Source organism: Callorhinus ursinus, unplaced genomic scaffold (genome assembly GCF_003265705.2).
Source record: "Callorhinus ursinus isolate GAN/ISIS: 27379988/994484 unplaced genomic scaffold, GSC_fseal_2.0 scaffold2, whole genome shotgun sequence".
NCBI classification, from domain to species: domain Eukaryota; kingdom Metazoa; phylum Chordata; class Mammalia; order Carnivora; family Otariidae; genus Callorhinus; species Callorhinus ursinus.
The window spans coordinates 24,655,169-24,727,257 of NW_027397064.1; the positions used below are offsets into that span (position 1 = coordinate 24,655,169).

The window sequence follows — 72,089 nt, forward strand, 5'->3', positions numbered from 1 at the left end:
ACGCGGAGCAACACAGAGAGATTTAAATCACAAGTGGTTGAGTATTTGTAGCACTATTCCACTTATTAAAAGTATATACCTACAAAACCCATGATACATTTTCCCAAAAGATATACAAACTAAACATATTGTGGTGATTGCCTTCTGGAGGAGAAGAACGGGTGGGAACTGGGAATTAAGAGAAAAATTAAAATAGAATAGGGTCTTGCATGCACTGATAATGTTATACGAAAAACCAAGGAGTATAATTAGCTCATTTCTGCACCTGAGATTCAAACACAGACACACATTCAACAAAACTTCCCTCCCCAAGTTCCTCCTGAATTTCTTTCAGTGCATTATTCTAGCAAGGCAAATCTTCAATGAGGACACTGGAATTAATTACACAGTTGCTTAATCTTATTAAACATTTTTGGTTACACTATCTCAGTGTTCACCAGCCACAGGCAATTTGTTGTCCCACCCCTCACAGGGATATCTGGTATTTGGCAATGTCTGCAAACATTTTCGGTTGTCACCACTTGGGGAGTGGGTGCTACTTGCTCCTGGGTGTGCAGGGGCCAGGGATACTGCTAAACATACTGCAATGAACGGGACAGGGTCCCACAACAAAGAAGCATCCTTTTCCAAATATCAACAGGGCCGAGACTGAGAACCCCTACACTATCTCACTACATTTTCCATTTACTTCTTTGGTTTTGGGGAGGCTGCCCGTCAAGCCGACCAAGATGCTCCTTTCCTCCTTCGCATCTTACTCGTCCATTACTCTCCTTCCATCTTCCCCTTCCCACTCTTCTTCTATTTCTGCTCAAGCACAATCTACTGTCTTAGGTTGCCGCCCCCCCTCTAGTAATCATTAATCTACTTAAATACCACACTGATTTTAATTGCTTATAAAACCCGTGAATGAGAAACTGATAGTAAGCCATTAATAATTAAAGACAATTAATTGATAAAATGCCCCTCGCCCCTTTTCCTCTTCTTTCTTATGAGTTGCTCTCCCACACACCCATCTATTAAAATAGGAAAGGTACCAATTTGAGAGTCACTGAGGGCCTCTACTAAATCTTCATGAATTGGGTGAAGGAGCTGACTAATATCCTAGAAGACAACAGTTAAAACAACAAACTGGGCAGGAGGGGGTCAGAAGTAGACTTTGAGATGGCAGCCACAAAGGGACAATTTTGGGCCAAGGTGGGGGTGAAGTAGGGATTGAGCTTCACCAGCTGGATGTTTGATGCTCAAGTCCTTCACTGAAACAAGAGGAAGGGAAAGAGCAGAGAGAGTGACTATGACTTTTTAACTGAATTCCGGAATCCTCTGAGCAACAGAATGGGACGAATGTGTCCCGAGTGAGATTTAAGTGTAAATGAAAGGACTGATTTTCAGATAATGGAGACTATTAAACATTGAATTTCAATGTTGTGGATATCCTGTTCTGTTGGACTTATTTTTTTTAAGGACTTAAGTATATTGTATTACAGTCCCATTTAGACTAATGAGCAAATCAAAATTCTTAAGAGCCGTGATTTGTGATTTTGTGCATTTTCCCTGAAGTTTCAATTGCCATTTGATAGTTTATCCCTTGGGCATTCACATCTCTTCTTTAGTGCCTTGGAGGTTCAATTATCATAAATTATCTCCAAAGGACCCATTATCCATTTCTTCAATATACCCTGTTTTTTGTTCTTGATGCTGCTAATGGTGGCAGTGGTGTTTTATTTTCTTTCTTTTCTGAAACAAAAGAAAAAGTCTGGAAGGCCTCTGTAGAGACATTATCCTCCCCATTTTATTCAGTCTGAGCAGTAGAAATATGAATACGTTCAGGCCTCAAAGCAGTCTTTTTTCTTCTCCAGATAAATTCCTAATTCTTATGACTCAACTGGACCTGAATTAATTTTTTTAAATAAAAAAGTTAAAAGAGAAGAAAGGCAGGAAATATCGGGCACATTTGCACGTTACTCTAAGCTCCGTCCCCACGCCATCTACCCAGAAATAAACCACCGGGCGTGATACTTTAGAAATCACCCTCCTGTCTCTTTAACAAACTCTAAATGACAAGAGGGCGGGCCTCCAGAGTGTCGAAGGTTCTGATTGGTCCGGCTGACAGGAAGTGGGCAGTGAAAGCATCGCATCCCTTGGTGTCCGAGGCTGCAGGGTGAGAGGCCGAGGCCTGGCCGGGCTTCAGGACACTGAACCCGCCGCAGCTTCAAATCGTGGGAGTGGGGACGAAGGGTGCAAAACGGGGTCCCTTCATCGCGGTTGGAGCTGGGCCCTGGCAGCCTTTTCGCGGAGGTGCAGCGCCCTAGCAGCCGTGCCGCCGTGGGCCTTGGGTCCGCTTAGACCACCTAGACTGCGCAGTGGCCCAGGAGCTGGAGGGAAGGTGTTGCGCGGGCTCTGGCCGCTGCCTTCGCAACACGGCCGAGGCCCCTGTCTCAACCTAGTTTCTTTTTTTCCCCTCTTCTGCAGGCTCGCTTCCGGCGTCATGGCTCAAAGGGCCTTCCCGAATCCTTATGCCGATTTTAACAAATCCCTGGCCGAAGGCTACTTTGATTCTGCCGGGAGGGTGAGTTTGGGATACATCTGCCTGCATCCCTACCTCCAGCCCCTAGTGTTGAGAAAGGAGCTCAGTTTTTGCCTGAAGGAAAGGGATGAGCATCCCCCTTTAAAAATATACGTAATTTCAAGATAAATATATAAAATACATGTCAAAATAGGTAATTTGAGTTCTACTTCTGTAAGAAGTCATTGTTATTAATATTCATAATTGAAGTAGCCTCAGTCATTAGTAATTTATAAAAATTGGCGAATATGTCGTTTTTCTGTGATTTGGCATTTTTGATCAATTTTGGTTTGCTTTTTAAAGAGAGGGGAGGAGGGGCGTCTGGGTGGCTCAGTCGTTAAGCGTCTGCCTTCTGCTCAGGTCATGATCCCAGGGTCCTGGGATGGAGCCCCACATCGGGCTCCCTGCTCCGCGGGAGGCCTGCTTCTCCCTCTCCCACTCCCCCTGCTTGTGTTCCTGCTCTGGCCGTCTCTCTGTCAAATAAATAAAATAAAATCTTAAAAAAAAAAAATTAAAGAGAGGGGAGGAGTCCTGGTGGTATGTCACATATGCCATGTTATTGCTTTATATTTGTATGCAAACATGGGCGGGGTCAATGCTGAGAGTAAACGGGGATGTGTGGTAAAGACATCTTTAAACAAAGTGCTGAGAAAAATTAGGGACATAGGCCTGAAATTCTTCCTACTTCTGCCACTCTTTGCAGGACATCCCCACAGCTTGGGGGGTGGAGAGCAGGGTGATAGTAACTTAATGTTACTTATAAGCCACAGAGCAAAAGAGAAGCTGGATGTAAGGTACCCCACAGGCCTGTTTGAGTGAACATAATTCTCTCATGCCTCTTTGAGTGAACGTAATTAAGAGGGAATACAATTCTTTTTAAGAATGCCTAGCTGAGAAATTATAAGAGTGTGTTAGGTTGGAAGAGTGATCTCTTTAAAGTACACACATTTTTTTTTTAATTCTACCAGTTTATTTCTTCTAAACTCACCATACGAAAAGCGCTTCACATGAGATATAATCTCTATAATTAGAGATTTCGTATCTGCCAAGTTAACTTTATGTGGCTCTTTCAGTTCTTCCCTGGAAACATTTGTCATAATGGATTAATTTAACATCAGTAATACAAGTAGGAGGAATGAAAGAGCTGGAGAAGAGTTGTAGGATAGAAGAGTACCAAAATACATAGGAATCGAGTCAATCTGATTTTTTTTTTAAGATTTTATTTATTTATTTATTTGAGAGAGAGTGAGCTAGAGAGGGAGAGAGAATCTGAAGCAGACTCCACACTGAGCGCAGAGCCCGACTTGGGGCTCAATCCACAACCAGGAGATCATGACTAGAGCTGAAACCAAGAGTCAGATGCTTAACCGACTGAGCCACCCAGGCACCCCTGATTTTTTTTTTTTAAGACCAAAATTGAACTACACAAGCAAAGCTTCTTTTAATGATCTGACGTCAGATGACTTCCTTTTAGCTATTTGGACCTGTGTTCTGTCTACCTCTGCAGATCCTGATTTTTTGTCCTGTCTTGTTGGAGGAAGACCTGCTGTTTCATGCAGACTTGGCAAAGAGAACGCTTGAGGGTTTATCCTAATGACAGAAGCCTTCAATAAAATAGAGCTCACTATTCAGGCTTTTTATAAATTAAATCCTTTTACAAATTTAACCATTTTAAGAGAGAAAAAAAGATATTCACACATTTAAACTCTGACCCAAAAATAATAAAGTAATTTATCACCTAACACATGGTTTTGGACAAATTCCAGAAAGAAACTAGCATACCAGTTCTAAAATTGTTTAATGTTAAACATCAAGATTCAGACCCTGGAGATCTGTCCTCCTTAATTTGTTAACACATTTCAATAAGAAATTGGTCTGTTTTCTGGCATCCATCAGAAAAAAAGGGCTTTTGGAGACTACAAATTATTGCTAGAGTTTAATTTTGTGGTCTGCCAAAGCAATCAATATTCTCTGGCAGGTCACCTTTATTAAATGCAGTTATGTGACAAATAGAAAGTAACTTCCTTTCCTGAGACTGAGGTGTTCTCATTCTTGGTCTCAAAGTAAGGCCAGGCAAGATGATAAATTATCCATGATCTATGAACAGAAGATGACATGTTCTCATATAGATGTACTCCTCTGTCTAGTTGAGATTTATAGACCTTTTATATTAATATTGAAGTGTATTTTATTATTAAATGTATTTTCAAGACTTGTTGAAATCTTAACCTCTTGGCAGAAATTGTTAAATAATGGGAGCGTGTCAGTCAAACGATGTGGTTTCTTCTTCAGAGTGTGAAATAAGGGATCATGGTACTTAAGAAAAATTATCCAGATGTGGTTGATAGTCTGATTTGCCTTATCAGAGATGCTCTTCAGAAGTAAAATTTAATATATTTTATAATAATTCTGATACTGCCTTCTTTCTTGTTCCAGTGTTAATATGCCCTCTTTAAAAAATGAGATGATGATGTTAACAGGTAGTAGTTAGGTTTGTTTTTATAATCCTTACATGGTGAAGTGAAATGTTTGTGCCCATGTAATATTGCCCAACATTGTTTTGAAATTTTACTGCTCTGTAAATACAGGGAATCACAGCAGGTTTCTAAAATTGTGGAGAGATACAGTAAAGTGACCTTTTAAGACACTTCATGATTCAGTGTATACAGAACTTGCAAAATATTTTTCAGTTGCCTTTAGGATGAATAAGAGTGCTTTTGTGGACCTCACAGTTTGCCCAGCATCTGTGGGCCTTCGTATGGCCTTCAGTACCCCACAGCCCCAGCTTTCGTGTGCTTTTTAAATCCATACCCAAATTATTACTTGTTATAGACCCTTGGACTGCTTAAAATTATAAAAATATCAACAGTTACATCCCTGAATGTGAGAGACCTTAGGCACACGATCTCACTTGATCCTCAAAGTACCTTTTGAAATTGGTGGGGCAGGTACTACTATCCTGACTTTATAAAGGTAATTGAAGCATAAAGAACTTATGAGTAGAGCGCGATCACTCAGCTAATGGTGGATAAAGATGTAGCCAGCCTCATTCATTGGGCAGTATTTATGAAGCCCCTCCTCTGCTAGGCACTGTGCTAGGCATGGGTTTTGTGCTGCTAGGTCTGATGTTCTTGCCACTCTGCCTGAGCCTCCTGATGTCCGTGAATTTATTTTGACTTTCTTATGCTACTTCTACAGTTTTTAAAAATTGTTTATCCATTTTTTATAAATGGATTTTTATAAATGTTTATCCTTATTTTTTAAATAACAAAAGCAACGAGAGTGTTTCCTTAGGGAATTAACATTGCTGCTGCTTGAATAGCTGGAAAATAGCAAACATCTTCTGACTTGTGCTTAATTTATTAAGATGACTTTTATTATAATAAAAAATATCGGCTTAAATAACAGATGCTCCCTATTAACTGGAAATTACTGCATGCCAGTTTTTCATCAGCAGTCTACTTTAGTATTTAATTATAAATTTGATGTAAGACATTTAGTTACAAAATATTTCCTGCCTTGAGTAGGAAAATGTCATAGCATTTTAAAGTTTTATATAAATTTGTGGTTATTAAGAATAAAATAATTTTCCAGTTCTCCCAGGCGGTAGAAGTGGCCTAAGTGGAAATGAAGTACCCTCCTGTGTTGATAGCCTGTAGTCCAGGAAGTTGAGCGGTCCATATTTTTTGATACTTGTTTTCCCTTTAATATCTACAGCTGACTCCTGAGTTCTCACAACGCTTGAACAATAAGATTCGAGAGCTGCTTCAGCAAATGGAGAGGGGCTTGAAGTCGGCAGACCCCCGGGATAGCACTGTTTATACTGGCTGGGCAGGTAGGAAGTGCTGACTGTGAGCTGGCATAAGCAACGTAGAGGAGAGCCAAAGCATCACCTTGGGAGAATGTCTGACTGACTGGGACACCCTCACATGCTTCCTGTGTCTGTGAATGAGTAATTGCTTCCAGGAGAATGTGGTGCTCTCAGCCTCGCCTTGGGATTTGGGTCTCTAACAGTGCTCTGAATCTAGGGCAAGGGAAGCATATTCATGGAATTCATACCTGCCACAAATTTGGATGGCTGCTTGTGGAAAGAAAAATTGATGTTTAGCATTACTTAGTTAATTTGGAGATGGAATGTCAGTGGGAAGAGTTGGGAAGAGTCCCAGAATACAGTGTGTGAAAGAGAAGTAAGGAGAATTAATCCACAGAAAATAAAACATGCCCAGATGTGTCATTTTTTTAAAAAAAGTTACCACATAACAGGGATCCATACGTGAACATAGAGTAAACCAGAGATTCCATGAACTAATCATCTTAATAGTCACTGCTGGTTGGTTTGCATTCACTGTTTTGCTAGTCATTGAGAGGTTGGAGAAAGTTTGGGAAGAAATAGTACATAGATGTCAAAGAAGTGAGACAGACAGATGAAAGAAGGAACGTTGAAGAACTTCAGTTAGTTTACTAATGAAGAGAGACAGAAAGATAGCTTTATAATCTCAAAGAAGCACAGTTTAGAGACTCAGTGTTTTCCAGTTACTCTGAAAAGGAGATAAGGTGGAACAACCTTTCAGCTCGAGGAATTTAAATTTCATTTTAAGGCAATGGTGCTTGTCATGAGCATGCAGGTTCCTGAGCCTCACAGTGGAGATAATCAGTGTCATAGATCTTGAGCAAGGCCCAGGAATATGCATTTTGCAAGCCTCAGTGGTCCTGATGTAGATAGTCTTCTATGGACTGCACTTTGAGAGCTTTTCTCTGGCAGGAATTTACTAAAAGCAAACCTTTTGGTAATGGCAAGTGATTCTGTCCTTGTGAAGACAGGAAGGCAGATAAAAATCAGAATAAAATTAAACTCTCAGGGATGTTTAAAGTCAGTATTTTATAAAGTAAGAGGAATGGACTAGTTAATGTTGGGCCCTCCCTCTTAGCTTAGTTTTATGATTTGGGGTGATTTTAGAAACTTAACACATGATGTGTTAAAGATGAGAATAAATGTGAAAGTATTTTGCTTCAAGAAGGAAGTTATAACAACAGTTAACATTTAAGTGAACATTACTATTCTCTATTTAAAATTATGAGAATTTGAACAAAATAGGACAGGTACAATGCGTGGTTATTTTTAGCTTTCCTCTTGATTTCCACATTGTTTAAAGCCCAGACTTGTAGATCTTTTCCTAATAGGAGTTTTTATTATTTTGTTATTCCTGGCAAAAAAAAAAAGATACTGAGACAGATGGCTAGATTTAATTCCCTGTCTATAAAAAGAATGAATTAAACCTCTATCCTATTTACTCATTCAGGTGAGCTTATATTATTACATATTATAAGGTACCTTGCTTTAGGGGGAAAAGAAGTAGAGATTGACTTCAGTTTTGAATTAATAGTTTGACAATGTTAGGGAAAACCATCAATCGGGCCCTCTACTGCCAGGGCTATTTGAGAAGCTAAAGGTTAAATAGAAATGGAAATGGAAAAGAAATTTGACTCCAAAGCAAAATGCAAGTGTATTTATAAATTTTTTGGCAATATGAGTTAACAGTGTCATCTCCTTTGAATGCCAGTATCCTTCGATTTTTTATCTTTAAGTATTTATGAAACTTACTGCTGGCTCCTGAAAGCAGTTTATATGGCAAGTGTCTTAGGCAAATTGGCATACTAAGCAGTTTAGATTGTTTTATGATATAGCATAAAATCTGCCAGATAGATTTGCTAATGGCTTTTGAGGCAGGGGTCCTGATGTCTCTTAATTGAGCTCTGTTAAAAAACCATTATTCCCACATAAAATGGACTGTCTCCTCCAATGTTTTCATAAGTAAAATGCTTTTCTTCCCCTGCCAGTGTGTAGACAGTCTAAATAGCATGAAACTAAAGTTTCATAAGAAACTAAGCTAATTTGACACATAAAATCATGTCAATATCTTTTCTTCCCATTATTGTATCTTACCAAGTATGGTGTCTTTATTATTGCAATTTTATTGCCAGAAAATGCATTCATAAACACTTTAACACAATAAAAATACTTGCTGTTGTGTGTCAAAGCGGTGTTTACATAATTATGTGTAGATTTGTATGTTACTGTGTGTTCCCCATATTATCTTCCAAAGAGTGATACCTTTTAGAAAATAAGGATTCCATTTCTTTTTTTTTTTTAAAGATTTTATTTATTTATTTGAGAGAGAGAGAATGAGAGATAGAGAGCACAAGAGGGAAGAGGGTCAGAGGGAGAAGCAGACTCCCCGCTGAGCAGGGAGCCTGATGCGGGACTCGATCCCAGGACTCCAGGATCATAACCTGAGCCGAAGGCAGCTGCTTAACCAACTGAGCCACCCAGGCGCCCAAGGATTCCATTTCTTTAACTTTGTTCACCAAATTTAGTGTCATATTTTTATAAATATCTTGTTGCTAGCTTGTCCAAAATTATATTATTTTGGGAAACACTAATTTATTGTAGAAAACCTTTAAAACTTGATCACCTTCTTCAGCATGGGTATTTATTGAGCATTTGTTGTCAGTCTACAATGAAAGCTTTTGCAAGTTATCATTACGTAGTTTGTATGAGAAAACTTCATGATTATTACTAATTAGAACTTTAAATTAACATCCTATTTTGTTAAGTTTCATTCCCCAATAGAAGTATGATCTGATAGTTAATGCTCCTTCAGATAGAATTAGGATTTAGAATAGGGTTAGGTTCTGCTGCATATACCCAAAAGAATCAAAATTGTGGTGACTTAAATAAAATTATTTTTCTCTTATGTAAAAGAAGGCCAGTGTAGTCCAGGGTTGATACAGTGGCCTCAGGATGTCAATAGGAGCCCAGGTCCTTTCTTTCTGTTCCATCATCCCTTAGCCACTGGCTTCTACCCCTTGGCCAGATAGCTGCTGAAGATTCATGCATTTCATCAGCTTTTCAGGCTGCAGAAAGGAAAAAGAGGCAAAAAATGCATTCCTTCCCCCTGGAAGCCCCACTCCACAATTCAATTCTACTTACGTCTCATTGGCTGGAACATAGTTACATGGTCACACCTGTTAGCAAGGAAGGATAGTAAATGTAGTCTATTAGCTGGTTATGTGAACTTGGGGATAAGACCTAGAAATCTCTGCTATTAAGTCCTATATAACAAGAAAAGTTATCCTTTTTTTTTATTCCTATATTTGCACAAGGCATTTGGACAATGAGCCTTATTTTTTCCATCTGCAAAAAGATTTCTAACGTCTGTCCATTTGGGGGGACTTTTTGTCTATACAAAAAGTATTTTGCCTGTTTTGTGTTTCTAGGGAGACTCATATTTGGAATTTGTTTCAAAATACATATTTTTCAAAATTTATTCATTTTAATTTTGTTTTCATTTTAATAAGTAAGAGTCTTTTCATAAAGCCACCATAGAAAGTATTGTAGGAGTGCCAAATCATAAATAATTTTTCTAGAGCTAAGTGTAACTTACTTCAAGAAAGGGAGTGCAACTGGTTCTAAACTTAATACTGTGAAATGTTAGCATTTTCTCAGCTTGACTGCACACTTCTCTGCCTCCCTTCCACTTCCCCTCAGACTCTTGTTTGCTTGTCACAGGATTATGAAGTTCTTAATTTGTTTGTACCATGCATTAATACATAGTAAACCCCATAGTCATATGATTGTGTTTCTGCTTCATGACTATAAAAAAATACAGAGGTAGGCTGCCCAGTTTCATAAATACCTCATCCATGTTATGACTAGATTAGCCTCAGTTGCTCACTTGATTTTGGAAATGAAAGGAGTTTTAGTAAAGAGATGAAGTACCCATGTGTTTTTAATATTACATACGTACTTAAAACTGAAAAATTGGACTCCCATCATTTTTCCCATTTTCTGGTCTTTTTAGGAAAAATTGAAACTAATAGTGACAAGAGATGTACTAGAATTTCTTTTACCTGCTATATATACCTTAGAAAGCACTGTGTGCATGATGCTTTATTGGTAAGGGGGGTGTGTACAGGTTTAAATAAAAATTTAGAAGAAGCAAATCACTGCTTTAGAAAATACAGTCACTTTACAAATTGTTTTACACCTGAAATCATCTTGGTTTTTATGGTAAAATGGAAGCAGAGGATATAACACAGTGATGAGAACAGTTAACATAGGCATTTAATCGGATTCAGACATCATTTTCACTAAAGCCTACATAGTCACTCCTGTGGGTTGTCAGTGCAGTTTTACAATCAGTATTCCCGACTTTTAAATATTTTTATTCACAAGAGAGAGGTAAAATGCCTTGACCCTAGGAAAGAAAGGAGGAGAGAATTTTTCAAACCTCGTACCTGTCTCGTATTGGCCAATGAGGCAGTTATGGTAATAAATCGCTCTGGGGTCTCATGCTTATCCAGGAATGAAGTATTGTGAATAATCAATTTTGTAGACAGTAATTGAGAATTAACAAATTACTACTGATGATCAGAAACAAGAATTCAGTAACTTAATAATAAAATATATTGAGTACATTTTGGTTCCCAAGGGAATGAGGATCATCAATATGTAGTTTCATGATCATTTTACTGTTAAAGGACAGGCGTAAAGATTAAAAGTGATTGCCATTAATAAAATGTTGGTAGTATCGACATTTGAATGACAGAAGCCAGAGTGTGTGTGCACGTTATCTCAGTGACTAATGTTATATGCCAGACACCATTCTAAGTGCTTTGCATTAATTAACCTAAATCTCAGAACCACCCTATGGCATGGATACTATTTGCATCCCCGTTTCACAGATGAGAAAACTGAGGCAAAACAAGGCTGAGTACCTATCGAAGGTTACAGAGCCAGTAGTGAGAAAGTTAGGATTCAGCACCTCAAGTCTAGCCTAGTCTTTCCCCCGTGAGAGTGTTTGTCCTCATCTGTGTGTATTTACTGTCCACTTCTACATCTGGGTTTACTCCATACATTTGGTAACTGAAGGTCTACTCATAACCGTAAGATGGAGTGATTTGAGCAGTGATAACGTGATGATACTCATGCTATACATTTTAGAAGTGGCTAATGACTAGTCAGTTTTAAGTGTTTGAGAAAAAAATTAAAATAGATGAAACATGAAAGGAATTTGGAAAGAAAGAGGGAAACACGAGTTAGACAGGCAAGAGTAATTACTATTTAAAAGCCTATAGGAAGAAGTTATTTGGGATTGGACGTAAAGTAAACCCTGGAAAGATTTATGGGCATTTGCAGCCAGAAAAATGAAATCTCCAGCATTTTGCTACAGAATTTGCTTCCATGCTTCCTAATCCTGAAATAATATATTCAGCGTGGTTTCAGGATAGAAAATTAACTGGGCCAAAACAGAAGCTTTTTCTCATAATCGCTTGTATTTGAAAAGGCTTGTTGATCTTCGTGTATGAAGTATCACCCATAGTCTGAAAACAGTCAGTAGCTCTTACGGCTGTTAATAAGTGATATTTGACATGAATAGGCCCAGTTGTTTTCACTGACAACCTCTTTTATAAAATTTAGTACATTGAAGTGTAATGCATCATGATATTGATGTATCACATATGCCAGCAATAAGCACTGAATTGTTCCTTCTCAGCCATAATCCTTGCCTGGTAGATCTACCAAGAGTTCTTTATAGAATGCGCTCCCAGCTTGGGAAGCAAGGCAAACATTTGGTTCTTTAGATGTTCCATCAAGATCTGGTCTTTATACCTGTGCACATAGCAGCAGACAGTGCAGAAAAAGAACAGGCATGGAAGCCCTTTAAGATCAAACACGATGGCCAGTTACGGAGTGGTCCTAAGTGGTGTTCGGGAATCTGTTGGGACTCACAGCCCCTGCGTTTGGGCTGCTCTGGGTTTTGTTTCAGGTAGCTATAGGTTCCAGGAAGGAGGAGATTTTAAAGTGCCTTATAAAATAGAAATTACAAAACATTGGTGAGGAATTGTTATTATAAAGAATTAAATGAGCAGATGAAGTATTCTCATGTGAGAAATAAGCGTTTAGGAGAAAAGATTGCTTCCCTTGCTGATAACATAGTAGAAAAGGTAAGTAAACACAAGCGATAGCAGATCTCACTAGTGTCTTTAAGAGAGAATGAGGGAAAGTGCCATCCTCATTTAATTTCATTTTTTCCCACTCTTAACTATGATGATTCCTAAGGGAAATGATGATCAGCTCACACTCAAGGAAAAAAAAAAAATACAGGACTCTAGGGGCTTTAGTTCTAAAAGACATAACCCAATCTTCTATAACCAACTCACAAAGTTAATGAGGCTAAGATCAGCATATATTTCCTCTCTTCAAGTATTAGATAACATTTTAAATAAGAGGATATGCAGCATAATCCCTGGAGTAATATTAACTTGCGCTCTAAATGCAAGTCATTAAAGTGTTTCAAGATGCTGTTCCTCTGATCTGTCAAATGTATAGCCTTTGAGCTACAGCCTTAGCATGTGGGGCTTAGTTTCTGCTGATACCAGACTTAGTTGAAAGGAATCACTCTGGCCAGGTATCTTTTCTTTGCAATTGGTCTTTTTATTACATAGCTCTTCAATCAGAGCCAGCATTTCATTGTCTAATTTGAGCCCCAGCCAAGTGTCCTTCACCTTCATGAGAAGCACCTATGCCTCCCAGCCAGAGCTGTCAGGGCAAGCAGAAGGAATAAAGGGCATGGATCTCCACTGGGTTAATTAGAGCCCCTCACAGTGACCACTAGGTAGAGACCTGCCCCAGAATGCTGTCTTTCAGACTGCACTTTCTCTGAAGTTGATGTCATTGTACTGTAGGTTATCTCACGTGGCTTAGCTATAGGCTTGAAACAGCTGTAGGGTTTAAATGCTACCAGTGTGCTTGGGTGAAACACTGAGAGCAGGAAGAAAATGTTGATAGATCAGAAGAAATGGCAGGAGGGAAAGAAAGAAGACAATATCTAAGCAATTTGCCTTTTACAGACGACACCAAGGAGGCTGGGGCTGTGTTTTGTCATTTTTATTCCAGTAACTTGAGCATTTAACACAGTGCCAGGTCCATAGTTGGTGCTTAATAAATATTTATTGAATGAATGAGTGAATGAACTGTCTGCCATTACTATTCTATAGTATACCACCTACACAAATTAAAAACAATAAAGCAAACTAGGTGGAATGAGGAAAGAGTGGAATTCAACTCATTTCATATGTCTTAGGATGTAGAAGAGTCAGTCACATCTCCTTCCCTTGCTTCTGGTCCAACTGAGAAATGAACTCAGAAATTAGAGAGGGCTTATAATATCTGCTTTATACTTGATAAAGCTGGATAGAGAGCCTGTTGTTTAGACCTGGATGTAAAATGGGTTTCTTCTTTTTTGCTGCCTGACTTGAACTTACCTCCTTAGACTCAAACAGCATCTGGATAGTACAAATATGAATTACTACATGAGAAAAAGGAGAAAAAAGAGGGAACACCTAAAGACAGAAGACTCCCAGAAAGCTCAAGAGGAGGGCCAGATGGCACATGTATAGAGAACATTTTTTTAGTAAGAGGAGCCAGCAAGGGTGGAGAGAGGCAGGAAGATGGGAAGACTGTGCTTCCCTCTGTAGTCTTTTTCAATCGGGCATCAGAGATGAGGCAAAATGACTGATGCAGCACTGGAAATTCACAGTCTAATGGGGTTGGGTATTTATTGAGTAGTTATTATGTGCTAGAACTTGCAATAATCAGCATGATTCACAGTAACTATGGAGTAGCTACTGTTATTTCCATTTTATAGATAAACATGCTTAGGCACAGAGCGGCTTAGTAAATGAGGTAAAAATCACACAGTGAGTTACTGGTGGTTTCAACCCCAGACATTGATTCCTGAGCCTGAGCCCTTCATGACTACTCTATTGAAAGATTTATCACCTATCAAGGGCAGTCTAAATAAAAGACTAGGAGCACTTCCTATTTTGACAGTTGTGAGGCAGGGCACTGAGGGAAGGAGGAGGAAAGTATGAGGTCTCCTTTTTTTTAAGTCTATTTTCCTATTGGACAGTCAGCTCTGGAAATACATAGAAGAGAAAGGAAGACACATCTTCTGAGTGCTTGTTTGCCCTATTTTCTACTTCTTCGTTTGAGAGAACACTATTTAATAAATGGTGCGAAGTCACAACTGGTTTTCTCCCCATGTCACCTGTATTCAAGTACTTGGAGAGCAGCAGCTGTTGATGCTTGTGATGCTTGACTTTAAGCCGACAGCTGAGCAGATAATGCTGGTCCAGTGTTTAGGTACAGGCTTTGTGGAGAGCACTATGCACAGTAACGACAGTGACTGGGAATGGGAATCCTGCCCTAAAGAAAACGGTTTTTTTTTTTTTTTTTTTTTTTGAGACGGAGGGAGGAAAAGAGATGGGGCAGGGCAGAGGGAGAAGGAGAGAGAATCCCAAGCAGACTCCCTGCTGAGCGCAGAGCCTGATGCAGGGCTTGATCTCATGACCCTGAGATCATGACTTGAGCCGAAATCAAGAGTCAGATGCTTAGCCAGCTGAGCCACCCAGGGACCTCTAGACAACTGTAATTTTATTGAAAAAATAAAAATGCACTTAGTCAGACATCCTCACAAAATTGAGAAACCATTACAAAATCGTGTATCAGAAAGTACCAACGTGATATAGAAAAACAGGTGATCATACTATATGGGGTTAACTAGAGAAAATGGTCACTTATATTTTCATAAATCTGAAAGGGAAAAAAAACATGGTAATTGATAAACTTTCAAAGTGTTCTTTTACTAGGGAACAGTTTATTTGAAACTACCCATCATCCTTTTAGGGAGTTCCTATTTCCATATCACTCAAAACTATTGAGACCCGTTCTTGGGTATTAGCTGGTACCTCTCGTGACTCCAGCAGTATTTCAATCTGAGCATGACTTTTCCCGCCAGAGTACACGAGGAGAATCTTTAAAAGACCTTGACCTTCAAGGAAATACCTTGTAGAGAGGAGGTACCATGGCAAAGGTTCTTACATCAGTGCAGACTGGTTGTAAAATAAATGAACACTGTTAAGGAATAATCTCTAAAGTGCAGAATTACAGACAAGTGTTTTTGAGAGTTCATACATCTGTGGAGATTTTTATCATGTCCACATACATTTGAGATGCACGAAGGTCTTGATTGGTCAAGATGAATAGGACTAATGATCCCTCAGAAATTCAGAGGCTTAGTATTAATTACTTCTCAACAGCTGGCTATATTTCTAGCACTACTGGGGATAAGTAGCTGAGTAAGGAAATTGCAGATTTAGAAGTGTCCCTAAGCAGTTTACCCTCCCTTCCCAGAGTAATAGCTGTAGAAGGAGACAGTAGAAAAATCTAGTTCAGAGCTTCCATGCTAAAAACCAGGACAGATTCCTATTACCGCAAAGTTTTCTTCGGTCCTTATGGTATCGTTTTTTTTCTTTGAAGTAAATTAGTTGTCAGCATTTCAAAAACATTTCTAGGATGAACTGTTGGGGCAGTGCGAGACTTCCTGAACTTCTTACGCACAATGACATCGATCTCTGGTGTTCAGAGCAGACGGAATTTTTAATTTTGTTTACTTTTAATTAACTCAAAGTTTTCTAGACACTTATGGTTAGAAGCTGTCATACTGGACACCACAGTTGGAAGCAACCAAACAAGCTCTGGGAGTTGGTAAGATCAAAGTAATATATGTCTGGATTTCTTCTGGCCTCTTGGACCAAAAAGGAGGGATTTTTTGTTTTTGTTTTTATTAAAAGCATCCCCTACCTACATTGTATTAGTGAGTCTTCTAGTCCACTTGCTCTTAAAGTGCATCAGAGAATCACTGACTACTCCAGGAGTCACATCATTCCCCACACCTTTGGAGGACATTTGTCCAGCCTCTCTTCCCTAAACTCCAGATGCATCCAGCTGCCTATTTAAGCTCTCCACTTGGATGTCTGATGAACATCTCAAACCTTCTCTCTGCCTCTTCCCCACTGCCGGGCCCTGTGTTAGACATGTCTAGTGCTCACCCATATCTGGTGTCCCTCTTTCTGAACTCCTAGGAGGGTTAAATCTCTCAACTTCAGTGTCATTAGGTAAGGCGACCTCTTCTAGTCCAGGGGCTGCAGGGGGAAGCAGCATGTGTCGCTTCCAAGCCAAAGCCTATAATTGCTGGTGTGAGGCCCTGCAGCAACTCTTCATGTGGTACCTATCTGGATCCAGTTCCCTAATAAAGTCCTGCATGTTCAGTTCCTTCTTGGAGGACCTGGACTAACACATAGGGTTATCTTTGAAAAATGCTTTTTGGGGTGCCTGGGTGGCTCCATTGGTTAAGCATCCGACTTTTGATTTCAGTTCAGGTCTTGATCTCAGGGTCGTGAGTTCAAGTCTCACACTGGGCTCCATGCTGGGCATGGAGCCTACTTAAAAAAAAAAAAAATGCTTTTGGGGGGAATACTACTCCTTTACATAAACCAACCATAGATTAGTATCAAGCCTAAATTTCTGTGTCTGGTTTTTAATAATTTGAACCCCTAAGGAGTCTGTCCTTACTAACCATGTCATCCCCTAGCCTTCCTATCCACATGGTCTTGCTCAGGTGATTCCACTTGCTGGGAGTACTATGCACAGGCTCTATTTCAGCCTTCCCCTTTTGGTCCACACCCCATCCATACCTTCTTCTCCTTGATGGTATATTTTTCCCCCTGCAATAGAGGGAATACTCTCTCCACCTCTGTCCATTCTTTCTCCATTAAGCCAGTCTCCAAAGTTATGAATAACTAAAGAATGAACATGGCATTTCTAAAACATTTACTGACTTCACCTGCTTGATTCTAAGAGGCACTTGATTGATTTTTTACTGATGTGAAATTTATCTGGATTTGCATGGAAAATAGAGGTAGTGTCCCTATTACAACTTTCCTGTACCCTTTAGGAAATGAAGTACAACCAACCAGAATAGGAATAGTCTCTTATTCCTGAAGGAGAGTACTCATTACTTAACAGAATTAGTTATCCCAAATGCTTTATTGGTCATCTTTAATGAGTTTGGGATTAATGGGCAGATAATGGATTAGATTTTGCTTTACTCATTTCTCAGTGTATTTCTCTTCATATGGATTATTTTTCCATTTAGAATATGCCAATAAGTTTAAGTCATATATATGAGCAAATCTAACAAGACAGTAAAATTCAGACCAAAAAAGCATTTGTTTTCGTAGCTTAATCACAGTAGTTATCATAGAGTGAACCATCTAAGAAATAGAATATTTAACATCAATTTTATGTCAATGAAAATGTCAAAATCCCTCCAGATTTAAAGGGGGGTGAGGAGCGGGGTTTTTTTTTTTTTTCTTTTAATAATCCTAAAACGAGTTGGAGCATAGTTTTACAATTAAATGCAATCAAAACTTAAATCTCACTTCAGTCTTCTCTGTTCTGGAAGAAAAGGTGAAAGGGTAGAAGAAGGAAGCAAATCTCCTTTATCCTACCTTTTGCTTAGAAAAATAATATAGAAGGAAATTTTATCCACTACTCAAATTTAAGCCCAGAATACTCTGGGTAAGTAGCATATCCTGTGATAAAAAAAGGAAACATTAAAAAGATTAAACTCTATACATCATCCTGTGTTGAGTCTCATGACCAGTTTTGATGGTTATCCTAGAAGCTAGTACAGTGTTCTCTCTCATTATGTTAAATGTCCTTTAGAGACTGGAATCCTACTTGCTAATGAGATTATGAATAGTTAGAACTATAACCCTTCCCTCCCAAACTTGACCCTTCCCTAGAGGCATATTAATATCTTTTTGGATGAGAAGTATATTAAGCCTTGCAGTACTATTTGACTCTTTCCATGAAGAACAAATTTATTTTGGTAAGAATTACATTTGAAAAGTTTATTAAATCATTTTTTTAAGATTTTGTTTATTTATTTGAGAGAGAGAGAGCACAAACAGGGGGAACAGGAGAGGGAGAAGCAGGCTCCCTGCTGAGCAGGGAGCCCAATGTGGAGGTTGATGCCAGGACCCTGGGATCATGACCTGGGCCGAAGGCAGATGCTTAGCTGACTGAGCCACCCAGGCACCTCTGAAAAGAGTTTTTAAAAGCATAGACAGAGGTCAGGGCTGCGAGTATATGTAAGGGGACTGGGTGAGTTTTCCCTGCCGAGCCCTTGAGGTTGTATCTTTTTTTTCTATTTAATTTTATTTTATTATGTTATGTTAGTCACCATACATTACATCACCAGTTTTCAATGCACTGATCCACGATTCATTGTTTTCGTACAACACCCAGTGCTCCATGCAATACGTGCCCTCCTTGATACCCTTCACCAGGCTAACCCATCCTCCCACCCCCCTCCCCTCTAAAACCCTCAGTTTTGTTTCTCAGAGTCCATAGTTTCTCTTCGTTCATCTCTCCTTCTGATCCCCCCCCCCGCTTCATGTTTCCCTTCCTTCTCCTAATGTCCTCCACACTATTCCTTATGTTCCACAAATAAGTGAAACCATATGATAATTGACTTTCTCTGCTTGACTTATTTCACTTAGCATAATCTCCTCCAGTCCCATTCCTGTTGATGTAAAAGTTGGGTATTCATCCTTTCTGATGGCTGAGTAATACTCCATTGTATATATGGACCACATCTTTTTTAATCATTCATCTGTTGAAGGGCATCTTGGCTCTTTCCACAGTTTGGCTATTGCGGACATTGCTGCTATGAACATTGGGGTGCATATGGCCCTTCTTTTCACTACATCTGTTTCTTTGGGGTAAATACCCAGTAGTGCAATTGCTGGGTCATAGGGTAGCTCTGTTTTTAATTTTTTGAGGCACCGCCACACTGTTTTCCAAAGTGGCTGTACCAACTTGCATTCCCACCAACAGTATAAGAGGGTTCCCCTTTCTCCACAACCTCTCCAACATTTGCTGTTTCTGGCCTTGTCAATTTTTGCTATTCTAACTGGTGGAAGGTTGTATCTCAATGTGGTTTTGATTTGAATTTCCCTGATGGCTAATGATGATGAACATTTTTTCATGTGTCTGTTAGCCATTTGTATGTCTTTGGAGAAGTGTCTGTTCATGTCCTCTGCCCATTTTTTGACTAGATTATTTGTTTTTTGGGTGTTGAGTTTGAGTTCTTTATAGATCTTGGATACCAGCCCTTTATCTGTACTGTCATTTGCAAATATATTCTCCCTTTCTGTGGATTGCCTCTTTGTTTTGTTGACTGTTTCCTTTGCTGTGCAGAAGCTTTTTATCTTGATGAAGTCCAAATAGTTCATTTTTGCTTTTTGTTTCACTAGCCTTTGGAGATGTATCTTGAAAGAAATTGCTGTGGCCAGTGTCAAAGAGGTTATTGCCTATGTTCTTCTCTAGGATTTTGGTGGATTCCTGTCTCACATTGAGGTCTTTTATCCATTTTGAGTTTATCTTTGTGTATGGTGTTAGCGAATGGTCGAGTTTCATTCTTCTGCATGTGGCTGTCCAATTTTCCCAGCACCATTTATTGAAGAGACTGTCTTTTTTCCATTGCGTATTTTTTCCTGCTTTGTTGAAGATTATTTGACCATAGAGTTGAGGGTCCATATCTGGGCTCTCTATTCTGTTCCATTGGTCTATATGTCTGTTTTTGTGCCAGTACCATGCTGTCTTGGTGATCACGGCTTTGTAATATAGCTTGAAATGAGGCAACGTGATGCCCCCAGCTTTGTTTTTCTTTTTCAACATTTCCTTGGTGATTCAGGGTCTTTTCTGATTCCATACAAATTTTAGGATTGTTTGTTCCAGCACTTTGAAAAATGTCACTGGACTTTTGATCGGGATGGCGTTGAAGGTATAGATTGCTCTGGTAACATAGACATTTTAACAATGTTTATTCTTCCGATCCATGAGCATGGAATGTTTTTCCATCTTTTTGCGTCTTCAATTTCTTTTATGAGTGTTCTGTAGTTCCTAGAGTATAGATCCTTTACTTCTTTGGTTAGGTTTATTCCGAGGTATCTTATGGTTTTTGGTGCTATTGTAAATGGAATCGTTTCTCTAATTTCTCTTTCTACAGTTGCATTGTTAGTGTATAAGAAAGCAGCTGATTTCTGTGCATTGATTTTGTATCCTGCCACATTATTGAATTGCTGTATGAGTTCTAGTAATTTGGGGGTGGAGTCTTTTGGGTTTTCCACATAAAGTACCATGTCATGTGAAAAGAGAGAGTTTGACTTCTTTGCCAATTTGAATACCTTTTATTTCTTTTTGTGGTCTGATTGCTGTTGCTAGGACTTATAGTACTATGTTGAACAATAGTGGCGAGAGTGGGCATCCTTGACATGTTCCTGATCTTAAGGGAAAGGCTCTCAGCTTTTCCCCATTGAGGATAATATTCACTGTGGGTTTTTCACGGATGGATTTTATGAACCTGAGGAATGTTCCCTCTATCCTTATACTCTGAAGAGTTTTAATCAGGAAAGGATGCTGTAGGTTGTATCTTTATTTCCCACCTTGCCAGTTACCTCTCAGCATTCAGTATTACATGCAAAGGTGATGTTTTGTGCATAAATATTGCTAAAGTTTGGAAGACCATAAAGATTGGGTTCAAGGCTTCTAGCCACACACAGTTCCCCATTTTTCTATTAAATTAGGGCATGTGGGACATACAGTATTGAGGAGGCATTAAATGTCTTTGACTTCCATATTTGTCTTATACCCTGGACCTAGACTGATTTCTAGAAGGCTTGTCCAGGAAACTTTTTCGAATTGGCAGCAGCACTCCTCACTTGAAACCCTTTTCATCATGGGTGTTTTGTGACAGGAAGTAGACACCGTAAACTGCAAGGTGCAGCAGATTGCTTAATCAAAATATATGGACACTGAGGCCCAGAATGAGACAAAGGAGAGAACCAGAACCTGAGGTTGTAGAATCCCAGAAGCTGGAGAGAGAATTCTCTGCTGATCAAAAAGAAAAAAAGTTTTTCATCTAAATGAAATATTGTGCACTGGAAAAATGACTACCTGTTTGTCGTGAGAAATGCATCCAGCCTTACAATTGCAAACTTTAATGGAGTTTGTTTGTTAAAGATTTAGGCCAAGAGGAATTGATAATGAGAGAGAGACAAAGGTCTAAAAAGGGAAACAATCATTGGGCTTGTATTTAATCACTTCGTATTTTCTCAGACCTCAGTCATGTCATTATCTGGCTGTGGTGCTTACAGAACTTAATTAGGGGAGTTCAGGCAGCAATGGGAATAGGAGGCCAAAATGAAAGGGTAACAATTTAAACGGATCACCAGCAGGTGCCTGGTGTGGATGGAGATGAAGCCATTTAAGAACCTAATTGTAGAGGAAGCTCTTGACATTGATCATTTGTGAAAAGGAGATTTTTCTTTTCTTATATATGTGGTTTTGTACACTTATGTCTACAAACCTTCAGCACTGGTACGTCTGATCATCAGCTTGTGGAATTACTAACACCAATCCACTTTGAAAGAGCATGCAAGGTTATTAACTTTGGCAGGAAATGAAAATTTGGCCTTAATATACATGTGAAATTGAATTGTCTGTAGCACAAAGCTTTGGAGATTACCCATGCAAAATGAGAAAACTATCTAAATTTAAAATTGTCCTCAGTACAGTGAAAAGTAATTTTGCAGACTGCGTTTTTACTGCACTGAAATCCATGAAGAGATGGGCTCTATTAATTTAGATTTAAACAGAGACTCTGTATCTTCTAAAAATGGTAAATGAGATGGAAAATGTACTTTAAGGGGAGAAATGAGTTTCTGGAAATGCTGCAGGCAAGCAGGTTCTCTACTCCACATCTCTGAGTCTGCCCTGAGACCAGTCGGCTTCAGAGGGAAGGCTCTATCTACTGTGACAGGCATTTGGAATAAGGACATTCAGACAACACCTCAATTATATATATAGCAGGCTTCAAGAACAGGATAAAGAAGCAAGTCAAGTACGGCCCAAAGCAAGAGTTATTGGCAGTTTTTACACCATAATTCCTAAAGTGGCCGGGTCCTTGGCAGAGGAAAAAAAAAAATTAAGGAGGGATTGAATTTATTTTCTCAGATCTCACTACCTCACAGTAATTTTCTTCTAATCTCTGCCTGGAAAGATACCGGAGTAGGGAATTTGGTTACTCGACCTACCTTCTCACTCAAAAACTTAACTTCTTTATAAGGAGAAATTGAGTTTTTCACTCCCTAGTCTTTACATTTTTTTTTAGCTCACAAGAACAAATATTACTTGTTTATTGATTAAAGTAAATGATTATTTGTTAAATAAACAGGTGACTGTTTAGAACCATGGTTTTGATAACCTGTCATGTAACCATCAAGAATAATACATGAACACACAAGAGCCAGAGGGACAAGGATTCATAATAAACTTAGGTTAGAGTTCTCCGAGGGTCTCGGAGTGTCTATTCTTTACGGTTGCAGTGATGAAGAAACAGAGTGAATGCCTCTGTCTGGTTCTTAGAGCTGCTCAGTAGTAAAGCTGTGTCTAGAACTAAGGTCATCTGAACTTAGGCATAGTTTACATATGTGTTAGGGTTTATCAACAATCAACACTGCGGAGTTGGCAACAAACCGAAGTAATGCAGTCAGCAGCCCATTCCTCATCTTCATGTGATTTTCTTTCTGCTTCTCAGGTATCGCTCTGCTTTACTTACATCTCTATGATGTGTTCGGGGACCCCGCTTACCTCCAGATGGCACACGGCTACGTAAAGCGAAGTCTGAACAGTCTGACCAAGCGCTCCATCACCTTCCTGTGCGGGGACGCAGGCCCCCTGGCGGTGGGCGCCGTGGTGTACCACAGGATGAACAGTGAGAAGCAGGCGGAAGACTGCATCACCCGGTAATCACGTTTCTTTTCGAGGATTATTATCAAGACGTCATTACATATTCATTCTGTATGTGTGTTAGCAAAAGAACATTTTAGTGAAGTTACTTTTCCCTCAGCAGTAAATCTCACTACTGTCATTTGATCACGTCACACCTCATTCCGATGTAGTTAAGGAACAACCAGTAAAATTCCCTATTTTATTGTAAGATGTCATGACACTGAGGGGCGCCTGGGTGGCTCAGTTGGTTAAGCGACTGCCTTCGGCTCGGGTCATGATCCTGGAGTCCCGGGATCAAGTCCCGCATCGGGCTCCCTGCTGGGTGGGGAGTCTGCTTCTCCCTCTGACCCTCGTCCCTCTTGTGCTCTCTGTTTCTCATTCTCCGTCTCTCAAATAAATAAATGAAATCTTAAAAAAAAAAAGATGTCATGACACTGACCCACACCAGATCAAACATCAGTTTTATAACAAAAATGAGATCAGAAGCCTAATCCTGGGATTACTAATCCAAGGTGCTATCCAAGATGCTATCCAAGATCAATAATTTGAAAAATGTGGTTCATTTCCTGTGATGGGCTGGGAAAGGCCTCCTCATGGACTACAGACTGACTCAAAATTGCTTTTCTTAGGAGCCAATAACATGCAAATCCAGATTTTTATCTTTAATAGAGATCGGGGAAGCCCACTAGAAGCTTGTGAATTATGAAGAATTACTAAACTTGTGTACTAATAAACTACAATTATTGTTTTACTAGAGTTTATTGAGCACAAAGAATTCTGTTCAGAATTCTGGCAGCCACGCAACTCTGCATGCAGTGCTGTTAGGCTCCCACTGAGTGTGTCCACATGCAGAGAGTTGCAATTCCAGCAAAGGCTTTTGGTTGTGTTTCGTTATTTAATAGCCTTTACTTTATAGAGCAATTTTCAGTTCACAGAAAAATTGAGAGGAGGGTACAGAGATTTCCCATATACATGCATAGCCTCCCCCATTATCAACATTCCCCACTGGAGTGATACACTTGTTACAATGGACAGGCACATATCACCCGAAGTCCATGGTTTATATTAGTTACATTAGTTGCATCTTGGTGTTGTGCACTCTGTGGGTTTGGACAAATGTATAGTGACATGTGTCCATCATTATATTGTCATACAGAGTAGTTTCCCTGCCCCAAAAATCCACTGTGCTCTGCCTGTTAATCCCTCTTCCCTGCTCCCTGACCCCTGGCTACTGTTGATCATTTTACAGTCTCCGTAGTTTTGCCTTTTCCAGAATGTCATAGTTGGAAATATTACAATATGTAGTCTTTTCAGATTGGCTTCTTTCACTGAGCGATACGTATTTAAGGCTCCTCTGTCTTTTCATGGTATGTTAGCTCATTTCTTTTTAGCACTGAGTAAAATTCCGCTGTCTGGATGTACCATAGTTTATCCATTCACCTACTGAAGGACATCTTGGCTGCTTTCAAGTTTTGGCAGTTATGAATAAAGCTAATGTAAACATCCAGTTCTGCAGGATTTCGTGCAGATGTAAGCGTACAGCTCCTTTGAGTAAATATCAAGGAGTACAATTGCTGGATCGTATTGTAAGGGTATGTTTAGTTTTGTAAGAATTTCCAAACTATCTTCCAGAGTGGCTGTACCATTTTGTATTCCCACAAGCAATGAATGAAAGTTCCTCGTGCTCGTGCTCCACATCCTTGCCAGGGTTCTAGATTTTGGCCATTCTAGTAGATGTGTAGTGGTATCTCGTTTTAATTTGCATTTCCCTGATGATGTATGATGTGGAGCATCTTTTTATATACTCCCTTGCCATTAGTATTGCTTCTTTGGTGAAGTGTCTGTTAAGGTCTTTCACCCATTTTTTAATTGGGTCCAGCAACATTTTAATCAGTGATTATCTCCAGTTTGACCATGGTTTTTGATTCCCACTACTTTTTCTTATAAATTTCTATTAGAATGGCATTTTCATCACTGATTTTGTTTGTGGAGGCCCTTTGGTGAATTTTACACTGTGCAGTGGTGTGTATTTCATTAACAGGCTTTTGGCCTAAAATTCTAGTAACTAGAGTTTTTTCTACCCCTCAAAATTTTATTATGAAAAATTTCAAACATACAGAAATGTTGAAACAGTAGTGAATACCTATATATCTACCCACATAGATTCTACCATTAACATTTTCCTATACTTGCTTTATCACATATCTAATCCATCTATCCATTTCAGAATGAATTACAGACATCAGTACCCTTCCTTCTAAATATTAAAGCATATATATTGTTTACTAGAGTTCAATATCTGTTTAGTTTTCTTCTTTTCATGTAAAGTTTATACACAATGTGCTGCCCAAGTTTTATGTATATTTGTTGAGTTTTGACAAATGCATTGCAACACAGAAACTACCTTTCTATTTCTTTGTAGCCAGTTTAAAGCCATTAGCCACACATTTGCTTTAGAGGCTCGGACGGAAGTCTCATTCAGTGAGTCACTCTTAAGTATCGCAAAAATAAGCCATAGTGGTCCCAATGTTTTACATGTAATGCCAGCCTTTCTCAGTGTATGTGCAGCCAGATAGTAATAGTTTGCTGTGTGAAAAATAAAAACAAGATTTAGGTATTCAGACAGGGGACTACGTATTTAAGGCTCCTCCATGTCTTTTCATGGTATGTTAGCTCATTTCTTTTTAGCACTGAGTAAAATTCCACTGTCTGGATGTACCATAGTTTATCCATTCACCTACTGAAGGACATCTTGGTTACTTTCAAGTTTTGGCAGTTATGAATAAAGCTAATGTAAACATCCAGTTCTGCAGGGTTACTCAAAGGAGCTGTGCGCTTACATCTGCACATCCACCTTTACTGGCTGCTCAGAGTCGTCAGGAGCTTTTGACACATGGGTGAAACTCTGGCGACTCTAGGGAGTAGAATTTGCCAAACTTGCCAAGTAGGTAACCCTTTTCCTCATGACATTTTAGAGCCTACTGTTGTAAGAAACCATCTTTGGGGCACAGTACCATATATTAATATTGGTTTATTTATAAAACACTCTTAAAAGTAAACTAAAATTTTTTGATACCTTGATAATAAAGATGTTTTTGTTATTTATAGCTTTTTGAAAACTTTTACAATGTTTCAACAGTATTTTATTTATAGCCAGTAGATTTGTTAAGATTAAATATATAGAATGCCGATAGTGAAAATAGGCCATTTATGGCCACAGTTTTGATTTTTCAGATTTCTAGAGTTCATGGCAGAACAGGAAGAAAAAAGGAATTATGTGTAAATTGCTTTCACATCTCCTCCCTTTTAAGGGAAAAATCTGTAAGTTTTTGCAACTCAATTGAAATGATTTGATGTCATCAGATATTTAATAAACCTACTTGGTTGTTTTATTTTTTACTGAACCTTCTTTCTCATATCACATAGGCCTTTGGAGCTATCAGAGACCCACAAGTTCTCTACATGGCCTCTGTGTTGTGCTCATTTTTCAGCTTACCTTTCCTATGGTTTCTTAATATAATAGTCTTTCAGGGGCACCTGGGTGGCTCAGTCATTAAGCGTCTGCCTTTGGCTCAGGTCATGGTCCCAGGGTCCTGGGATCGAGCCCCGCATCGGGCTCCCTGCTCTTTGGAGAGTCTGCTTCTTGCTCTTCCTCTGCCTCTGCCCCTCTCCCCCTGCTTGTGTTCTCTCTCTCTCTGTCTCAAATAAATAAATAAAATCTTAAAAAATATATGTATATATAAAATAGTCTTTCAGAATCATAATTCTGAGTTTTAGAGATCAAAGAAGTCAGTGTTTCCCTAAGGTAGGGATTCTTAAATTTGGGGCCCTGAGAATCTTAGGGCTTCCAAAGGTATAAAATCCCCAAATTGTATTCAGCATGGAGAGAACATTTACACTTTTTTGGAGGAGTCTGCGACTCCCCAAAAAGGAGTGTGTGTGCATGTGCCCGTGTGTCTACTCATGATCAGAATGTCCTGCAGTTGGCTGGGGCAGGTGGCAAGGAAGAGAATCAGTAGCACCAATTTTTCCTACTGTTTGACTTGTACCGGGTTCATTTTCACCATCCTGCCACACAGAGAATTGGTGCCACTACTCAGAGAGAGCGTTGCCTATTTACAATACCCCACTAAGTCACTAACTGCCCAGATACAGTGCTGTGGGGCCACTCTTCAGAACGACCAAGAGTTTTGGCTTTCTGATCAGGAAGTGTAGACTCTCTTTTGTAGTGTGATGAGTAAGAAAAGTACTTCTTTTTAAAAAGTTACAGGGGCCCCTGGGTGGCTCAGTTGGTTAAGCCGACTGCCTTTGGCTCAGATCATGATCCCAGGGTCCTGGGATCGAGCCCTGCATCGGGCTCCCTGCTCTGCAGGAAGCCTGGTTCTCCCTTACCTACTCCCCCTGCTTGTGTTCCTTCTCTCGCTGTCTCTCTCTCTCTGTCAAATAAATAAATAAAATCTTTTTATAAATAAATAAATAAATAAATAAATAAATAAATAAATAAAAAGTTACAAACCTTTAGATGATACAAGGTAAAAACTCTCCCCAGTCAAACCCTGGGGACTTATTGCCAGGAGTGAAACAGAACTTTGCTGGTTTTCTAAGTCTCCATTCTTCCTTCAGTGACATTCCAGTGACCTGTCTCTTCTGAAGATTGGTTGCTATTAATATCAACGTAGCAAAACAAATGGGGCTGCAGTGATGTGCTTCTGGGTTTGAGAGTTTTTGAAAACACATAAAATAACCTTTATGATTTACAAATGCTATCATTTCTTCACTTTATCTTGAGACTATGGCATGTAAAACCTGCATTTAGAAGGCCTACCTTTAATAATCATCAGACCCAGCTCAGGGGTTTTAATGACTTGAATTCAAATCCAGAAAAAAAAAGGAATACTTCCTTTTTTACCCTAAACTGTAAAGTATTACTTTAACAAGATGCTCTAAGCAATACTTCATTTTCAAGTATTTGAAAGGTATTTGCTATCTACTTTAAACTTCCCAAATGCAAATGAGTTTGGCTGCAAAATAATTGGAATGCTAATTATATATCGCCACCTAGGGATAATACAATCCATAAGGTTGGCAAATAAAGGAAATGTGGTTCAAACACATTTGGGTGAGAACATCTTTGGAGCTCATGCGATAATTGTTCCAAGTAACTTCCATAGAGCCATTTGTTTAAAAACTTCACAGGAATTTTTTTTGAATAATTCAATTCCCTTTACAAAAGTAAAGCAAAGTGCTTTTTTATATGTAAATTCTATGCAATTTGATATTAAATTAATAATAATCATTAAAACTTGATAATAAATTCTTAAATCAAAACTCTGAGATATTCCTTCTGTTTCCTACAACAGTTGAGTTTGTATCTAGTAAAAAGATTTTATTTTTATTTTCTTAAAATCTCAACATTACTGAGCTGCCAGTTGTGGCATGAGAAAAAAATAGAATTTTTCTTAATAAATGTTTTTTAAGTTCTTTAAAAATATTCGGGTGTGTGTGTGTGTGTGTGTGTGTGTGTGTGTGTGTGTGTATTATGATTTTGAAGTAGCAAAATGGCCCATAATTCTGCCATCCAGACAGCCCTGTTGACATTGGGGAAAAATTCAAAGTATACAAGAAAATGAAAAGTAACCTTTGGCCACCATGTCCCTGTTCCTAAGATAACCACTATTCCACTGTGAGTTTAATCCTTATATTTATAGAAGCAAAACCATGCATGTTTAACCAATTTAATGAGATGCCTCCATTTGTTGAGGTATAATATAACTGTCAGTAACTGCAATCCGCCGTGCTTTTTCACACCCCTCTTTTCCTGATGGGGAGAGAATTGCCTTAAGGATACTTTTATAACTTTTTCTCAGTCTGTTTCAGAACTGTTAGCCCCTCTCAGTCACTAAAAGCATCTCATTCTGTTATTAAAACCTGGTGTTTTCCTCCCCTCAGCGCAGGCTTATGGAAGTGGAGGCGAGGTTGGGAGAGGGGAATTGTCTGCTCTTTCCCAAGTACCCTCTCTTAGGAGCCAGGACACTCTTTGCTACACCTGTTGGTTATAGCTTGGTGGCAGCACTGGTTAGGTTTTTGTTTGCCTGTTTGTTTTTGGGTCTTTGTAGCTATTAGTGGCCTCCAGAGATTAGCAGTAGGAGCTATATACCCCATCAGCTCTAACCTTACCACTAAGTATGTTAAAATGAAAGCACAAGCAGTGGACCAAATTCTGCCAGATAAACCAAGTGTACAAACATTGATCAGGAAGAACATATACACACATACACACAAGTAGTTTCCTGTCCTGTTCTTGTGGCTCAGAGAAAACCACACTGTCCCCAGACAACCTTCCTAGGTCTTATCCATCAAACAGTAGTAGAGCCTGTACCCTCCCCCACACCTTCCACTTATCTTCGTCACTCGTTCCGCCAACAAAAAGCCACCTGCTAACATTTTTTTACTATATTTACCAGCAAATCCTCTGGTGTAGATTTTGATAAAGTTATTTGAAGGGCCAGATGCCTCTGAATGGTGATTCCTGATAAGAACACCTCAAATATAACCAGTCACCTCAGGGGTGTGATTGTGGATACTTCACATGCTTATCATAGGACTTATATTATATAGTGTTCATATGCTTATAATTCCTAATGCATAGACTAAACTTAGATGAGATACATGCACGGGCACTGGTTATACTTAACTACTTTGAAAGTAAATTACCACATAGATGACAAGAGAGTTTTACAACCAAATAATGGCTTTGTCATCAGGTAGTATGTTTAGTGTCCTAAGCTAGCTGATGACAAAACCATTATTTGGTAGGGCTGATGTCCTCTCATTACTGCTCTTTTCCTGAAATTCCCTGGCTCTTCCCTCATACTTTTCCAGCATGCTAAAGTCATTTTGTCAAGTCTCACCAAAAATTATATTGCTTTAAAACGTAACTTAAGTGGTGTCACATTGGTGTCACATTATATCCTATATATATAGGATAATTTAGAGATAATTGAGATGTGCTTTCAAAATTTCATGTAAAAAAATCCAAATGACAAAGACATTTTCCCTGTATATCATATTTGCTTTCCTACACGCTCCCCACCCCTCCCCCACAAGCACCCTCAAAAAGAAGAAAGTTTCATTCTCTGAGTTTATGGTTGTTTTCCTGAGCTCATTTTCCAGTGAACCTCACCTGCTTTCTGCTTTCCTGGGGCTTCCCATGTTGGTTCTCTGGAAAGAAATCTGGGGCTTTGGTTACCCTACTCTGCCAAGTATTCCCACCACTGTGCCTGTATCTGGGGCCCAGTGATGGGGAGGCGAGAAAGAAGTGAAGCAGTGGGTTCACCCCACCCTCCTGGGGCCACCACCTCTCTAGTCTGTGAGGAAGGGTCCCTCCCTCAGAGACTTGGCTTCTGTGAGCTCCTCTTGCCTTCATTTCTGCTGCCACCGTGAGATTGCTTGTGGCCTGGAGTGTGAGAAAACAGAAGACAAGGAAACATGAAGAAAACTGAGGGGCTGTACCCACTCTCTCTGATATTAGGAGTTCCCTTTCTCATTCTTTCTTGAAACAGAACTAAAGGGCTTCTTCCAGGACTCTCTCTTTCAGCCTTTGGTGCCCACTTCCAGGTTTGGGGCTGTTCTGAATTCAAGCCAGGGGAACACCATTGGTGAAAATATGGTAAACTCACCACTGGTTTGGTGGTGCTTCCAATCCTGGTCTTCCCCACTCTGCCTGCTACTGTTTACTGTTTAGAGTCCTCACATAGCTGCTTTGTGCATTCTCTCCAGGTCCTGGAGCTGCATTTACCAGGAGAGGCAGGGTGGAGCGTGCCTATACCACCTTCCCTGGAGCCAAAACCAAAACAACTTTTTCTGAAAAGCTGAACTGAGTCTAATGATAGAGAGTTAATAAATTATCATATAGCCATTTGATGGAGTACTACGCAGCCATGAGAAGGAATGAGACTACTCTGATACAGAGTGTTTGTCAGGATGTATTGTCAAACAGCAAGCCACAGAACATTTGGGGAGGTATATTTACAGATATGCATATTGATGCTCACATGTGCATAAAGAAATTCTAGGAATATCCAAGAATCTGGTACCCATGGTTGTTTCTGAAAAGGAGGGCTGGAAGGGGGAGACTGGGAAGACAGGGAGGCTGGCTGATAGCTCCGTGCCGTTTGCATTATGGTCGATTGTGGTAGGTCAGGCTGCCGTACAGACACCTCAGGCAGGCCTGAGCACATGTTAAGAAGAAAACCCAAAGAAGGAGGTATCTGGGGTGCAGCAGGCTTTTCATTTTATGGAAATAGATGACCCTTTGAGTTGACTGCATCCTTTCTGCAGACTAAATGCTGTACTGGGCAGCAGTTCTTAGCTTCTCTGACCCCAGCAGCTAGTCTTAGGGCATAGCTCCCGGAGGAACTAGGGAGGCTCCAGGTAGCCTCAACCACACATGCCTTTTCTTTTATTCTTTGAATTTGTCAGTTCCACTGTGAACTGAAGAAAAATGTAGTTGAGGGTTAATTTACCCTTTGTAGTCTGGCTCAGCCCACTTAATGTATAATAATATAATTTATAATAAAAATATATGAAAATATTTACCTTTTATATATAAATTAATTTTAATATATTTAAAATGTTTAACTATAATAGTGGGGCACCTGGGTGGCTCAGTCGGTTGGGCATCTGCCTTCGGCTCAGGTCATGATCTCAGGGTCCTGGGATCGAGTCCTGCATCGGTCTCCCTACACAGTGGGGAGTCTGCTTCTCCCTCTCCCTCTACTGCTCCCCCCATTCCTGCTCTCTCTCACTATCACCCTCTCTCTCTCTCTCCCTCTCTCTCTCTCTCCAAAAAATCTTCAAAAAAATAAAATAACTATAATAGTAATTTAATGTATAATCCCTAAATATATATTTGTGTGTGTGTGTGTGTGTGTGTGTTTTAAGTGTACCATTTTTAAGTATCTACCACTACCCGATCCCTTCCAAGTTATCTTAGGCATGTATTTTTATTGCCAGGCTAATTCACCTAAACAAGATTGACCTCCATGCTCCAAATGAAATGCTCTATGGACGAATGGGCTACATCTATGCTCTTCTCTTTGTGAATAAGAACTTCGGAGTGGAAAAGATTGCTCAAAACCATATTCAGCAGGTACCACATTTCTGTGCTTTTTGGAGTCCTGTTAGGATCCCAGTTGTTAACTGCCTGAACTCTTGGTTTTGTTTCTCCAATTAGCATACCCTGGGTAGAAGGAAGGTGTGTGTTGGCCTCTAAAGGTCAGGTGGGGTCAGAGAGCTGACAGCGTCACGCTGAGTGCATTGGAAACACTTAGAGAGCAACTGGGAGCTAGACGTCCAGCCTGCTCCGTTTGAGAGTGTCACGGCCTTTCGGAAGATGAGGGCCAGATTTCACCTCCCGGGTGCAGATGTCTCCTTTCGTGCCTGAAGAACTCATGCTTTCCTCTGTCACGTGAATTCGCATAAGCTCTAGTGAAGAGTTTAGAATTTCCGTATCTCCCTCTTTTAGGCAGAATACAGTCACCCCTGCTTCCTGAGCGCGGAATTAAACTGTGCCCGTCCGTGGCCAGAAGACCCTGTCTGACTCACCGTGTTCTCCATACCTCTTAGCAAAAAGTTCCTTATGGGAAGATTCTTATTTTGATTCTCTCATTATTTTGATCGGTTTTCTCCCTGTAGATTTGTGAAACAGTCTTAACCTCTGGAGAGACCCTCGCCAGAAAGAGAAACTTCACAGCAAAGACTCCACTGATGTATGAATGGTACCAAGAATATTATGTGGGGGCTGCCCATGGCCTGGCAGGAATTTATTACTACCTGATGCAGGTAAGAGGTGAAGGTGGTGGAACCGAGAAATGCGCTTGCTGACTGCCCGGGCCAGGGCAAGAAGACCGAGGCTCCCCCTCTGGCTTTTCATTCTGTCGACCAACTGCCTCACTCTCCTTGCCATTTCCTGGCCTCGACAAACAAGGACAATGTTTGCCAGCGTGCATTTTACAGTGTATAAACATAGAAGGCGCTGTGCCGTGGGATGCTGTCTGATTTGTAGGTGACCCGTACTTGCCTGCTTCGTGCCGCTTTGCAGACTGAAGTGTTTTGACCTATACTTCTATATGAAGTGCTTTCTGCTCTGCTCTGCTCTTTCAGCAAATGCCTTGAATTAATATTTTTGCATAGTATTAGACACCACTCACTGAAACAAATTCCAGAAGTAAGAACAAAATCAATAGAAAACAAATGAGCATATGTTGCCTACGGCTCACTTGGAGAGCAAAGCCACAGAGCCTTTTCAATGGATTTTGTGTAACTTACCTGAAAAAATAGCTGAATGCGCTATGCCCAGCCGTTCTTTGGATCTAATACTATTGGGAGACATCAGCCAAAGTCAAATAGACTAAGGAGAAGTAGGATTTACTGCAGCAAGCATAACCTGGAAGGGGAGGTCAGAAGAGGACTTCTCATGAGAGCGTCATTTCTGGGGGCTTATTTAGCTCTCTTTAAAGAGAAATTGGCACTTGTGAATAAGAATTCATAGCAAAAGAAAATTGATTTTTAATGACAGCAGAGGTGCCCCCCTCACCTTCCCAAAGTACAACGCAGCATAAAGAAAAGTGTTTCATTAATATGTTCAACATGAGTGCTCAGATATACATACATTAGCTGGTTGAGTAGCTGGCTGCAATAATGCAAAATCAATGTCAGACCTTCCGTCTCCCTATAACTAAACAATGACAACGAAGCTGAAAAACTCAAGGTTATTATTGCTTGTGAATGCAAAGTCACACTTTGAGTGTTATAGTGGCAGTAAGAGACCAACTTTTGTATTTGTTCTGCCCTTCTCAATTAGGAGTTTTATAATGAGGGATTTTGACGGTTCAGACTTAGACTCCTTTATTTTTCTGGCATCAACCTCCATGGCTCTGTATTTCCAGAAGTAAATATATATCCTTAAGTTTTCAGGAAGGAGAATTCATGTATTGCACAGTTTTGGGGTGAGTTAGAGTCATCTTACTTCCAGCTGCCTCCTTTTGGTGGCAGTGAGAAATCTGGAAACCTACGTTCGGAGTTTTCCATTGGCAGATTATTGTCTATTTGAAACGATTTAACTTTTATTTATTTACTTAAGATTTTATTTATTTATTTGACAGAGAGAGACACAGCGAGAGAGGGAACACAAGCAGGGGGAGTAGGAGAGGGAGAAGCAGGCTTCCTGTGGAGCAGGGAGCCTGATATGGGGCTCGATCCCAGGACCCTGGGATCATGACCTGAGCTGAAGGCAGACACTTAACGATTGAGCCACCCAGGTGCCCCGAAATGATTTAACTTTTAATACTGAAAGTCCATTCCAGTAGGTACTTATGTATCATAAACGTAAAAAGAAATATTAAACATAAAACATAATATTATGTTTTATCATAATATCATAAACATAAAACAAAATATTATTTGTAGCCCATTTTGATAATTCCTGCAAATTTGAGGAAAATTCACTCCTTCTACTCTAGCATTTTAAACTGAGCTGGAACAATATTCTCCGGGTAGAGTGAAATCTATATATGCCCTCAAGAACTTAGTGCACATTCAGTACCTGTGCATCACAACACGGGCTATCTCCTTACCCACATGCCCAGCCTCCACCTGACAACGACAACACTTTGAATTTGTTATTTGAAGAAGTTGGTAGTGCATTGAATTAAGAACAGGACCAAAAGAAACTAAACCATTATATCAAAAATGGAGGCTCAGGGTGCCTGGGTGGCTCAGTTGGTTGAGTGTCCAGACTCTTGCTTTCGACTCAGATCATGATCTCATGTTGGGCTCTGTGCTCAGCGGGGAGACTGCTTGAGATTCTCTCTCCCTCTCCCTCTACCCCTCCCGCCGTACTTGCTCTCGTTATCTCTCTCTCTCTAAAATAAATAAATAAATCTTTAAAAAAAGAAAGCCAAATTCTTTAAAAAAAAAAAAAGTTTCTCAAATGCCCTATGTTAGTGCATCCTATAAATCTGTACATCATTGTATCAAAATAATACTGCATAAATGTCAGTCCCAAATCCTCTGCAGAAGGCTTAATCTAGAGTCACACAGCAGTTTGGGATCTAGATTCCAGGTCTCCTGACTTGTTAGCTTCCTCTTTTTTTGGAAACATCTACCACTTCTCTAAATGTAAAAATGAAAGTTGCACTTACATTGTCTAATGCATCTCTTTGTGGCCTTTAAAGTATGAATAAGGTATTGGGCCATCTGGGTGGCTCAGTTGGTTAAGCGTCCAACTCTTGAGCTTAGCTCCGTTCTTGATCGTGAGGTCAAGTCCTGCATTGGGCTCCATGCTGGGTGTGGAGCCTCCTGACAATAAAAATTAAATAAAGTATGCCTAAGGTATTAAAACCTTAAGAAACATCTCTTGTGTTCATGCATTGACTTAGGAAAATTATTTATACGTATGTATACAATGATAAATATTGAAAAAAAGTATGTACATAAAGTCCCAAGAGTTAAGAGATAGCCTGATTTTAGTATGTTCCAGTAGGTTAAAAAAAATTGGGATGGAATCCAAACCGCCAGCAACTTCTAGTTCCTTTTGGTCATGTTTCATTTCTGGCTTAAAACTAATCCCCGGGGCACCTGGGTGGCTTAGTTGGTTAAGCATCTGATTCTTGATTTTAGCTCAGGTCATGATCTCAGGGTCATGTCATGAATCAAGCCCTGCGTCAGGCTCCACGCTGGGTTGGAGTCTGCTTAGGATTAATTCTCTCCCTCCGTCTCTCCCACCCTCTCTATCTCTGTCTCCTTCCCTTTAAAACACACACAAAACTTATCCCCAAGGCTTAGGAAGATCTGTTTGCTTTAGCAGAACTAATAATTCCCTTTCTCATTTTTAGCCCAGCCTTCAAGTGAACCATGTGAAGTTACAAAGTTTGGTCAAGCCCAGTGTAGATTATGTCTGCCAGCTGAAATTTCCTTCTGGCAATTATCCTCCATGTGTGGATGATAATCGAGATCTTCTAGTCCATTGGTGTCACGGTGCACCTGGAGTGATCTACATGCTCATCCAGGCCTATAAGGTACTGTGAATTTTCTCATTTTCAAAATAATTTGGAAAATGTAACCTAAAACTCCATAACTTACAATTGTTTTTATGCATAATCTTTGAAGAAGCAGTAGAGAAATTACTATTGGATGTACAATCACTTTGCTACATGGATTATAATTCATTCTCACAGTATCCATCTATATCAGAGCAGAGACTATTTCATCAGTCAGGAGACTGTTTCACTGACAGGTAGAATAGCCAAGATTGTAGCCTCAGTGGCAGAGCCAAGAGAAGTATCCCAGAAATTCAGTTAAAAATAGAATCTTTCTTGGACACGTGGGTGTTAAGTTGGTTAAGGGTCTGACTTGATTTCGGCTCAGGTCATGATCTCACGGTTGTGAGATGGAGCCTGCTTAAGATTCTATACCCCCCCCCCAAAAAAAAGGAAAAAGAAAAAAAAAAAAAACACTATATAGGGGCACCTGGGTGGTACAGTTGGTTACGTGTCCAGCTCTTGGTTTCAGCTCAGGTCATGATCTCAGATGATTTAAGAGCCCCGCACCGGACTCCACACTCGGTGCAGAGTCTGCTTAAGTTTCTCTCTTCCTCTCCTTCTACTCCTCCCCGCCACACTTCCTCTCTTACTCTTTTTCTCTCTCTCAAATAAATAAATACATCTTAAAAAAAAAAAATAGAATCTTTCTTGTGCATTGCTGGTAGGATTGTAAAATGGTGTGGCTGCCATAGAAGAGAGTTTGGTAGTTCCTGAAAAAATTAAACATAGAATTAATATATCACTCAGTAATTCAACTCCTAGGTATATACACCCAAAAGATTAAACACAAGGATTCATATAGATTCTTGTACACAAATGTTCCACAACAGCATTATTCACAATAGCCAAGAGGTGGAAACAGTTCAAGTGTCCGTCCTCAGATGAATGGATGGATAGACATACACACAAAATGCTGTGTGTATGTATACATATGTACAATGGAATATTATTGAGCCATATGAAAGAATGAACTTCTGATCCATACTGCAACATGCATGAACCTTGGAAATATTATGCTAAGTGAAATAAGCCAGATGCTAAAGGACAAATCACATATGATTCCATTTGTATGGTGTGATGGTTAGTATGAGGTATGTAGAGTAGGCAAATTCATACAGAAAGAAAGTAGAATAGAAGTACCAGGGAGTAGTGCTGGGGTGGGAGTGCATCATCACTTAATGGGTACAGACCTTGTTTGGGGTGATGAAAATGATTTGGAAAGAGTGGTAATGATTATACAACTTTGTGAAGGTAATGAATGCCACTGAATTATACACTTCAAATGATTAAAATTGTAATTTTTATATTTTCTTTATTTTACTGTAGTAAAAGAAATGCGGATACCATTTCTAAAAAGCATGCTATGGCAGAGCCATAGAGAAGAAAGGGGTTTTATTTGAAAGAGAAAAAAAATACAAGTAAACCAAGATATCTGTGTCCATTGGTGCCAAATCTACAAATTACAAGTCTATGGACTATATGTAAATAAGCATTGGCATCTCATATTCTAAATAAGCTTCTAGTATGTCAAATTTTACTTGCAGAAAGTTGGATATAATGGAAAAACTTTTAAACTGCCTTATACTACTTTTAAGAACACTTAGTTTGCAGTGAAATATTAGAAATGTCTACTCAGAATATTTCTTGAGTCTTTGATCAATATATAGAAGATTTTAGGGGTGTATCTCTATTTTTCTGACAAAGTATAGTGTTCTATAATCAAATCCATTTTTGTAATCAATTTTCTAAACAGTTTCTTCTCCAGTATGTGAAGAAATGTCCTAATAGTGAAGGGCATTATTGTTAACCAAAGAAGATAGCGTGTGGTCCTTGGGAAAGTGACTACTGCCAACAGCAAGTCACAAGTAAAATAATGCTGCTTCTCCAGTAACACCTGCGTCCGTAAGCAGAGTGCACATAAAATGTAGATGGCACACAGGCAAGGTCGTGGGCAGTTATTTAAAAGCAAAAAAAGCAAAGCTAATAAACTTCTGTAATTCGTCCCCATCGCCACGACCCTTCTCCCTGGCTCTAAATCCCTGACCCTTTCTTGCCAAGCCACCTCCATCTCACCTCCCTTCTGCCCTCTCCCCTCCTTTCCCATCAGGAAGGAATGTCAGTAGAAGTTTCTTTGACATCTCTTGTAATAAGACTTGCCCTTGGCTCTGCAGGTGTTCCGAGAGGAACAGTACCTCAGCGACGCCTACCAGTGTGCCGATGTGATCTGGCAGTACGGATTGCTGAGGAAGGGGTACGGGTTGTGCCACGGCACCGCGGGGAATGCCTATGCCTTCCTCACGCTCTATAACCTCACGCAGGACAAGAAGTACCTGTACAGGGCCTGTAAGGTAGGCATCACAGCTGTCGGAAAGAAAACACCTTCCCCCTGGGAGACTGGAGAAAGGGCTCTAGTTCAATCTGAGTTGATTCATTTATCTTTTGAACCATGAGTGTGTGGAACAAATCCAGTTACGTAAGAAAAGCCTTCAAAAACCATTCAGTTAAATTTACCTTCTTGGATAAGGACATAGTTCTACTCAACAGCATTTATGGGCGGGACAAAAGAAAGAAATTCTGCTTTGATAACTGGGGAGACAGTGGCTCAGACAGCTCATAAACTTCCTCCCTCCCGTGCTTCATCCTCTCTTTCAGACCATCTGTTTCTCTGCATCAACCCCTTTTTTCTGCCTTGAAGATAGTTTTTGACTTTTCAGAGTAATTCTTAGGGATAATTTCTATCCACTTTGGAGGGTCTCTGGAAGAAGTCGCTACAGTAACTTACCTTGGTCTCACTTTCAGTTTGCTGAGTGGTGCTTAGATTACGGAGAACACGGTTGCAGAACGCCGGACACCCCCTTCTCCCTCTTCGAAGGTATTTTCCACATGTTTACTATTTACTCCACATGTTGCCTTGTAACGTCAGCATCTACTTCTCTGCTTGGTAATCAGTGTATTTGAATTTGAGCTTTATCAAGAAATTAATTTTATAGTCATTTCTTGAACTACTTCTCCTTACTTCCTACTATGAAAACTCAGTATTAAAAATCAGGTAGTACATGGACCCTCTCAGACCTAATCGTAGGAGTCCTACTGGTGACCACTACCTATGGAGCCAAGCACACACTTGGCATTTTGCAGATGCCATCATAAATCGTCTCAGCGAAAACATACACGCGTCATGATCCCCATCTCACAAATGAGGACCTCAGGTAAGTGGCCCATGGTGCCATGTGAAGGAGCTGACATGTGATAAATGGCAGGGCTGTGCCTTGAACTTCTCAGGTTCAACCCTCCTTCCTGTCTTCCGCCCAGATGAAGAGACTGAGCACCTCACTAGTGATCTCCTCTAGTGTGGACCGGCAACATGGATAAATACGGGCAGACTCCCCTTGCATGGAAGCCCTTGCCATTTGTATCATGATGTTGTTGATGCTACAGAACGAAGCCACTGTATAAAACGGAGTCATTTGGCGTAATAACTTCTGCCTCTTTTTCTTCCTTCAGGAATGGCTGGCACAATCTATTTCCTGGCTGACCTCCTAGTGCCCACAAAAGCCAAGTTCCCTGCATTTGAACTATAAAAGGAAAGCCTACCCCCTGCAATGTGCTGCATGACCCTTTCTGTATAGCAGACCTGGACTAAGTGCTTTCATTGCTTTTCAAGGAAACGTAGAGTCAAACTGTGTACTCCATTGAGTTGAGTTGTTGTTGTTTTTCAGAACTTGTCTTTGGTTCCTTTTGTTTATCATTTACTTTTACTTAAAAGTATCCAATCTTTTAACTTTAACCTCAATTTCTTCCTAAAGGTAGGATGAGTGATATGTACAGTGTTTTGAGGGCATAGGTATATATATTTTTCAGAACTTGGAGGAAATCTCTTACTTAAGCTTATGAATATATAACTATCTGTTGCTGTTCTAAAAATGTTGAAAGGAAACTAAATGTAGATAAATACATGGTTATTGGTGGATATTGCCCTCCACCTTTATAGTATTTTTCCTCCAATAGGGCAGACAGTTTTATGACTGTTTTTCTTTAGGTGGTTGAGCTTTGCGCAGTGGCAGTATCGTAGCCAATGAGGTTTATCCGAGGCGCGATTATTGCTAATTGAAAATCTTTAGGTGGTTGATTGTGAAGGGGGACAAAAATATTAACCATATGCTTCTGAGACAAAAGTTGCACAAGCTGCAGCCTTGGTTTAAGGACCGAAATACCGCTTTTCAAATTCACAGTGCTGGTTTAACTAGAGATAAAGATACTTTCAGATTTGCTTCCTCTTAGTAGTAAAGCATCCGGGCTCTATAAGCCAGCATTTTTATCAAAAAGTTCTAAAATGCAATGGTGGTTTTGAAAATTCTGATTTGAAGGTCAGTTTCAAGATAAGCTAACAAAAAGTTTATTGTTTCTTCTAAAATAAGCAAGTGCATTTTTGAACGATTTATTTAAATTTGTTTGTTCTTTGGAATTAGTATAAGATCAGGAGACGAGTTTTCTGTATATGAATGTGTTGTGACTTCGGATTTGAGTCCATCCTGTCCACCGACCTTCTGAACTTTGACTTGTGTTTTACTTCCTTGGCAGTGACTGTACTTTAGTGCTCATTCTTTGGTACAAGCCATAAGATATTTTCCTTCCTTTCAATCCATCTGGATGTTTGTCTTTTTCCTAAATAGTACAGTACTCTACATCTCTTTAAAAGGGGGGAGGAGGGCTATGTAGCCAATAACTTGAACAAAAACACTAAGCTTTCCACAGAAATGCTATTTATTTAGGAGGTATTAGCCAGTGAAAATGTTTAGAACAAATAGATCCTATCTCTTTGCATATCCTAGGCTTAACTTAAATTCCTCAATTTCTGAGCCCTCGGGATCAGGATCCTATATTTATATGGTAGATGAAGGATCCCTAGTGCTTCACATTCTGTATAAATGTTCCGACTCATCAGCTTCCCCTCCCCTTCCTTCCTTCACTGCCTTTCCCAGGCTGGTTTCATTCTTTCTGTATGTTTCAACTGATTTTAGAACATTTTGCAGCTTTACAAAACAGGGTCTAAGAATTTTAAGTGTGCCTATTTCATGGCTTTCTCAGTCACAAAAGCATGCTATTTTTATTTTAACTTTGAACCAAATCCCACTGGGTATATGTTGGTTCCTGTGGATAGTAGTCCCCTATTATTTCACATTCGGCACCGAAACAGCTTATATTAATGGAAATTATCAGACCCTTGAAAGGCTACCGACAGAAGGATCTAAAAAAACAGCCCACTGCTCAGTTCCTAGGATTGGCTTATTCCTCTGTGACTCGTGCCAGTTGGGCAAACCTTGTGCCTCTCAGATGTCTAAGTGCTGCGGGTGAGCTGTGCCTTTCTCCCAGGCTGTTCCCATGAGCTGCGGTGGCATTTATAGTAAAGCTAATTTGCCTGGGGCTGGGTGTCCAACTTGAAAGAATAAAACCCACTTAGTTTAGTTAAATGTCTTACTAGACTGTGCCTGCACTTTTAGCTACTATAATTACTAACCAAGGGAAAGAGAGCAAAACACACTTTCTCTTAGCCAGAGGAAACTTAATCGTGGTACATCTCCAAACATCTTGATTAATTTAACCCCAGGAAGACTTCAAGGCAGGGAGAAGAACATTTTGAATAGGATTCTTGTTAATATTTAGATTGCAATTAGGGGCGCCTGGGTGGCTCAGTCGTTAAGCGTCTGCCTTCAGCTCCGGTCATGGTCCCAGGGTCCTGGAATCGAGCCCCGCACTGGGCTCCCTGCTCAGCGGGGAGCCTGCTTCTCCCTCTGCCTCTGCCTCACGCTCTGCCTACTTGTGCTCTCTTTCTATCTCTCTGTCAGGTAAATAAATAGGATATTTTTTTAAAAATATATTTAGATTGCAATTTAACTACTGCCATCCATCCATTAACAAATTTATCAATACAAACACAATTCAGTTCTCATTTTTTTCTTTAGCTTTTTAGGACTTACGAAACTGGCAGGATTTTCTGTTCCTGCCATTGTTGGTTTTCTTTATGGTTAAGAGGTAAGAAAATTTGATAGGATTTTAAAATCAAGCAAAAGCTATAAAAGTAAGACCAATGCCCTAATACCATTGTGGAAACAGAGAAGCTTTTATACCAGCTTTCTTAGTTTTAAAAGGAAGAGGCATCATTGCAGTTCTATTTCTGTTACATCCTTTCCCTCAGATATTTTCATCTTTTTTTTTTTATTATAAAAAAAAAAAAACCGCAAAAGTTGCTTCCCAAAAAACTCCACAGTATCTCTTCTCTCCCCATGCCGAGACTTGGGAGTAGAATCTTAAAAGCTTCCTGAGCAGCGTTCATCTAGCCTGTCATGTGTTTCTGTCCCCATAGTGAGGAGACATTACAGAAGCTAACTCTTCGCCATGGAAAACATGGGAACGTTATTACAGCCACTTCCGTCTAGCCCACTGGGCTTTGGTCTTTCATCCTTAGAGTCACTGGTCTCCTTTTCATCTTTGATGTCAGTTCTGATTATTTGGCATCAAAGCCTTCGTGGTAGGAAGAGTTTGAGGTAAGTGGATCCAAGACCACTTTGCTTCTCATTTCCACTTCCCTACATAACTGAATTGAGAGACATACTCTGCTCCTACGTCCCTGGGTTCATTTGTGTCTGATCTTCCAGTGCTCTGCATTCTGCTGGCTGATCTAAAATACAGAATGTGAAGAGTGAACATTTACTCATCTACTTCTTTGGCTGCTGGAACTCATCTGCAGTCCTTTATTACTCATACTGATTTCTGATTCCACTTCTGCTTTCCCTAAATAGATCGGAGCATCCTATTTGCCTATTGCTGAGTTGTAGAACTTTCTCTCCTGGAGGTGTAAAACAGAGTGTTTGGGATATTCAGGGATATTCACCCCAACATTATATTGCCATTTACTGGGAAGGGTTGGGATCATAAGTATTTCTGTGTTCTGTAAAGGATTTCACTTACTGGTTCTCAATAAAATTTTATTAGGACTCTATGTGTCAGGTGCTTTCTGTTTGCTTTGGTTTAAACTTAAGAAATATTTTCCTGGGGCGCCTGGGTGGCTCAGTTGCTTAAGCGACTGCCTTCGGCTCAGGTCATGATCCTGGAGTCCCGGGATCGAGTCCCACATCAGGCTTCCTGCTCAGCGGGGAGTCTGCTTCTCCCTCTGACCCTCTTCCCTCTCGTGCTTTCTATCTCTCATTCTCTCTCTCTCTCAAATAAATAAATAAAATTTTTTAAAAAAAATATTTTCCTTATATGGTAAAGGGAGGCTTTTTCTCTATACACTCATTCCCTAGGGTTTGTTCCTGACTTTTTCTTCATTGTCTTGTCAAACAAGATCTGCGGTACTTTCTGAAAATGGATTTAGAGGGAAATATTTTTAAATCTGATTATGATGGAATTAGGAGGAGTCTAGTAGGATCCAAACAAGTGAGTTAACCATCTCATACATATGAGAATCCACCCTGTGGTTAATGACTAAAGACCTAGCTCTAGAAATTGATTTCCCTGCTGACCACTTCTGAAAGGAACTTTGAATAGAGGACGAGATTAAATGAGGCATAATTATAAAATGTATATTCAGAGGTTGGACAGGAGTTCTGCTGAACCACCCGGCAGGACTTATGCCCATGCCACAAGCTGTGTGGTGTCACTTGGCACAACAGAGATTTGCCAAATTATAAAATACTTGTTTTCATCGCTGAATTAGATTTTGTCCTCTGGCACATATGATTAAAATGCCCTTCATACCCCTAGTCTAGTGTTTGAATGACTCATGATAGTAAGGATAAGTGCGCAGCTGGGTTTATTTCATTCCTTTGAACGAATGAATGTATAGATGGTGATAACCACGTCTTTAGATGCGGGCGGTGAGGCCTGGAGGGGACAGTGCCTCGCCGACGCCTCCCAGAGACTCCAAAGTGACGCCTGGGGCGTTCGCACTGACTCGCCACGAGATTACCTGGCAGGGCAGAAGGGCAGCCAGCGCCGTTCTCCGCTCTACGCTCCCTGGCTCCCTGGCTCATCCTCCGAATGGAAGGAAAACAATGACAAGCACATTAAATTGCACCACAGTTGTGAGCTCATGAAGAAACAAAACTTGAAGAACTAATTTGTCCCCTGCGACTTTCCCACAGTAGTTTGATTTATTTTTTCCTAACTCTGAATTAGAAAAGAACTTGGCCTCCCTCCTCCTTATACTCTCTGACTAGAATAAGGATTTTTTTTGTGTCATTTATTTTTCCCTCGATCATTCCCACTGTGGACTCTGTGTCATTAAAAGTTTCATGTATTCTCTGTAAGCATCACTGAAACAGAAAAACCTACAAGTCAGTCCCCTGATAATTTGCTCTCTTATTCTGTTTCCCATCCACACTCGCCCTTTTCCTTCTAAAGCTGAGGGTCAATTAACAAAGCAAGAGAACATTGGCTTTTTTACAATGGAGAACATATTGGCTTCATTGGTCCCATTATGTAAACTATCGAAACACAATTTTCCAGAAGCCCTGTGCTTGTGCATCCTCGGGGACTTATTTGACAATTTTGTGAGTAATGGGAGAAAGCAGCAAATACAATAAACCAAGAGGTAAAATAATGAGAATAGAGAAATGGATCTTAGCAGGACCACTGCTCATAATCGCCCAGTTTAATTTCACATTTCAACATTACGTTAACTTCTCAGGCACATGCAAATGACAACCATGGTGACATTAAATCTGCAGCTAATGTTTTATCCTCTACAAATACGTGTTTGAGAAAGCATTTGTGAGGCACTTAGTCATTATGCAGGGAAAGGCAGGACTCTTGATAAATCCGTTTATAAAATAGTGCCACAGTTGCTTAATTTCTCTTCTCTGATGGAGCTGGGATAGTAAGAAAGGCATCTGTAACCCCAAAAATACTGATGTGGTTCACTGTGAAAGTTGATGGTTAATATCGATCTCTCGAGATTTAGCACTGAGGGATTAACATGGGTACCGCCTTCCTGGTTTAATCCAAACTGGTAGCACTGTTGCTATACTGGAAACATGCCATTTCATTTAAACATTCCATGAGCAATGCTTTAAAACCGTGTTATCCCCCAACTGGACTAAATGTCACGGTCTGCACGCAAGTTGCCTGGCAGGGGCTTTCTTTGTGCATGGGATGGGGACCCCTCCTCTGACGACTCAGTCGGGTGAGGAAGACCAGTGATGAGACAAGCAGTTACAAGGCAATGTATTCGAATATTCCTGTTCATCCCCGACCTACTTTTTCTTGTTCCACAAATTTCAAGAATGCCCAGATCTTTCATGTGAACCATGTGTCTGGCTATTTGGAGATACTGGGGTTTATAATCCTGCAGAGAAGACACTTTGAAAGCCACTCAGCCCGTCCAGAAACACTCAAGAGTTCCTGATGATGGGTGAGATGGAAGGAAATTTGAGAAGCCAAAGTCACTTGCCCCCAAAATTACTTTGACTCAGTTGGTTGACTTCTCAAAAACTCCCAGCACCAGCATTATGAATGATTTAGGTTAAATCCACGTATGTCCCTCTGGAATCCAGTTAAAATGCAAGAATGTTCAAAAAGGTAGTTCTTCAATCAGCTATTAGTTATTAGTACCTTAGTACTTAGTTTCATGACCTATGCAGCAATTAAATTGAAGAACTTCAACCCGAACAATAATTGTGCTACTAGCATATGCTAGGTACAGCGTTTAGCTAGGATTAGGAAGATAAGATGATACCTGCTCACAAAAGACGTTGAAACCTAGAGATCAATATAAAAAATAATTTTCAACATGATAAGGAACCTCACCAGGACTGGCTTTCCTTGAGCAATTGGGGGGGGCGCAGGAGACGGAAGTATAGGAAAGTCAAGGAAACTCGTTTTAGGAAAAAAAAAAAAATTGAGGTCAGGGGATTTTAACCACATATGCATACAAACTACCTGGGGATCTTTTTAAAATGATTCCAAAATGTCCATCTGATGGGGCCTGAGATTCTGTAGTTTTAACAAGCTCTGAGACCATACCCGTACTGCTGTCCACAGAGGCTACTTTGAGAACAATGGACCCGGGTAGTCCAGCATGGAATCCCGACTCAGCAAAGAAGGAAGGTCAGGAGTTGGCCATAGAATTGAAAGAACTGACTTACTGTGTGTCAGTCAAAGAGCATAAGCACCAGTAGCAGAAGCATCAAAGAGCTGGGACGGTTGGAGTCTAATTTGTGATGTGACACAATTCCACATAATGTCCAGGCAATAAGGTCTGGGGGTGATTAGTTTTCTGTGCTGGTTATCATAGCAGGTGAAAGAAGCAGACTTGGAACAAATATGTATCTATAATTTTATTGGGAAAATTGCCAAAGATTTGGTGTCTTTTCAATCCAAAGAGTCGTAGGCTTCTGGTAATAGAATCATAGGGAAGACATCTATACTAAAGAATTAATTTGAGTCATCTGGAATCATCAAGGTTTGTATGAGGAAAATGAGACCCCTCTGCCCTCTGTTTAGAACTGACAAGGAGCCATAATTGGCCAGCCAACTTTTGGAAGGTGTTTGGAATGCAAAAGCAGGTCTTCACATTCCTTTTTCCACTTTTTTTTTTTTTTTCTGAGCATGTTCTGAGTAGTAAATGTACGCTAGAGGTGTTGTTTGCCTTTATTTGCCATCATCTGTCATTTGCCATGTTTCCTAAGTGAGAATTCCATAAAATGGTACGGCTCTATAGTGCCTCAGGGGCCATTTATCAAGGGACATTTCAGAGCGAAAGAACAGGGCTGATCCAGGAAGCTTGGAAACTTCATTAGAAATAGAAAATACGGGACCCCTGGGTGGCTCAGTTGGTTGGGCGTCTGCCTTTGGCTCAGGTCGTGATCCCAGTGGGTCCTTGGGATCGAATCCCACATGGGGCTCCTTGCTCAGCGGGGAGCCTGCTTCTCCCTCTGCTTGTGTGCTTGCGCGCTCTCTCTCTCTCTCTCTCTCTCTCTCTGACAAATAAATAAAAATCTTTAAAAAATAAAAAAATTTTAAAAAAATAGAGAATACATGTTAGTTCTCAACTCCTAAACTGAAAGGTTGATACAAGTGAGTATGGTCATATACTCCTGTTCTTATATTAAGCTTTCTCGGTGTCTCCTGGGTGTTCTGTACTAGGAACCGATCCAAGTTTAGGTAATTCACATTACCAGTGCATATACTACCACTTATTACAGAGAATGTTTATCTTTTACAAGTTCTCACCTGCCCAGGTAAAGTTGAGTCGCATTCACATTCTATTGAAATATACTAAAAAGACTCTCTGTAGGTCTGGCTTTGATGGCCTTTTCCTGTTTCCTTGAAAAGGCCAATTTATCCACTTTTCTACTTCTCACTCCTTCGAATTGCCCCTGAATATCTTAATTCAGTTAATGGTGTTACCTGGCTGCTTCAGCCAAAAAGTGAATTAACATTCTCAGATTTGTTGGTTCTCAAAATGCAGTCTCCAGACTGGCAACATTAAGTAGCATTACCCAAAACTTGTTGGAAATGCACATTCTAAGAGCCCAACCAAGACCTACTAAGTTATGACCTCCTGTGATGGGACTCAGCCATCTGCCCCCAGTAATTCTGATCACAGTCAAGTTTGAGAACCATTAAATTTTAAAACAGGTTAACATTACATGTTCTATAGACATTCAATTTACAATTTAGAGTTTTCGATTTGCTGTGTTCTTATATTTTAGCACACACACATATATTTGTAGACCCATGAAATATTCCTAAGGCCCAAGGCACTATGTATTTCCTAGTGGACAAAATGATGTCGTTCTGGTTTATTACCGCCAAAAAAGATGTTCTGAGAACAATAGGTACAGTGCAATCATCTTGCTGCTAAGAGAAGAGACACTGTGGATAAAATATTTTCTGAAATAATCTGTTTAGATATGTCTTTCCCCACCAGACCCTCCACTTCTTGCAAGAAGGGGCCCTATCTAAGTTCTGGAGCCACTGCATATACACAATGTACAGCATACACAGAGTGCTCTGAAAATGTAGCGCAAACGCAAAACTGAAATACGGTTTGACCAGCTAAAGAAATGGACTTAGAAACCTTTACTTAGATTTATTACATGCTGATTAATGAGCTTATGTTTAGCTTAGTTCTATTTTCTATTTGTTGAGTACAGCTTTGCTTGGTTGGTTGAATTAAGAGTAACCATCTTAGTTAGTAAAACCCCCGAGCATTACTGAGTTGGTAACAATGGTAAGGAGTTGATAACAATGAAAAACAGGTTTTGTCCAGCAGATGTCAGTAGAGCTCAGTTTAATAATTTCAATTGTTAATGAACTTGGTGAAAAATTAATGGAGTTGATGAGAGGGGAAAACACTTGCAGCCGGAATAGCATTTCTTTGTTGACATTTAAGAAATGGCGTCTATGTCAAAAACTCCTTACAACAACTAAGGCATATTGGAAATGCTGCAAGTATTGACTTCGAAACATGTGACTCCAAAACGAACATGGCCTTAATGGTAATCCACTTCCAAGTTCCAAGTATTTTTACCTGGACATCAGGTTATTGATAACTAGAGCCAAAATCATGAGAGATGAGAGGAGTACAAGGCTGTATACATAAGATTATTCCAACATGGATTATGATGCTGGTTGAGCCTGTTTTCTGAAGAGCAGAACTCATTTCACTGCACCAATTATCTGGACTTCTTTCGGGAGAGTAATATTAAACGATACTTTTACACTTTTAGAAATAGAAAGACCTTTCCAAGGCTGTACATTTAAAAGCACAGGGGGCAAGTTAAAACAGAGCCCAAAGTGCTGTGTGTGTGTGTGTGTGTGTGTGTGTGTGTGTGTTTTACTGGAGGAAAATTCACTTCAAATTCACCAAACCCAAAGTGTTTTGAAAGAGACTGATGCAGGGCGCCTGGGTGGCTCAGTCGGTTGAGCGTCTGCCTTCGGCTCAGGTCCTGGGATGGAGCCCCACGTCTGGCTCCCTGCTCCGTGGAGAGCCTGCTTCTCCCTCCGCCCCTCCGCCCATCACTTGTGCTCCCTCTCCTCCCATCCCTCTCACTCTCTCTCTAAAAAATAATTTTTAAAAAAAGAAAAGAAAGACACTGATGAAGCCATCACACCGGAAATATTCTAATTATCATTAGTTTCATTAGGCTTTTCCTAGCTCTGAATGTCTAATTTGTTTATACCTAAGAAAAGTCAGCAGATCTTTCTGGTAAGCCTCAAAAGGCACATCTCTACTAAGGATGTCCTGGAATCAAGCCCTGTTGCCTTTGGCCTTGTACCCTCCCCTCGGGCTCCAGTGTTCTTCTCTATACCACAACCACACTCTCCTTTCACTGCCTTGAGGATAGATTTGTGAAGTCAGACCCAAGGACCTCAGGGGTCACAGACCAGAGGCTCTCACACTGCCCCAGGGCTAGGGCCGGAGATACGCGTGAAGGTGGATTGAGAGGCTGTTAGCATTTGGCCACGTTTCCTTCAGAGCAGGTCCTTGCTAATTGAGTAGCTATTTCCCATTTATTGACTTATTCCCAGCCAAAAGTAAATGAAATGGCTCTTTTGAAGCTCAATCCCCTCCAAAACACATACACCCCCCCACACACACACCCACACCCACACACAATCCCAACCTCAGGGCTCTGCCACAATCTTCTTCATCTCCCTCCTTCCTATTCCCAGGAAAGTAGGCCTCACACCACCCTGAGTCCTGGGGTACCATTCACAATGGATAGGTACTTTTATAAAATCACTTTCCTCTGCGGCAGCCCATTTTCTGTACTTTTTAAATTACCATATCTTAATGGGGAGAAAGGAAGTTTATGGTCTCGGCAACATTAGAGGATAAAAAAAGACAAGAAGCAACTGACTTTTATTAATAACTTTGCTGGAAAATGGCAAGGCAACATCTGGAATACTTATTACCCATTTGGCATGCTGTTCATCTCCATGGATAAGATTCAACATGACAAGCTCTGTCAAAAGGAAATAGGCTCCATCTAGTTAAATTAGAATGATTAGGGTCATTTAGACTGAGGAAGTTTAATTTGTATGGATCTAGAAATTTTATACAAACTGGAATACCTAAGTATTTAATCTTCCCCGAAGCTCAATTTAAAATTGAAAGAAACTACTGCATAGATCTATAATGAGATGAGACATATTAGAAATTAATTTAACTATTACTGCCCTGGGGGCATGTAGCCCAAGAAATCAAAGAATGTTTCACTTGCAGTTTGTACACAATAATAGAAGAAATGTTCTGCTACAACGCATTATCTATTCTATTGTTTTATCAACTATTTAAATGGAAACTTGAGCACCCAGAGTGAACTTGAATTTTTTTGTACTGCTTTTTAAAAATTTTCCTACCAAATTTATGCTACAAAGTAAATGTAACCTTCTACAATGAGGGTGCATAACCTTTCTGGTGTCTGGGACTCCTTTAACAATTGTTGGAAGCTATGGATCCCTTCTCAAAATAATGGCTTTTTTCTTTAAATTTTTTATTGTTATATTAATCACCATACATTACATCATTAGTTTTTGATGTAATGTTCCATGATTCATTGTTTGTGCATAACACCCAGTGCTCCACGCAGAACGTGCCCTCTTTAATACCCATCACCAGGCTAACCCATCCCCCCACCCCCTTCCCCTCTAGAACCCTCAGTTTGTTTTTCAGAGTCCATCATTTCTCATGGTTCATGTCCCCCTCCGATTTACCCCCCTTCATTGTTCCCCTCCTGCTTTTTTTTTTTTCTCAACATATATTGCATTATTTGTTTCAGAGGTACAGATCTGTGATTCAACAGTCTTGCACAATTCACAGCGCTCACCAGAGCACATACCCTCCCCAATGTCTATCACCCAGCCACCCAATCCCTCCCACCCCCCCACCATTCCAGCGACCCTCAGTCAAAATAATGTTTTAAATATATAAAATAAAATACTTAGGATTTTTGTTTTCAGTATGCAAATAGCATTTTAATATGTAAGATTACAAAGGAAATCCACTGTATTGAAATATAGATACCAAAGTAGCTCTAAATGTGGAGTGTATGTGCTTCTTTATTAGCACATCTAGTAAAATCTAGTTCTGTATCTATTATTATTTTGAAGTAATGATGAATAGAAATACCTGCTAGCCTGTGAAATAAAAATATGGGTGATTCCCAGCAACGATAAAGTCTCAGGTAGTACAAATATGGCTGTGTTCGTTGTCTACATTAATAATTGAGGGGAAGGCTTAATTTCGGTTAAAACCTGGTAAAAATTAATACGTGATTGTTTTTCATCCATGTTTGTAGACCACCAAATCTATTTAACCACCACCAAGGGTTGGTTAAGAACTCTGTTGAGCAGATGTGTAGAATGCCATTAGGACTAAGGGGGGTCACTAGCACGAGGCAACCATTGAAGGCAAAAACAGAGTGCAATTCCTTAGTTAGCTAACTAACAGCCTGGCAGATATGAGGGCTGAGCTACCCAACTCGATCACAGCAGGATCGTCAAATCTCCACATCACTTCGTGCCACATTTCCAGACCACATAGGCCCATCCAGACTTAAGAGGGGACACTGATTATAATTACCTGGTTCAAAGAACTGATCAGAGCCCCCTCATTTGGCTAATTCTGTATCTTAGTGTACTCTCTTATTTAAAATACCCTTTTCACCTGTAATGTAATGGTAAGAAGTCTTGAAGTGTTCTCATAAACTCTTTATTACCTTCTTTCGTGTAAAGAACACAATGCCTTCCTTGAGAAGGTCAACAACATTTATTCAATGCTCATCTGATGCCAGATGCCGCAAGGGCTGGGTGCTGAGGAGCCAAAATTGAGTAGTATATTGGCACCGTCCTGCCTTTAGAAAATTCATGAACTACTGGGTGAATCAAATGAGTAAACAACTAAATCCCATACCAGATTGTAGTTCTCATGGTCAGTGCTACCAAGTGCTATGGGACCACACAAGAGAGACGTTCCTTCTGAGGCTGGAGGAAAATGAAGACTGCAGATGGGGAGTCAGGATAGTTGTCTGCAACATGTACAAAAAGTAGTGACAAGGAAGAATGGGAAGACCAGTCAGAGGGTCTTGTTTTATCAACTCTTTTTCAGGGGTCTCACAGACTTGTGTAAAGGGAAGGCACATTTGAGGAAAGGGTGGAGAGAAGTGGGGGGTAAGGTCATAAGTGCAAAACATAACTGTGATAGGGTCTTGGGTTTCTTGTTAAGCAGTTTGGACTTTACCTTGTTGGCTGGTGTTATGTGAACCAGCATCATCAGCATCGCTTGGGAGCCTGTTGGAAATGTACATTCTCCGACCCCAACCCAGACCTACTGCCTCTGAAATCTGAGGGTAGCAACTACTCATCTGTGTTTTAACAAGCCCTCCAGCCAATTCTGATTTACACTAGAGTTTGAGAACCGCTACTGTCAACATTAGGGAGCCATATCACTAATGATAGGTTCAAAAAAACCACAAAAATGTAGGGGTCCTCTATTGTCAGCAAAGTAAATGATAACAGCTAGATTTGCAAATGGAAAAATTACTTATTTCTTCACATGGAAGATGAATTGGAAGAAAGAAAAGGCTAGGGTTAGGAAGGCCATTTGGAGGCTGTACAACATCCCAGGGAAGCCCAGGAAAGATCAGAACCCAAGAAGCGGTGGTGAAGATGAACAGAGGAAATAGCCTTGTGATGATTGACAGGTGGGGGCCAGGTGGACATGGATGAGGAGGAGAGAAGAATGTCAACGGTGACCTATTTCTTTAGCAACTGCCTTGAAAAGCTTGCTTGGAAGTCCTCATAGTGCACCTGGCCTTTGATAGTGTGGCCAGAACTCACCTGCTGGGTTCTTTTACCATTGCAGTTTAAAAAGGAACATATAGTCCTACGGTTAGTGATGGACAATGCATGCATTTGAGTTGTTTTAGGAAAGAACCTGTCCAAGACCCAGGATTTTAGGAACAAAGATAAGAACACACGAATCAAAAAGACCTGATACTGGATTTCTTGTGGAAGTGATTGATTCCAGGGCTGGAGAAAGGGAAGTATAAGAGGAGCCTGGGACATCATGTGGTGCCACAAAATAAAGAAATACTCGCTACAAGGTGGAGGGAACATGGAAATGACACAGGAGCCGATCTAAGAAGCTCCTAAGGGTCAATGCGAAAACAATTTAGCAAGAAAATAAGTAATAGTATTGGGTCATGGCCCAGGAACACATCACTTCTGTAGTATTCTTGCAAAAAGTATATAACCTCAATCTAATAATGAGAAAACATCAGGCAACATATTGAGAAACATTCTACAAAATGCCTGAGCAGAAGTCCTCAGAAGTGTCAAGGTTATGACAGAGCCTGAAGAACTGTAACAAGTAAGGAGGGGCCAAGGAGATGGGTCAACTCAGTGACATGTGGGAGCCGGAAGTGGATCCTAAAACAGAATAAACCAGTGGTGAAACCTGGTAAAATCTAAATGAAGTCTGTAATTTAGTTAATAGTATTATAAGAATTTCCTGGTGTCAAGAACTATGCATTGTAAGGTGTTAACATGAAGGGAAGGTAGGTGAAGAATATAGGGGCACTCTATATACTATTTTTGTAATCTTTCTGGAAGTCTAAATTTATTTCAAAATTAAATTTTAAATAAAGTAAATAACGGTCATCGTTTGAATCCTTTTGCTGGCCTGTGGAACTGTTCCAAGTAAACAACCACTACCAGGCAGCTCCTTTTGGGGGGAGTTCTAACGGCTACAATCCACTATAATTTTCTTGAGCCTGGGAACACAATCTTATGTGTCTTGATTCCTTCATGAATTTAGGGAACTTAGAAACAGATTTACCCTGAAGTTTCATGAAGCTTAAATTTTGGGGATATTTATTTGCATAGGCTCCATTGAGCACTAGGAGTTTCTGGGAGCTGTAGAATGTTCTATCTAGGGAAGGAAATCAGACGCATTTCTATTAAGCAATTCTGGTAAATTGCCTAAAGAAAGCTCAAAAGAAAGGGACTAAATCTGTTAAGTCTCAGTACCTTGTTATGATTGCTTTCCTCATTCCAAATAAACACTCACTTTTGCATCTAAGGTTGTATTTGTAATTGCCTTTTTGTAAAAAGGGTCTCCCAAATCATGTAAGATTCAGTACCAACAAACCTGGATACACTTCTGTACCTGGCACAGGTACTCAATAAACATTTCAATTAAATTATTAGAAAAATCATCTCCACTTCTGTAAAGCAGAATTAATGATATTGATCATTAATCACCTAACAACAGAGTTGGAAGGGTTTAATATTGGGAAGATTTTTATATAATAATTCTCTCTACAGCTACCTTTAATCTTTTTAAAGCTACTTTTGCATTTATATTCACAGCATTTACACGTTAGCACTTTCAAAATCCGAAGAGATTTTCAGACATTTCCTTTTAGAAATGAGTGAACAGTCAGTCCCAAAGTCCCTGTAATTCAAGGACACACAGCTAGCAGAAGATTGATGGAGGGAAGGGGGCAGGCACAGGCCTACTGATTTGGGGGCAAGTGGGGGGAGGGTTGATGGGATTTCTATACACTGCCATAAAACAGTCTTCTATTTTTTTTTCTTACTGGTAACTACAACAAAAGATAGTTTTGCCCCGTTTTGTACCTTCTACAGTCACATAGTGCAATTTTAGGAGGCAATGAACTACTGTATTAAGCTAGCCTTGTACACACTAACAAGCTCTACTCAAAACTCTTAAGTTGAAGCAACCATGTGCCTGTATGAAAAGAATAAAGCAGAGAAATATAGGGTAAGAGTTGGGGTTGGGCTGGGATGGGGTCAGAGGAATGTTTCTTAGGAGCCGGGAAAGCTCTTGCAGGCAGTATGTGCTCTTGGGGACACTTGATGCTTACAGACTTTTGCAGTGACTGCAGTCTGTCACTGCCTCAAAGTGACTCCGGGTTGAAATCAAATCCACTGTTAGTTCATCCCTCATCAATCTGGAGCGAAGCCTAGAAATAGTTCACTGCTCCTTAATGGCATTTGGGATGGGAGCAAATGTCCTACACCGCGGCGCCTGTTGGCTCTAATCAGATAAATTAAGGAGTTGAGCATGTTTCCACCATTTGGTTTGGTTTTATTTTAGTCCCCAAGTCCCTTTGCTCCCATTTTAAGGCCTGGCCCTGGCTTACTGGAGAAGCCCGTGCTGCCTTATCACTGAGAGAATCTTCCTCAAGTAGAAGCGCTGCATGCCATACCCATCCTGCAAACCAGTGCCCAGCAAACCAGTTGTCCAGCTGTTCCGTAACATCACGGAAGCCATCTCCTCGTCTTGACGGGGCTTAAACTCCTCTCCTTTCAAAAATAAATTAATGAAGTCTTCCTGAGAGAGTACGCTAGGTGATTTTTTAAGAGTTAAAAGGGTGTTTTTCAAGATCGGGATTAAAAACTGGGCGCATAGACTCTGTTTATAGAGACAGCGTAAGGTGTAGAGAATAAATAATTTCATCTTTGAAGAGAGCTAGTATTCCAATCACAAATTTTCTTCCACCGTGGTAATAGTTGAATCATAACCTTGCTGATATTCTACAGTTTTCTGACCTCCAAAACTGCAGTTTCATAGGGTCCACATAAATATTTATTGATATCTCCAGCTAATTGGTTCAGCTCTCTTTTTTTACTTCTCTGTGTAGATAGCTCTTGGAATTCCTAACAGCAAGAGAAATTCTTTAGTCACCATAACTTGCAAATGGCATTGTTTTGGCATCACTAGGACTCTTCTCCTATAGTTACAGTGACATGAAGCAGCTCCTCTTTGCAAGTTCATATATTACCCACAAAAATATAAACAACATATAGGCAAATGAAGAAGGAGTAAAAGAAGGCAATGCCAATTGCTATGAGCTTTATCCTCCCCTCTCCCTATCTGCCTAACCAGCTGTAAACTGCAAATGAGTGTGGACTGGAGAAAATCCATGCCAATCAAGTTATTTCACCAACAATACGTCCATCTTTTATTGTATAGATGAAAAGTTTGCATTGGAATAGCATTTACGTTTCTGGCGGAAGACTGGTCTAACAGCAGAAAAGACCTGAATCTTGGTTCCTATGCTTATAAGTTCTGTGATGTGGGGCAAATTACTTAAGATTTCTGGGACTTTTGATTCCCTCAGGGTAAAATGGAGACCACGATCCTGCTCTGCACTTGACAGAGTAGTTGTGAGGGTTCCACAGGGTAACACATGTAAAGTACAAAAAGCATCTAGCAAGACACCTGGCTCCCAGGCTTCTCGTGAGTACTCAATAAATTATCCTTTTTAAAAATCATTATTATTTTTTTTGACAGCAGGGTGTTAAAGGTTCAACCAGTTGTTTATCACTTCTGGAAGGAGGAAGGAGGAAGAAGAGCTGGACAGTGCTTTTTTTCCATGTTTATCCTACTACCTTGCAGTTTGTTCCTTAACCCCACTACCTTTCCTACTTTCCTTAGAGTCCTAGTAAGAAATCGCCAATCCGTGCTACTAAAGCAATTTCCTGAGCCTTTGAATTCAAAGGGTTTGAGACCAAATATAAAATGTGACAACAAATGAAGAGGATAATTTAAGTATTAACTTTACCTGGAAATCATCAAAATGGCTTCCCAAGAAGGCATAAGGTGACCTTCTGAGATGGGGCAAGTGTTCTATATTTTGATTTAAGTGGTAGTAAAAATTCATTTTGTACTTTATCTAAGTTACATCTCAGTAAAAAAGAAAATTAGAAAAATAACTTTTCTTATTACAAACCTATCTTCTCCCTTTTTAATTACTGAAGAAATGGTTTTGTTTTAAGAACTCTAGATTCTAAGTCTTGTTGCCGTTTATTAACAAAGTTACTATTTTTAAATGAATTGGAACACAGATTTCAAAGATTAATAAAGACTTCATTGGGATGAAAATAGGGCAGGCCCCAGGAAAATAGTGCTTCTCATCTCTTCTATTTAGATATAAAACTATCTAGGAGAGAAAACAGGAATTTTGGAGGTGAGCACAGTGGATATAGGAATTACACTCTACTGGTCAGTTTCACCCAGGACTCTCACCACCCCCTGTCCACTATAAAGGCAAACACATCCACTTTTCATCCTTAGGACTTCACACAGTGGCAGGTATGTAGGGTGTCAGGAAGTTGGATGACCACACATCTTGGGAGTGTCCTGATATATGCCTGTTGTTTCTGGCTTGATTATTAATCATGCCCTGTTCACTATCAAAAGTGTCTCGGTTTGGAAAATAAGCTATATAGTCATCCCATCAGAAAGAGTCAGTGTTTGTTGAGCCTTTTTTTTATCAATACTCTTCTTGGTATTGCAAAGTGACCTAAGGCAATTTGATCTTCACATTCGAGCCTTTTGGCAGATATCAGTAGCCTCTAACAAAAAGAGCCACATCTCCTTGTAACCTGGCTGACACACTGGCATATTATCTAGAAAAAGGAAATCTGAAGACAGAATTCTGTCATTTGTACAAACATCAATTGACCAACAGTCACAAAAGCATCTATCCAGGCATACAGCCTGTTCTGGGAAGCTCTGTGAACTCCAGCTCGTTGTCCATCAGGCACTGGAATGAGCACCTTGCACAAAATGGTGGTCCAAGGCAGAGATGATGTCGCTCTAATGGCAGGATCATCAGCTTTTCAGTCAGGGAATCAGCTGGATTCCTGGTTAAGTTGTAGGGACCAGAAACAAATGAGAATAGAACATCTTTCAAAGGATATTTTTGATTTCTCCATATTTATAAATCCTTTTGTAGAAGTACCTGTTCTATGTTTCAGCCAATCCACACATCTTTAGCACCACTCAATTCACCACTGAAAAACATTTCTAACTTCCCTCATGCTAGGTAATGAACTCTCTAGTGTAGGTTCAGAGAGCAACATTTGAAATACTTATCGTCTCTCTGGAGTACAGACTCCAGAAGAGGGTTTTTCAAACACTGAAGAACCACTGATGTGCTCCTGTTCCTTGGGTATATACTACATCAAACTATATACATATACAGCATACTCCTTATGTTTTAAAGTATTCAAGTATTATTTAGAATTAAATTACAGGGGTGCCTGGGTGGCTCAGTCCATTAAGCATCCAACTCTTGATCTCAGCTCAGGTCTTAATCTCAGGATCCTGAGTTTAAGCCCTATGCTGGGATCTACACTGGGCATGGAGCCTACTTAAAAAAAAATAAAGGAGAACCTCATTGTTGAATTAAATTACAGACAATATACTTGATATGTGTTCGGCATTACATATTCAAATACTCAGCATGTACCACTGAAACAGCAATAAAAGTGACCCTCAAAGGGTCAACACTGACCTCCCACTCTCCTGTCCTCCATTTTTCTCCAGAAGCAGAAGCTCAGAACTACAAGCCTTGGGCAAAATGGGGTCTTAAGAAACATATGAACTCCTGTGCCAGGTCATAAAGACATAGTGGAAAGGGACTAGGGCAGATACTTTCTAGAACTCTGTTCGTCTCAGAATTTTCCCTTACATGGTGTTCTCTCTACGATTCTCCCCTCTCTCCCCTGCAGCCATTTGATGTGGTAAATGGGACACAGACGTGTTTCCCACTCCCTTTTGGATGTCAGACAGAATCTGAATGGGACCAGATGAAGGGAAACAGAAGGTCAAGCCAGTTCTTTTTGGTTGGGAAATGAAGGATGCCTCTCTGTCTTTTTCTGTGTTTTTCCTTACTTGCTTCTCTAGAAATTACAAGTAAGCTTGGGAGCCTCATAAGGATCTTCGCAAAAGAGAAATAGGAGCAGGTCCTTTGCAGCTGCACTAAATCTAGACCTTAAGGTAAAAGAGGAAAACAAGGCATCAAAATTCACGTTGATCCGAGAAAGGAAAGTAAGGTAAAAGGACAGGAAGGGTTCTGAGTCAGATGTCTAGAGCGTTACGAAGTTGTACATATGTCTGGAGAATTCTTCAGAATTCTAAGCAAGGATGGCCACACAGAGGTTGTCAAATCCAAGTTTGCACCTTTAACCTAGTGTTGGCACCACACATTTTAGACACTCATTCCTGTCAATGATCAATCATTCTTGTCATTTAAAATTTGAGCAACAGTTAGGACAAAGCAGAGAGAAAAAAAATCTAAGTTGATATAACTGCTGATAAAAACTCAAACTTGTCAGGGCAAGTACAAAATGGTACAAATCCCACGATTATGTCACCACTGTATTTTTTAAAAACAATGATTAGATGGGTAATACCAGCTTCCAGAAGATATTCCTCTAATCATGCATTAATAGCTTCCACACTCAAGTGTACTTAAGAGCTAACGCACATTTTTGAGCCATCTAGATTTCTAGTAGGAAAGTCTTCCTGATTCCAGATGTCATTGTGCTGAGCATTCCCCAGAATCATTGTCTTGGACTGTTTCCTTCATTCATTTTATTCCGTGCTGCATAGGAAAAAAGAATATTGTTCACATAATCTCTGAGAACAGAGAATAGGCTCAGAAAGAGAGTTCAGAAATATTCTGCTGGCGTTCATTTTAATACCATAGCTGAAGCCTTGTTCCTTTTCCTTTTGAATCTCTCACACAATCAACAAGATGTATTTAGAACTAATTATACAAATACCACTTTAAGCCCCATTGTATTCTCCAACAGCCTTCAATTAAGTGCAATGGCACTATGTTTGAAAGAGAGCTTTGCACTGCCTCAAAAGCTCCAATTGGAAAGAGAATGTGCATGTCCAGAGGTTCCATGCTACACATTAAATATTAATGCTTTCAAAGAGAATTTTGCAAACATTTGTCATTAAATTTAGTAATTAACAGCACTTTCTGGGTATTTTAGAAATATTTGATGATTACAGGTGCATATTGATTCTCATTACAAGTTATCTACATTGATTAGCACCATTTTACTAAATAAAATTCATTTCAATAAAAAATAATGTAACTTTTGGATATAGAATCATTGTAAACTTAATTAAGGAAACATTAAGAATTTTTCCTCGGAAACCTATCAACAAGGGAAGTGGCAAAGATGAATTGAGGCATTTCTCATGAGCCAGCATTTTCTGCGTGTAGGAAAACCCAGGCCAGTGCAGCTTTTCTGCCCCTACTTTAATTGGAACTCATGCATTACTTATTCAACAAATATTTATTACGCACTGCTGCTGGGTCTATCCAAGTCTAACACCCACAATTCAATCTGATGACGGCTTAAGGCATTTCCCGAGTATATGAATGACCCTTACTACCTCTGAGGGAAACTGAGTCATGCCAAAACCATGACATTTTGAGTAAATACTGCAGCTAAGGGAAAAAAAAAGGTGGAAGGGAAGCAAGGCCAGTCACTGTTTATCACAGGCAGAGGGGAAGCCCAACTAGAAGACAAAATGGATTCTTGGCCCTTCATTCCTGGGAAAATCCTCTCATTCAGAAGATGAAATGGAGATGAGAAGGGGATAGAACGATAACTGTGGGAAGAATCCCAATCTCGCCTGAATCTCCATATCGATACAGGAGTCTACATGGAAAGGGGATCCACAAACTTCCTACAACCCATGTGCACAGGCTGTACGGCGAGGTGAAACTGTTAGAAATCTTGTTTTCAAATTTTCATTCAAGGATGTAAGCCATCCACATCAGAATAAAGAACTTGAGGAAGAGGAAAATGTAAAATTCAAAAATAAATTTGAGAATCATGCAAATAATTATTGTCAATGTCAAGAAATGGTTTTTGAAGAAGATGCGTAACGAAAAACAATGATCTGAATCCAAAATTCCAGATTACATCAACAAACTCTAGGAAATGAGAGGGAGAAGTAAATGTGTACTTAAATGTTCACCTTTCTCAAGGAGAAGCCAATAGAAACTGCTTAATTGTTGAAGTTCATAGTGAAATATATTTGTAACTATGCTTAAATTTATCCAACAATAGGTATAAAATTTCTAAGTAACTAGCAAAAAAGGAAAAAATTAAATGAAGTAATTGTGATCAAGTCTCAAAGACAGAAAGGTTTATGTACATTAGATTCATTTTTGATAAAATTGTAGTGAGATGAAATATACAAAGTTGTTACTAGTGATACTAATCTCCCATTATCTATCTATCTATCTATCTATCTTATCTACCTATCTCCCATACTAATCTCCCAAAAACCCCTTTAATGGGGTTTTTTTTGGAAACAGCACTACCAGAAAGTCCTACAAGATTGCCTTCTAGAATATTTTACAATCATGTCACTTGGCATAGGCATGTTCCGTGAATATTCATAGCCTGATTCCAAGTTGTTCCTCAGCAATGACCTTCAAGAATGCTATGTACTCTTTGCAAAGCTTGAATTTAGAGAAAGAGATCTTATAGCCGAGAGTCTAATTTCTTCCTTACAGTATATAAATGAGGAAACTGGAGGGAATGAGGAGGTACTTGGTCTGTTCTATGGATCATACATTTAGTATTAAATGTACTTTAATAATAACCATCAACACACTTGAATATGATGTTTTCCCAAAATGGCATCGCTGGAAAAATTATCCTTCTATATAGCATGGTTTTTATGCAACTGTAGTGATTGGCCCTTGAAATTTTACTAGAGGCACAGAGAAATAGATCAAAGAGCACAGCAGAAATTCAAGAAGCAGATTCTCAGATATATGGACACATATCACTTCTTGGAAGTGTTATCACAAATCAGTAGGGGAAAAAAGTCACTGTTCAATATCTAGTCGAGAGACATTTTATTATTAATCTGTAAAAAAATTATCCCTATTTTATATCATACTCAAAAATACAGAAGTATAGAAGAAAAGACAGGAAAATATCTTATAGAACTTGGGTTTGGGAAAATTTCTTAAAAATAATTTCTTAAACAAAAAGTACAAACCATAAAAGAAAAGATTAATAAATCTGACAACTTTAAAATTAAAAACTCAGATACAACAACCCACGAATGAAAAGATACCACAGATTTAGAGAAGATATTTATAAGCCATATAAAAATTATTTATACTCAGAATACATAGAGAGCTCCAACAAAAAAATCAGAAAAAGACAAAAAAACCAGTTATACAATGGACAAAGGCTACATACAGGCAATTCACAAAAGGTAAATCTGAATGGCCAATAAGCATATTACTAGCAATGTTCAACTTCATTAATAATTAAAATGCTAATTAAAATTAGAAGATATTTATTTATACCCATTTAGATTGACATACATTTCCAAAGCCTGACTTTTTCAGTTTGGGGTGACAAATTACAACATCAAGAACTCTCATCCATGACAGGAATGTACAATTGAGGTCCATCTTTGGAGATCAATCCAACAATATCTAGCAAAGTTGAAGATGCCTGCACCCTATGGACTAGCAAGTCTGTTCTACATACCTTAAAGAAACTCTTACGGATATGTAAGGACATAAATACAGGAATAATCATTTCAGTATCAACAGGAGAATGGCTAAATAAATTATGGCATATTTGCATAAATTATACAGTCATGAAAAAGGAACAAATTAGAGTAGCATGTACTGATATGAGTAAATCTCAAACACAATGCTGAATATATAAAGCAAAATGAAGAAGTATATGTAGTTTATTATAAGTCCCTATATTTTTATATGCATGAAATACTTTATAATTTTATAGGTAAAAGAAGAATAAGAACTTTCATTATGAGTACAGGAAGGAAGCAACTGGGATCCCTCCTAGCTGTGCCCCACAGTAGCTATTTGAAGCACGAGGTTGACTCAAAGTTCAGGATGGGTCTTATATTAACCAAAATTTCCTGAGAGGGAATTTATATTGCATGTGGTTATGTTTTTAAAACAAAACAAAACAGGTGTGCCTGGGTGGCCCAGTCGGTTAAGCGTCTGCCTTCGGCTCAGGTCATGATCCCAGGGTCCTGGGATGGAGTCCCACAGGGGGCTTCCTGCTCGGCGGGGAGCCAGCTTCTCCCTCTGCCTGCTATTCCCCCTGCTTGTGCTCGCTCTCGCTCTCTTTCTCTCTCTCTCATTCTGACAAATAAATAAATAAAATCTTTAAACAGACAAACAAAAAAAAAAACAGAATCACAATCTCTTTTCCCAAAGATGTTTGGGTCCGATAGCGTTAAAAGCCTACGAGTAATGAAAGGATCTCTATCACCCTCCTTTAAATCTGCAAAATAACCCTGCACATTGAATCATGGCACTTATTGGCCCAAATAACCTGGTGGAGGCTGCAGTGCTAGAGAAAAAGCCAGAGGAAGGAAAAGAAGATAATCAGCTGGACTAACTGGAGAAGCCAAACTGTATATAAGTAGGGCTGCAAGAGTCAGCAAATAAACATGCAGGACTCTTAGTTAAGGTTGAATTTCAGAGAAACAAGAAATAATTTTCTACTATCAATGTATCCTAACATAAAGGTACTCTCCTAACTCAGAAATTCACTCTAAGCATGGCAATTTCTCTTAGGAAGTAATGTGGGATAGTGAAGAAAAAGAGAGGAAAAAAAAAACGGGACTTGGCTGTCTAACAGACCTGACCTGGAACCGCAGCCCTCTAGCTGTATGACTCCAAGCCAATGCATAACTTCTCTGAGCTCCATTTCCTCACTTCTTAAAGGAGGATAATAATATTTATCTTACAAGAGTAATAGTGTGTGTGAGAACCTACCTGGTTCACAGTAGTTACTCAATAAACAGCTTTTAAAAACCAACTGAACAATTATTAAATGCTTACTAGGAGAGTCCCTTTACTCGGCTTTAGGGCTATTAAGATGAATAAGAAATGATCTCCTGTTCCAAAAGAGCTCCAGTTTTTTTGTGGAAGACCTTTACAAACCACATAAGCAAACAATCACAACACAACATGCTATGTTCTGTAATTGAGCTGTGTGCAAACGATTTCTCCTTATTCACTTGTCAAAATCCAACGCTACCTTTGAGGTCTAATGCAAAATATACTTCCTTCTCAACGTGTCACTCATTCTCCTGGGTCAGAATTAGTCTCTCCCTCCTCTATTCTACCAAGCAAGTTCACTTAGATCACTGTTGTGCAACCTAAACTTAAGGGCTTTAGACTGTAATTACTCCCCCTGCCTGTCATCTGCGCTAGATCATGGGCTGAAACACAGTTTATTCATTTTTATGTCACCCCTACACATAGCATATGGTATGTGGTCAGTAAATGCTTGCGTCGTCTTTTCAAATGGAACTAGGCTACTATTTCTATGAATGCAAATAAACAGTCATGTTTATTTGTTTATGCTAAAAGACTATATGAGAGAAATCCTTTCTCAGGCAATTGCCTGAGGTTTTGAATCCAACTGAGACATGAAAATTTGACACAATTTTTTTTTGTATTAAGTGACCCAGAATGAATACGACACACTGCAGGGTAGATGAAAAGATAAGGAGTATGTATTGTGAATGAAAATAAAGTCGCAGAGCAATATATAAAATACAATCTTTTTTTTATTTTAAAAATGCCACTATCATTATATATGTTAGGTTATATATAGAAAAAAACTCGAAAGATATATGCTAAACTATTATTGCTGGGATTAGAATTATGGAAAATTTACCTTTTCTAAATTATGGAATTCTGCAGTATTTAAATGTTTTACAATGAGCAGTTGTTAGTTTATTAAGCAGGAAAAAAAAATTAAAAAAATAAATTAACCCAAGGACTTATGTAATTGAATCTTCTACCCATTTTTATTTTCATGTCAAAAATTTTACTTTTGTTTAGAATACAAATAAGACTTTTCCTAAAATAAATAAGTAGCAGTAATTCTATTTTCAAAGTGAAAAGCCAAACGCATCCCCTGCCTTTCTTCCCTTCTGTATTAGAGACCCAAAGGAAACAGCAACCTTGCATCATGACACCAGGTCTCATAAAAGGCAAAAATAGACAAAATTATTTCCTGCTTTTTTTTTTCCTGTCTTCGTTAGTCTGACATACTTAGGATGCTTCATTTTTTGGTCTGGTCCTCTTCAATGTTAGCTGGGGAAAACTCTTTAATGCTGCACATAAGGAGTCAAGCAGAAGCCAGCCAAGTGCAGTATTGATTTAGCAAAGGGATAAGGGAAGCAGGCACTTCAATATTTCCCTGGCTTCCCTGGGAAGGTTAAGGAGAACTTCATTCAACCTGAAGTGGTGTAAATATCCCAAGATCAAGCCCCGTTAACAGAATTGATGTAAGGGAGCTAACGGCGGTCTCCAAGCGAAGGCACATCATCTGCGAACAAGTTTACAGTGGTTCAGGGCAGAGGGCAGAGGCGCAAGCATGAGGAAGTGGGAAATGGAACATGCTTCCTGAGCTGGTGAGGAAATTAAACATTACCCCAGAACTATCATTCATCAAGTGTTCTTTTCAGTACTTAAGGTACTGCTGAGAAAGTAAAAAAGGAAGCGTATCTCCACTTGAAATGTCCTTGAATGTTCATGTTTAATTTTATTTGGGGAACCTCTTGATCTTGAGACAGCTGTGAAGAAAGAGCTTTCCTTTTCTAGCTTCCTGGGAGGGAACTAAATGATCAGTGAACTCAAACCAGAACGGAGATGAGCAGCAATCTCCATTCCTGTTTAGGATTAGGGAGAATCAACATTACAGAGACACAGTTCCTTTCTACAGAAAATGCCAGGGGAATAAATAGAAGAGAGATACGAAACTTTCAACCCCTTTATTTCAGAAGTGTTATAGACCTGCTGGGTGATTTTAGTTCTTCCAATCATGCGTCTTTCACTGAGTATTCCGTCAACGTTGCCTTCTTTTATTCATTTATTCATCCTTTTTTTTTATGAATATGTATTAAATGCTCACTATGTCCGAAGCACTGCTCAGTACTCATGACACCATTTCTCAGATACTTAACATCCAGGAATACCGTTAATGGGCTTCTGCTTCTACTCACGCAAGAGTAAGGAATGGACATTACTCCTCCTGCCTCGCATCCTGGCTGCCGGCTCTCCTTACTGTCTGCATCAGGCCTGGCTTTGAATAGAATTAGTCTTCAACTAGTTACCTTTATTCTGCATAAACTGATTCAACAGCGGTTAGGACTATATGTGAATTAGGACTCAGTAAATTTTGAATCACACTTTCAGGTTCTCTCATACAGAAAAAAAAAAATAAACAATTTAAGGCAGTGGTTCATAAACTTTACTGTACGTTAGATTCACCTGGAAGTTTCTTTAAAATCCTGACACTCAGGCTGCATACACACTCCATAAATCAGAATCTCTGGGAAGGAGACCAAGCATCAACAGTTTTGGGGAGGTTTGGTTTTTTTTTGTTGTTTTTTTTTTTTTACAACTCCTCAAGAGATTCCAGTGTTCAGCCAAGGTTGAGAACCAAAGATTTAATGAAACTTGGGACTACTATGTCTTTGCATCTGGGATTTATTTTTCCTTATCCCCTAGGTTTTTGTTTCCTTGTTTGATATATTTCTGATGGCTAGGATGCTTGAAATTTCACTGTCATTTTCTAAAGATTCACTGATATTTAGATATAATTATTGGAACTTACACTGGTACAGCCACTCCATGCTAGCAAGTGCCAAGCTTCAAGACCTGTATTTCTCCAACTGAGGGTAGATGCTCAAAGACTATATGAGAGAAATTCCTAAGCATTTATAGAAATTTAATCTGCGAACCTCCTAAACACTTGGCTAGGGATAAGGGTGTAGCAACTACATCGTGTACAGAAAGAAGCTAGCCACTTTCAGTCACCCTTCCTTCATCTCTTCCTCTCTTCCTTTTCCTGAACTCTCTTGCAACACTTTAAAAGCAAACTGAAAGAGCAGAAGAGCAAATAATTGTTGAATGCTATATGTTAAAGATTATTTAGAATATGTGGGGGAAGCAGTTTAGAAATCCATAAAAGTCTAATTCTCCCTTTTATGAACCTAGATTTATTTCTTAGGGTCTTTAAGGCCAAATTTTTATACCTAAATCAAACACTACAGCCAAACAATACACATCAGGCCAAAAATGACCTAATGTAACCAACTCACTTTTAGATATGAAAGTGAAGGAGGGGTACATTTGATTTTATACAAAATTATCACCTGGATAAAAGGTGAAGTCAATGTTGGAAGCAGCAGAGGTCTATATAAAAAAAGAAACTCCAGTAAAAAATATCACATAAAATGTTGTTTACACACAAGTTGAGCATTGTTAGGACTCAATCCTGATTTTTACCATCGAGTAACCAAGCTTATACTTCTCAGAAGATCTTAGCACTTCATCTGGATTTTTCATTATGAGATTTTCTACAAAGTACAAATAATAAATGTCATACATTCATCATCTCGCACAAGAAATAACACATTACAACCATGATTATATCCCCTTATCTACCTACTCCAGATCCAATTCCTCTCTCCTAAGATTTCTATCTTAAATTTGGAGTTTGTCACTTTCATTAATATCGTGCTTTTATTCTGTTTAGGCCATAAAAAATATGTAATACTATTTTGTACATTTAAGCCATACAAATGGAATCATATGCTATGTATAGCTTCTACAAGTTGCTTTTTATCTTTCCCTGTAATGTTTGTGAGACTCATCTATGTTGATATATGTACTATTTTCTTCATTTTTGCTTCTAGAGAGTATTCCATTGGATGAATTTCATATTTTTAATGGTTTGTGTTGTCATCCATTTGTGTTTTTACCTTTTCCACTTTCCAAATTTTTCACTATACCAATGCTCAGTGCAAATTTTCGTGCTACGTGGTTGAGTATTCCTAATATACGTACCCAGGACTGGAATTACTGGGCCGTAGGATATACACAACTCCAACTCCACTAGATATTGGTAAATTGATCTACAAAGCACTTATCTCATAAATGGGATATTAAATGGGAAATTTTCCTTAGCAAAGCCTAACTACCAAATCACTTAAATGAGAATCACAATGAATGGTATTCTCATGATATAAAATGTCACTTGATGCTCCCCTGCTAAAGTTGGATCTTACAGTCCCTAAACCTTTTAAGGAAAGGCTAGAGTGTGGATATTTTAAAAAAAACCCAAAAGCATTTTACAAATAAGTAGGATATAAATTTAAAGTAGCTGTAGCCACAGGGAAAACATTTATAGAACAGTTTTTGGTGATGAATTATGACCAAGGCAAGTAGGTACAAGATTAGAAATATCCATTCTGTGTATTGGGCATTAAATTTAATGATTGGAATAAACTCCACCAAATGCAAATGCTTTTTTTTTTCTCAACCCAGAGGAAAAGAAAGGGATAAAACCACCCATGAGTGAAAGTGAAGGAATTGTCTGGTTTGTGTTGAGTGGGTTTCAAGTCTGATAGGCATCTACCCAGACAATGAAAGTTAAAAGTTAATAGCATGTTTAATTCTTTCTGATTAAAATTGATGTGTATTTCTGAAGACTGGCAATTGTATACCTAAGTCACAGCACAAAACCAGCCCTCAGGTTCATGAGAGAAAAAAATCAATCCCTTTGTTTGCTTTTTCCTTCTCACTCAAAAAAAATTGTATTTGTGGAGAACCTTCTATGTATTGTTATTTATGCAGGCACAGCGATAGGCCTAAGGAGATCTCTGTGCATACAGAAATTGATATTGAGAAGCATAAACAGTATTGTTTTCTTGCATGCAGATATCTACTATGGTGTCTCTGTGTCCTGAGCAATCTCTTTATTAGAGGGTTGATGTGGCTATTAGTTGACAGAGGAAAAGAAACAGGATGAAGAACCCCAAAAACCAAAGGACACAACTAGGAAGTGGCTTGTGAAAGCCAGCCTCTAAATGGCCTCCAGTGATTCTTGCCTCCTGGTATTCACACCTTTATAAAGTCCCCTTCCACATTGAATAGGCTGACATGAATAACAAATAGTAAATTGAGGATAAACATGTGTGACTCCCAAGGCTAGGTCATAAGAAACATGGCAGCTTAAGTTTGTTTTCTTGGATCACTTGCTCTAAAAGAAGTCAGCTGCCATTTTGTGAAGACCTTCAAACAACCATACAAAGAGACCCACCTGGCAAGAAACTGAGCTCTCCTGTCAAGATCCAACCCCTATAAGCCAGGCAGGTGAGTGGAGCACGTTGGAAATGGATCGTCCAGCTCCGGCTGAGTCTACAGGTGACTGCAGCTCTGGCTGACACCTTGACAGCCCCATGAGAGTCCCTGAGCCAGGATCATGCATTTAAGCTGGTCCTAAGTTCCTGACCCATAGAAACTGTGTGAAATAGCAAATGTTTATTGTTGTTTTAGGTTGTTAAGTTTTGAGGTAATTTGTTATGCAGCAATAGATAACAAATACAGGGTTGGAAAGAGGAAATGAAAGCAACTCTCTTTCTTCCTTTCTCCAAAACTGTAATAAATACTTTTGTTTCAGTCCTCCCCACCCCGGGATGGAGGTGGGAGACATCTAAGACACCATCCTCAGGAAAAAAAACCTAGTATAATAAAAAGGAAAATATTATCACCATAAGTGAGTGTATTCATTCACTTATTCAACAAATATTTATTGAGCTTACTATATGTCAGATACTGTGCTAATTTAGAGAACTACAACAGTAAACAAGAGAGCCATGAATGCTGCCTCATGGAATTTACATTGTAGTAACCAAGAGGTACAACAATCAAGTAAATAAATAATTCAAATTCGTATAAATGCCATGAGTCCAGTAAATGAAGTATTGCAATATGTTATGGGGATAGTATGAAGGGTCAGGCCTCTTCAAAGAGATGACATCTAAGCAAAGACTTGAAGGATAGAAAGAAAACCATCATTGAAAGAAAGGAGGGAAGGGCAATCTAGAGAGAGACAAAAGTGTATCCAAAGGCCTGGAAGTACAAAGATACAAAGAATGGACTGTGGAAGGCCAGAATTAAGAGAATCCAATACCTGAGGAGGAGAGTAGCATGAGATGAGACAGGAGTTCATCCATGTGTTTTCAAAATCCTAGGAAAAACCCATCATTGTGAGGAGACAATAAAAATAATTTCACTCACATACAAGGCCTGATTCAGATAGTCCTTCTCCTTCACACTTAAAGAAATATTTACAATTTGATAGAATAAATTAGTTCAGGGGCACCTGGGTGGCTCAGTCAGTTAAATGTCTGCCTTCGGCTCAGGTCATGATCCCGGAGTTCCAGGATCAAGCCCTGCGTCGGGTTCCCTGCTCGGCAGGGAGTCTGCTTCTCCCTCTCCTGCTCTCCCTGCTTGTGCTCTCTCTCTCTCTCTCTCTCTATCAAATAAATAAATAAATAAAATCTTAAAAAAAAAAAAAAGAAAGAAATGAGTTCAAACCATACATCAAACTCGAGTACTCAGAACCTGCTGGTTCCTCACTCCTCTGAGCTCCAAACAAATGTCTTTGTCTTTTTGCCAAGATATCTTGGATTTCAGGTGCCTGCCTGGCAGAGTCAGTTAAGTGTCTGCCTTTGGCTCAGGTCATGATCCCAGGGTGCTGGGATCGAGCCCCATGTCAGGCTCCCTGCTCAGTGGGGAGTCTGCTTCTCCCTCTGCCCCTCCCCCCCCACTCCTGCACGAGCTCGCTCGCACTCTCTCTCGCAAAAATAAAATAAAATCTTTAAAAAAAGATATCTTGGATTTCTAGACTTATGATATCAATGTGCAGCACTACAGATTTTCTTTATAGACACATGATGGCAGAGTCTAGTCTTAAAGCTGGGAAAACATACAAGAATATGAATACATCTCATAAAAGCTACATTGTAAGGAATACCTAAAGCATATTGGATTCAACAATTATTCCGGACAATAAAGTTTAGTTGGAAAGTTTCTGGCACTCCTCAGGGGATTGTGTGACTGCTTTGGAGTTTAAAGACTGAGTGTCCTCAGTGTTCAGACTTAAAATTCTGTCTCTGTGTGCGACCTTTCAGACTCTGTTTGCTGAAGAAAGAAACTGCAATGTAAAGTCTCAAAATCACATTGTAACATTGCTGGCTGGCTAGGTGTTGAGGGACATTATGCTATTTATTTAGTCCTGTCGTAATGCCCTGTCCAATCCCAAATTCATTCTTGCCTCCAGAAGATTATTGAAATGGAACTTGTGAAATATACAGCCTATTTCAACAAACAGCAATCGACTTCTTCCTTTACAGTTTCCAGGGAAGGAAAAAACTCACCTTGCAAGCCAGGACACAGGCTGTGGTACACCCAAGCTACAAGAATCCTAACTGCCAAAAAGGCACCAAGGGGATTTTCATATATACGGTGTGGATATGTCAGAAGATGCATTTTATGAGGAGTTTAATCTGTGCATTTGAAAGAGAATAGCAGGAACAGTCTCATGGGACCCGCCTCCAAGGACAGACAATGTTTTCACTGTGTAAAGAATCCCGCTTGATGAGAATCGATACGTATCGTTGGTCTTGACTATAAATAGTTCATTACAAGCTGAGAAAAGGGCCGTTGCCACCCCATTTGCTTTCTCCCAGTTGTAATGGTCCCAACTCTCTCCATGTCAGACAAGCCCACAATTACTTGATATAAAAGAATATATCGGGCAATTCAAAAGCTAGAAATCTCACCGTGAGATTTATAATTACAGGGGAACAGGTGTCTCGCATTTTTTAAGTCCCGATGCTGGTTTACAGCAGGACAAGCGAGTCCTTTGTTCTGTCCTCTCCTCTAGAACTCCTCCAAACGCATGGACTGAGGCTGCTGGTCCC

General features: G+C 39.5%; 1 protein-coding gene and 1 pseudogene across 2 annotated transcripts; both read left to right on the plus strand.

The window, feature by feature from the left end:
• Window positions 1-2,059: 2,059 nt before the first annotated feature.
• On the plus strand, window positions 2,060-43,428 carry LANCL1 (LanC like glutathione S-transferase 1). 2 transcript variants are annotated; one of them, XM_025892275.2, is made up of 10 exons: window positions 2,060-2,158; window positions 2,470-2,566; window positions 6,281-6,398; window positions 23,137-23,344; window positions 32,346-32,481; window positions 33,027-33,173; window positions 36,227-36,409; window positions 38,605-38,781; window positions 39,233-39,305; window positions 39,938-43,428. In XM_025892275.2, the coding sequence occupies exons 2-10, from the start codon at window positions 2,486-2,488 to the stop codon at window positions 40,012-40,014; spliced, it is 1,200 nt and encodes a 399-aa protein (XP_025748060.1). In that variant the 5' UTR covers window positions 2,060-2,158; window positions 2,470-2,485; the 3' UTR covers window positions 40,015-43,428. The 2 variants fall into 2 exon arrangements, with proteins under 2 accessions (XP_025748060.1, XP_025748062.1); XM_025892277.2 differs by lacking the exon at window positions 2,060-2,158 and adding an exon at window positions 2,165-2,295.
• LOC112808155 (U4 spliceosomal RNA) lies at window positions 40,480-40,553 on the plus strand (annotated as a pseudogene).
• Window positions 43,429-72,089: the final 28,661 nt, after the last annotated feature.

Coding starts and splice junctions, on each gene's coding strand:
- LANCL1 (XM_025892275.2), top strand. CDS start 2,486: ATGGCTCAAAGGGCCTTCCCGAATCCTTATGCCGATTTTAACAAATCC. Junction 2,567..6,280: donor ACTTTGATTCTGCCGGGAGG/GTGAGTTTGGGA, acceptor TAATATCTACAG/CTGACTCCTGAGTTCTCACA. Junction 38,782..39,232: donor ACCTGTACAGGGCCTGTAAG/GTAGGCATCACA, acceptor TCTCACTTTCAG/TTTGCTGAGTGGTGCTTAGA.